Here is a 72,089-nt window from a genome sequence, read left to right as displayed (position 1 = left end):
ACAAGTTACACACCATGCAAACTAACAAAGAATTACTAAAATCTTTGACGGCAACATGTTCTTTGTTCGCTAACCATTGATTGTTGTCATGACTCTGTTTATAACGTCTTACATAGGACAGTGTTCCCAAGCCATTCTTTCTATTAAGACAAAATGATTCGAAAACGGATATAATGCTTAACTGACAAAAGTTTTTTTTTAAAAAACTGAAATGCTTAACTGACATAATCTTGTGATTTTCGTCACCTCGAACTAAATTAAATTAAAATATTTTTTTATAAAAAGTTTCGGTTATTACGATTGTTAACCGTTTTCCAAAAATGATAATTGTACCCGACCATGTTTAACCATCATTTTACTTGTTCGGTTACCTTACCATTTAGGTTATCTTTTTTGTTCGATTTCGATTTTTGGTACGGTTAACGGTTTCGGTTTTTTATGAACACCCCTAGTGGTTACAACATTGTTTCCTATTTCTAAGTTAGCTTCTTAGAGCTAAAATATTTTAGAAGACACAAACTTTGCATGAAAACGTAAAAATAGTAAATAAATAATTAATGCTACGTAATTGACAAGTAGCCAACCATTAGAGCAACAAGTAATAGTAATTTAATTGCTTCGAAAGTTGATGTTGCACAACAAGCTATAAGATGAAATTAGCCAACCATTGGTCCAATACCAAGCTATAATGTGGCACCAAGCTATAAGATGATTAGCCAACATTGGTCCCGTAACAAGCTATAAAGCGGTGGAACAAGCTTCATTTTTGTTTGGTCTAATACTAACTTATTATGTATAATGTTTTTAGTGAAATAAAATAAAATCAAGTTTTACCTTGCTTATGGAAAATAAGGGAATATAATGAAAATTAACATGGCGTAAAATTTTAAAATATAATTTAAAACTAAATTATTATATTATATGGTTATTTTGACAAATATATTTTATTTTTAAAAAAAAAAATTAATAATGTATCATTGTTTTTGTTATGAATATTATGTGGATGCCCATTATACCCCTAGTATGTTTCTAGAATATTCTAGATCTTAGGGTTTATTGTTCCTCAAGCAAACCCTATTCTATTGTATGTATATATACCCTATTGTTCATAGAATAAGTGACGCAGTTGTTCTCTCCCAATTTCTCCTCTCCTTCTCTTTATTTCACAACACGTTATCAGCACCAAGTCTAACCGACTGAGCAAGATGAATAACCATGAGAAACCATCGGTGTTTTATCAATAAGATGAGTCCTTTTTCTCAAGCCGGTCGCTAATGCTTGTTTTATCAACGACACGAGTCTTCTTCACGAGTCGATGGCTAACGTCTTCATAGCCCGCAATATTAAAACCTCCAAGGTCAGTTATTTCGGAATTGTAGTTTCAAATTACTAATTTGTATCATAATTTCCTAGAAATCCTCAAATGTCTGCAAAAAGTTCTTTTCTAAAAAAAAAAAAAAAAAAAAAAAAAAATTAAATAAATTTTGGTGATTTGGCATTTGGGGGTTACGTTGGTATTATTAAATAATTTTGGATGATTTGGTAGATAAGTTAATTTTCATTTACATCTTCATCGTTATAATCTGCGCCATCTACTTGTTTAATGTAATTGGGAAACTTAATCGTGTTTACACGCATTATCAATGTGTGTTAAACAACAAATATTACAGTGCACCATGATTTTACAACTTAATTTCTCTTCAATTACATACTTTTATTTACATAGAGGCTGCAATCTTCAAGTTTGGGAGTTCCTAAAATATTTTGATACCTTAATTGTTTTTAATGCTCGATAATTAGAGAGATTGCCATATTCTACGATGTTCTACGTAATACTATACTACTATATTATCCGAATGAACAATGTTATAGTACATACTTTTATTACAGAGTTTAGCAACCTCTTTAGGTACCATTAGAAATTTGGTAGTATAACCTCACTCAATATGAATCACACGATGACCTTATCTCTTGTGAAAACTTGTTCGAGAATTTCATTTTATATATGAGCATAGATGGTATATCAATGTTCTATTATTTTGCGAAATATGTGTTTTGCATCTTAAATAATGATCTTGTTTGGATAAATGCACAAGTCTATAATTGTCACTTGGCTGATGTACATAAATCGAATAAACTTAGTATTTTGTATACATGAGATAACTTGTATTTGTTATGCAAGTTATTTGTTTGGACTTTATTATTAAAGTTATGATATTTCTTCGTCATTATCTCCATTAGGGTCTTAATTATGAGAGTATTTGACCGTAAAAGGTCCACAAGTCCTTTGGAATAATCTAAAGGAGAGGTATGACCACCATAAATCTGCAATATTACCTAAAGTTTGATATTACTGGTTACATTTAAGACTACCAGACTTTAAGTTTGTAAGTGAATATAACTCAGGTATGTTTAAAATTATTTCTCAACTGAAATTATATGGAGAGAAAATTATTGATGAAGATATGATAGAAAAAAAAAAAAAAAAAAAAAAACATACTCCACTAGTCCACTTTTCATGCAAACAATGTTGTCCTGCAGACACGGTATCGAGAAATACGTTTTAAGAAATATTCGAAATTGATATCATGTCTTCTTGTGGCTGAGAAAAATAATGAGTTATTGATTAAAAATCATGAACGTCCTACTGGCTCCACTCCATTCCCTGAAGCGAATGTGACATCCCACATTGGGAAAGTATCAAAGAATAAAAGACCATGCCAACAACAATGGTCGTGGTTGTAGCCAATGGCGAGGTCGTGGGCGTGGACGTGATTTTGGTGGATATGGTAGAGACCGTGGAGGTTATTACAAGAGCTCACATTCCCACCAGAAGTGGGACCTCAAAGATGGTAAAGGTGAGACAGGAAAAGTGACAATGTGACTATTGTTTATTATTCTTGTGGAGGAAAAGGTCATTGATCACGCGTATACCGCACACCAATTGTTGATCGATCTTTATCAACATTCATTGAAGAATAAAGGAAATTATGGTGATACAACTCAATTAGGAGTTGCATATTTCTTTACTTCCCCCGAAAGGAATAATTAAGCTTTTAATATGTTGTGTTGAATTAGATATAATGACATTATGTGTTTATGTTGTGAATTTTTTTGATTGTACTAAGACTTTGTGTTTTGTATGCTTAATAAGACAGTGTATTATTTTGGTGGTTTCTATTACGACAATTTTATTTATGAATTTGGAGAAATTGATTTAGGATAACTATTTGAACATGGTTGATTGCTTGATCACCTCCCATGGGGGAAATAACTAGTCATTATGTTATAAAAAAAAAAAAAATTGTCTCTCATATATAATGACAATAGATTATGAAGAGATATGATTAGTGGGTAGGTAAAATTGCTCCCACAATAGTTAAGAATATAATATATGCAAGGATCAGGGGAAGATAGCTTTTAAGTTTACAAAATAGTGGCATATGGACGGATTAAAATGATACATGGATGTTAAATGTGGTACATGTTTTTGTTTATAAATAATGGACTCTTTTTATGAACACGAGTATGAGTTTTTGATATTGATATCATCCTGAAGATGAAGAAAAATGATCATGTTTATTGAAATTGATATGTACCACAATTACAATGAATACTCCAGAAGAGTATAAGCTATTTGTCCATAAGTTTTGTTAGATTGTCTTGCTATTACAAATGAGACACCAGTTTGTGTCGTTATATCACATCACAATATGTTCAAATTATAGTATTTTATAATTACCGTGATCACTTAGGGAAGATAACCAGCAGTTATCGAATGAAATATTTTATATGATATTATATACGCATGATGTGATAATCCAGGCCATCCGGGTTTAAGAACACCCGTTATGAGAATTTGAAAATTCTTATCAAATAAAATTTTAGGTGCTGACACTCTCTCATATGTTGTATATATATTGAAGGCAGGACAAAATGATGAGGTAGAGTTGTATTTCAATCGAATAGTTATAATGAATCGATAGAGAAAATAAATACAAGAGATATTAATGATTTTGAAAAAATTGTATAATGATAGGTGATTTGAAGTTTACCATGATAGTAAGTGACCTGAAGTTCACCAGAATGATAGTAGGTGACTTGAAGATCACCAATAAGTTTACAAGTATTTTGTGATTGATTTAAGTATCATAAATAAGCATCATAAATCTCTTGATCGGGGCAATCATACGTCAGCACGAAAAGAGAAAATATGAAGAAAACAACTGCATATTATATCTACTCCCCATAATCAATGTTGATCTCCAGAAGAGAACAAAAGTATGTAATATTTATCAAAATACACGGTGAAAAGTGTATTATTTAGTTGGTGAAATTTTTTATGCCCCATAACATATTGAAAATATTTTCCCAACTTAGGGGGAGACGAGCAAGAATAAGTTGGCAAAATTGAAAGATAATAAATTGATCCCCATATGAGTAAGTGTACATGCCAGCTTTATGTCCTCGAAGTATGTTTGGACATAAATATCTATGACTTAATAATGTTAAGTTTTACAATGTCTAGAGACATAAAGTTGTATAATAGTCATAGTGCTCGATGTTACGTATAGTAAGTGTTGAGAAATATATATCTTGCCAATATTTATTTAAATCTCTACACCTGAAGTGTAGATTATATATACGGTTCCAACATAGTAATTATATGAAAATGATGGCAAGATAATGCAGTTGATGATATTTTTGAAAATAAACATAACACTATTAATTATATAGTGTATGAAAAACCCTTGAAGTGGTATAGATATCTGAACAATAATAGATGGCCCGTGAGAAAAAATGAATGGTACCTATTGAATAAATATTCAGATATCATTGATGAATAGCATGCAAACTATATGTTGAAGAATTTTGATGATACCGGTAGATGATGGAACCGAAATATAATGCATATGCGAGAAATAATGGATTTTGAATAGGGGATCGTAAATCTATGTCTGTTTCAATGTAGACATAACTATAATGATCAAATGAGCTCATGGACCTGAAGTCCAACAAGTTATGGATTTGAAATATCCGCACTGTACAGTGTTTTGCATTCGAGTCTTACATTCATGCACATGTGTAGTTAATAGTTAAATGCATCGTTCATCATACATTTAGTTTGTTTTATGTTTTATCATGGTATGATATAGAATTAGCTAGTTATAATTTCATATAACATGTTTCAAAACTATTATTATGTCGTATATGAATATGCATCCAAAGAATGGTGAGATAGATTTGCAACTTTATGAAAAAATTTATAAGTGGAGATTCTTAATCCATTGGCTTAATAGTTGTGAAAAAGTATACATATAATGTTGATTTAATAGCATGTTATGAATCATGCAAATAAGAAGAGTTCCAGAAGAACTATACATGATGTTCTTAAACATCTAGCCTTTTAAGTTTTGCACATGAATATACAACATTGGTAAGATATTATCAAAACTCTAAAAGTGTGTTTTGGAATGTCGTCTCAACCAGTAGTTTGAGTACTTGAGAGTTTTGAAATATACATATTAATTTATTCATGAAAGAATTCTTGTATAAATACGAATCATCTTAAAATATAAGATAAAAGTATGTAATGTCCTTATGATGAATTTTATTTTATGGTCCAGAAGAACCATTGTATAAATAACATTATTAGCTATATTATACCTCCGAGTTGGACGATGATATTGTTATTTATCTTGAATTTTCATGACCAAAGAAAGTTTGATCATTATTGATAAAAAAACTACAATTTATGACCTCCAGAAGAAGGTATATATGTCCAATATGTATGGATAAGTCTTATAATATCATATACAAGAAAATGTATCTATCTAAGGTGAAGCTAAAGTATTATGCATCGAGAAACTCGAAAACAAACGTATCGAATGAGATAGAGAAAAACAAATGATCTTACAGGTATTATTTTCGAAGCTTTGGTGATAAAGATATTCACTTCCTCTGTTCAAGTAAGGAATTGAAGATTCAAGTTAAACTATGGAGAATCGAGTTTCAAGGAACTCCATGATGCTGCATTTGAAGAGCTACTCAGCAGTATTGGATTGATTGCACTTAAAGATCTCAAACATTGTATTCATCGGGGGGAGAAATACGCGTTGCACTCTTTTTCCCTTAACTAAGGTTTTGTCCCACTGGGTTTTCCTGGTAAGGTTTTTAACGAGGCAACATCTCAAGCGTATTATGAATAATGATGTACTCTTTTTCCTTCACTAGGTTTTTATCCCACAGGGTTTTCCTAGTAAGGTTTTAACGAGGCATAACCTTCAATAATGGACATCCAAGGGGGAGTGTTATGAATATTATGTGGATGCCCATTATACCCCTAGTATGTTTCTAGAATATTCTAGATCTTAGGGTTTATTGTTCCTCAAGCAAACCCTATTCTATTGTATGTATATATACCCTATTGTTCATAGAATAAGTGACGCAGTTGTTCTCTCCCAATTTCTCCTCTCCTTCTCTTTATTTCACAACAGTTTTAAAATAATTTACGCAATTGTTATCGGGCCTAACAAATTAAAGAAATGAATGTTGTATATGATAGCACCGTTTCAATTGAGGAATATTCACGTAAGTTTTGGTGAAATAGGACATCGATTAATAAAATGCCGCAATTTTTTTTTCCCTTAGAAAACATAAATTTGTTAAATCTTAGGGATACCCCATAAAACCTAGTCAATAAATAATGGGAACCATATAAAATATAATAGAAAATTAAAAAAATATACTAGAAATTTAATAAAATATATTAGAAAAATAATAAAGTATGGAGTATTTCGTTTATGGTTAAACAAAGGAAGTATAGTAGAAAATAAATAGTAGCACAATTTTTGCGATTTTTTCCATTCTCAACATATTCAAATTTGTACTGAGTATAAGTTAATAAATTTTTTTAGTAAGTAAGATTATATTAACACCAAAAAGGAGCGAATTTACAAGTAAAAAAGAGGCATCCGTCCGTGTACAAAGGAAAAAAGAAACCAACCATAAGCCTAACAAGCAAGCCTCAACAACCAAACAAAGAAAACCACTACAATAAGAGAATTAGCATCCAACTAAATCAATATGATAGCAGCAACCAACCAACTCCGATCCCTTCTTGCAATAAGCTGAACCATGTCCTATCCTCAACACACCATTTACCAGATATCAATTCATCCACTCTGAAACAAGCCTCATGCTTTACTCGTTGAACCAATAACTCTGGTAGTATAATCTTACCAGCCTAGAATGCATCATTTCTAGCCTGCCACACATGATAGACCAAGGCAGCTAAAGTTGCAAATACAATTTGTCTTCTTCGTGTAGAGTTATGCTTTCTTCTCTATCTTCTCCACGTAGTAATCACTAACTCTTGAGTCAAATTTCTAATACCCAACCTTTGATAAACCCCTTCTTTGCATCTCTCACTAAATGGACATACGAAAAAATACATGCTGATTCGATTCAGGATGTGCCCCACACAACAAACAATCATCAACAATAGTTATCCCCTGCTCTTACTAGATTATCTCTTGTTCTCAACTTCCCTTGAACTGTAATCCATGCTATAAAAGCATGCTTAGGTAAATCCGGTTTACTCCATACCCATGACCTCCATTTATTTAATCAAACATAATTTTTTTGATTAAATAAGATATGTAAATAAGTGATTAACTATTAAATCATTAAAATACATCAATAATTTTGAAGTGCCATTTTATTGAATCATTAATACTTGAAAATCAGTATATTAATTATCAATTCGAAATCTATAAAACATTTATCCATAAATTCAAGAATAAACTCAAAATCATAAGTTCACAATTCAATTGAAAATCGATTAATCAATTAGAATATAACAATTCAAACCGTATATTAATACATAATTTATCAAGCCACATACACGTACCTTGATTAATTAGCACCTCAAACAAAGATTAATTTGATCCTGCTACGGATCACTCACGAGTTCCTAACAATTAATAAGTAAAAACCTTTTAATTCTTGATTGAACAAATATATGAAGAAAAATGAATCTAATGGACTTAAATTTAATTCATGAGTTATGCATGCATAATAACAATATTATTAATCAAAATTTCGAACTCATGGTTTAAAAATACACTTTTAAAAATTACGACATTAATTCAAAAGAGTTTAAATAGTAAAAGATGATCGTAAAGAGAGAAGACTATAAAACCAATTGGGGTGTGGAAGTCATGACACCAAGTGGGTGTATTGGGGTTTTAGGTAAGAAGGTTTAGCGACAAATAGGGAGAAGAAGTTTAAGAGCGGGCTTGGGAAAACTCTCAACTTTCGGAGTTGGTGTTTATGTTAGGTTAGGATTCCGAATCTAGTCATGACTGTGGTGGTTTTCGATTTAGAGTAAAACTAGATTAGATCCCGTGCACGCACGGATTTTGATCATTTTATTCACAAAATAGTTAACTGAATATCTCCCAAACTATTGCATAGTTATAACATTTTTAACATACTCGTTTAAATTTATTCATCTAATATGCATATTTAAAATGATAATATGGTAATTTGACCAAAATATTGAGTGATATATATTTTCCATTATTAATATAGCGATTTGACTAAAATATTAACAATTTAAAATAATTATTATTACGTTGTATCTATTATTGCCATAATTATTAAACTAAAATTTGTTTCCATACATAAATAGTATATAAAAAAGGTAGAAAATAAAAATAAAAGAAAATAGATAAACTTTTTTGGGAAAGTGGTATTTGGCGGGAAAAATCGCACCAGGAATTGACACGTGTCATTCCTGGTGCCTCTTTTAGTATATAGTAATAGATTTATTTTAAATATAAATACAAAAGATAAAATCACAAAAATTTACATAGAGTCTTAAATACGCAAAGTAACATCGCAAAGTAACATCGTTGAGTGATAAATGGGAAATTCATGGAAAGTTACAATCTCCACCACGTAATAGTGCACCTGCGCGTCTTCATCGACGTTTTTTTTTGACCGGAAGACCGAGAGCTAACTATCGAGACTTTGGGTTATCTGGACATATACTTCGTGAAATGGTTCACACATGTTTGTTGCCAGGGGCAACAAGATCAAGTTGGTAAAGAAAAAAAGGATATTTGCATTTCTATGATCATCATCGATCATAGAGAGACCCTTTACCATTATGTTCAAATGGGTTATTCTATTTGTACAGATATGGTAAAGGGCCCATTTCATTTTTGTTTGTCCATTCGTTTCCAGCCTTTTTCTTAGACGCGGGGTGTAGACGCCTACTTTTGTCCCCATTCCCGAAAGGGAAGGTTCGATGATGAGAACATAAATCTCCACTTGGCAACGCATCTCCTATAAAATAACGAATCTCAATCACCCTTTCATTTCAGCCAAAGCTGCTATTTATAGAAACCTGCTAAGAATAATAACTGTCGTAAAAGGTAGTTGTTAAAAGTGGCAAAATCATAAAAGATAGAAACCTGTCAGAATTAGGTATTGCACTCCAACTTAAATCCTAAAAGAGATGGAATTTACAAAGGAATTCTATTCCTGATATAATTCGAAAATAAGAGTTACGTATTAATTAAATTCCTAACGAACCCAGAGTTCGTAACGGGCCCAGACGCATTCCGTCATAAGTTAATACGCACTAAAAGACTCGGATAAATCTCCCAAAAAGCTTCGTGTTCTAAGAGTCCAAATCTGACAAAAACTCGGCCCAGATCCCATTTTCAACGCCTGTATCTGGGCGCCGAATTCTTCGGCGCCCAGCCCTGGGCGCTGAAAGTGCCTGGGGCCGTTTTATCTCCGGATTCTTTTTGGATTCGTATCTTAAAATCTATCTTTCCACACACTCTTTTCCTATAAATACAGCCTAAAACCGACGTGAAAATAACACAATTCCATAATCTAGGTATTGACTCTAGCCTTAAGCCTAAGCCTCACGCTGCGAAATTGAAACGGTGTTCTGTCGCAATCGACCCAAAAGTCGAACAGAACGCATCCTGCCCCTTGTAGCTTGATGAATTAAGCCTAAATACTGGAACATTTCTTGGAAACCCGAGATTCGCTAAATAAAAGGAGAAATAGCAAAGCCAAGTGGTTAGTGATGTGGGTAAAAATACCCTTGCTTACGTGGCCCAATTGCCGCTGGACACATGGCACTCCCTAACTGGCTGGCCGTCTATTAGGCTGCCACTTAGAAGTCACCATGTGCTCCTGAGTGACTGGCTTAATTACACTAACCCCTTTAAAGCCCAAGGCCCATAGAGAATTTAATGATGGTGACACATGTCACCATCTGGCAAACCAACCAATCATATGAGCTCACCTTAGGGTTTCCCCCAAAAAGGGGGGACTATAAATATTTCCATTTCCCAAGAAATGGACACACAATTCTAGATCAAGAAACATTCTACTACTCACTTTAATGCTTTCTGTTTATTAATTACATCTTCCTTAAAACCCGTGTCTTACTTAAGCATCGGAGGGAATATTCCTACGGGAATATTCTTGTTTTGTAGGTGCGCCGCCGACGTGGACTGGACTCAACACTACGTGGAACCTGATACCTCCTCGTCATCATCCAAGGAAAAACTCTCACAACATTTGGCGCCGTCTGTGGGGAGGTAAGGTAACATGGTAGTTGTCCAGCACTTCGGAGACGGGCCCATCAGTCGAAACGAAAACGACGAGACTGCCATCAATGGTGAACGTCCTCCTCGAGGGAGAGACGACAGAAGCAATCCGTCTGTAGGACAGGGCGGTCGTCCTGAACCTACTCCTGAGCCGCAACTTCAGCAGGTTCAAGTAGACGATGAGACGGGTCAACCTTCGCTTCCTCCAGGCGGCCACTTGAGAGCTGATGCAGACACAGTTATGGAAGAAAACCCAGACTTGCCGGTGTCTGCTGGACAACTTAAAGATATCTTAGCTGGCTTCAAGGCGCAGATGGACACCCTACAAGATGAGATCAAAGTTATCCATTCTCAGTCTCAGGGGACAGGAATACCATTCTTTAATGGACTCACTCGGTCTAATGTCTGGCGGCAAGACCAAGCACGAAATGACGATCATGACAGACGCTTTGATAGAACCAGAACTTCCTTCCAGCCCATAGCTCCGCGTCGGGTTCTACCAACGTTTCGGCCTGAACCTGAACCGTCCAGAAGAGTACCGATCATTCAGCTGGATAGGCCTCAAGAAACTGAGCTGTCAGATACTGGTTCCACTCCCGTCATGCAAGATTCACCCCTCGCTGCCCCTTCACGCCGTCTCACCAGGACTCATGTCAGCCGTGCGGACAGCGAGCGGCGTAGAACATCCCAGAATAGGAGGCAGGATCCAATATGCCATATTCAGCAGGGAGTGGCCGGCATTATCCTTGATTACACACCACTCCATTCTGTGCTGATATCATGAACGCTCCCAAGGAGCCTAAAGTGAAGCCGCCAGCTATTGACGCCTATGACGGCACGTCTGACCCTAATGTGCATCTCTTGGCCTATCGGCACCATATGTATGTCCAAGGAACCACCGATGCAACCTGGTGCAAATACTTCCCGTCCACTCTGAAAGGAGTTGCCTCAAAATGGTTCGAGAAGTTGCCCGCGGGAACGATCAATACTTATGCGGAGTTAGAGATGTTGTTTTCTGCAAGATTTATGGCTTATAAGGAGGAGAAGAAGACGAGCATGCATTTGGGCCGAATACAGCAAGGGAAAGATGAGTCCTTGCGAAGCTATGTTCGACATTTCAATTTGGAGTCTGGACAGATTCCAGACTTACCTGACGGTGTGGCCTTTAATAATTTCTTCAGGGGACTTAAGAAGGGGTCTTTTAAGTTTGACTTGGTTAAGAAAAGTGTTAGAACTATGGCTGACGCTCTAGATGAGGCCGAGTCCTTCATTCATGCCACTGAAATCTGCTCCGTCCCTAAAGAGTCTAAGGGAACAGAGACCACTGACCATCCGCAGCGAAAGGACAAATCGGATAAGAAGACTAGCCGTCCGAATGGGCCATGGGCCATTGAAAAGAAAGGTTATCAGGCGACTCAGTCTCAAGGACTGAAGAGAGGACGTCCCTATGATAAAGAAAGATTCGAGTACAACACTGACCTGTACACAATACTGCTGGATGTCAGTGATAGATATGAGATTGACCGTCCGTTCCCCATGAAGTCGCCGGTGGAAACTAGGGACAGCTCTCTTTATTGTAAGTTCCACTGTGATGTAGGACACGAAACAAAATATTGCAACAGTTTGCGGAGGGCTCTTGATGGGTTAGCTGCAAAAGGGTTCTTGAAGTCGTATCTCAGTTCAAGTGCAGGAGGAAGTGGTAAGAAATTCTACAAGAAAAGCAAGTCACCGCCATACCGCCGTGACGGCAATGATACTGATCCAGAAATTGTGGCCGTCATTTCAGGGGGTCTGGCCGCTGGTGGCCCAACAATGAGAGGTCAAAAGGACTATGCAAGCCGATTGGGACAGGTCATGTTGTCTGGAAAAGCCCCAATGGACCACTTCCCTAAAGTGGAGATTTGTGATTCAGACAGGGGCAAGATCGCCACTCCACACGACGATCCCCTGGTTATTGAATTGAAGGTAGCAAACCTCAAGGAAAGGCGCATATTAGTAGATACGGGGAGTTCGTCTGACATTATCATCACAGCTTGTCTAAATCGTCTTGAGCATGACCTCAAGACCATTGAAAAGATACATTACCCGATCATTGGATTCGGAGGCGGCATAATTCATCCCCAAGGGATAATCACTTTGCCCCTACGAGTGGGAGGTCGGCATCAGAGCAGAAACCTGAACGTCCGATTTCTAATTGTGAAAGACCTCACAGCCTATAATATCATATTAGGGCGTCCAACTTTAAACCAGGCCAAAGCGGTGGTCGTCACTCATCTTATGCTTATGAAATATGTTTGCGATAAAGGCCAGGTCGGCACTATTCATGGTGATCAACAGCTAGCAAGAGACTGTTATCTCACTACGCTAAGCCCCGAGGCTTGGGGAAAAACCGACGAAGCACGAACAACCTCTAAAAGAAAGCTAGATGAGATAGAGGAGAACGTCAAGAAAGAAACCTTCACCATTGCCACTGCGCACATGGAAGCCAGACGACCTGAGCCGGTTGGTGGACATTATGAAATCATCCTCGATGAAGCACGTCCAGATAGGACTGTGCCAGTAGGGGTCTCTCCTGACGACCAGCTTGGGGCACATTTGGTCACTCTCCTGAGAGAATTCCAAGACATTTTTGCCTTTGCTGTGGAAGAAATGCCGGGCATCTATCCAAGCATAGCCGTCCACAAACTCAATGTAGATGAGTCTTTAAAACCTGTTCGTCAGAAGAAGAGAAATCATGGGGAAGCAAGAAACAAAGCCGCAGCGGAAGAAGTTCAGAAGTTGTTAGAGGCTGGGTTCATTCGGCCAAGTCAATATCCATATTGGGTGGCAAACGTAGTGTTGGTGCCAAAACCCAACAAATCCTGGAGAATGTGTGTGGATTATACAGATTTAAACAAGGCTTGCCCAAAAGACAGCTTCCCTTTGCCCAAGATAGACCGGTTGGTAGATTCAACGGCAGGTCATGCTTTGATGTCCTTCATGGATGCATACTCGGGTTTTCACCAAATTCCCTTGTGGCCAGATGATCAAGAGAAAACGTCATTTGTTACTGAGCAAAGCCTGTATTGCTACAAAGTGATGCCGTTCGGCTTAAAGAATGCGCCGGCCACATTTCAACGTCTGGTCAACACTGTCTTCTCTGGTCAGTTAGGGCGCAATATTGAAGCCTAAATTGATGATATGATAGTAAAAAGCAAGCAACGTGAAGAACACTTGGATGACCTAAGAGAAACTTTTGAGACGCTCCGAAAATACCAGATGAGGTTGAATCCAAAGAAGTGTGTTTTTGGGGTGACGGCTGGAAAGTTCTTGGGATTCCTCTTTGATGAAAGGGAAATCGAGGCCAATCCTGACAAAGTACAAGCAGTAATAGATATGACGTCACCAAAATCAGTCAAGGAAGTCCAACGCCTGACGGGATGTCTAGCAGCCCTGGGGCGGTTTTTATCGAGGGCAAGTGACAAGTGTCATTACTTCTTTGGCACAATCAAGAAAAAGAGAAAATTTGAATGGACTGAGGCGGCAGAAACTGCCTTCGTCCGATTAAAGGAACACCTCCACACCTTACCTCGGCTTGTGAGTCCTCTCCAGGGGGAAACTTTGTATGTATATTTGGCCATTTCCGAGTGGTCCTTGAGTGCTGTCTTGCTGACTGAAAGGGAAGGAGTGCAACTCCCCGTCTATTTTGTGAGCCATGTCCTGCATAACGCTGAATTAAGATATTCCCCAATTGAGAAGTTCGCACTTGCGCTGTTTATGGCCAGCAAGAAGTTGCGCCCTTATTTTCTGGCACACAAACTAGTGGTATACACAGACCAGCCCTTGAAACAACCCCTTACTAAGCTAGACGCTGCCGGACGAATGCTGAAATGGGCAATTGAGCTAAATGCATTTGATATCTCATATGAGCCTCGAAAAGCTATCAAGGGACAAGCATTTGCTGATTCCATTGCAGAAATGACGAGGCCGAATTTTGAAAAGAATGTGACGACTCGCTGGACAGTCTATGTAGATGGCTCGTCAACCCAGAACGGGTGTGGAGCCGGCATAATATGTCAGTATCCTGAAGGAGACAAGTATGAATATGCCATGAGATTCAACTTCCAAACGTCCAACAATGAAGCAGAATATGAGGCTTTATTAGCCAGTATAAAAATGTGCAAAGCCGCTGGAGCTCAAGAGATACTTGCCTTCTCTGACTCTCAACTCATTGTGAGCCAAGTGAATGGGGACTATGAGGCAAGGGACCCTAACATGATCAAATATATGCAGGCTGTGCATCAAGAAGTAGAACATCTAAAGAGCTTCGAAGCTAAGCAGATTCCCAGAACGGAGAACAATCAGGCCGATGCCCTGTCAAAACTAGCTAGCTCGGCTTCCTGTGATACTCCGCGTCACGTGTTTTGGGAAGTGAAGGATAAGCAAAGTATTGAACAGGAATTGTGCGCTCCTATAGTAGCTGTCCTGGATCGGCCGACAACATGGATGGACCATATCATTGCTTACAAAATGGACGGTACGCTTCCAGACGATTCAAGTTTGGCTGCCAAAATACAAAAAAAGAGTTCTTGGTTTGAATGGTGGAATGGAGTTTTGTACAAAAAGTCATTTTCCAGACCTCTCCTGCGGTGCGTCACTCCTGAGAAAGGAAAGGAAATTCTAGACGATTTGCACCAAGGATTATGTAGTTCCCACATTGGAGGACGAGCCCTAGCAGAGAAAGCTTTGCGAACTGGTTATTATTGGCCCACTTTGAGAGAAGACGCCCTAGTCATGGTGCAAAAATGTGACAAGTGCCAACGGTTTGCTCATCTCATCCACAGGCCGGCCCACCCACTCACTCCTATTATGAGTCCCATTCCGTTTGCCAAGTGGGGGATGGATCTGTTAGGGCCATATACAGCGGCCCCTGGAGGCCGGCGCTATGTGATAGTTGCTCTTGATTACTTCACCAAGTGGGTTGAAGCAGAAGCTCCCAAAAACATAAAGACAAGTGATGTGAGGGCGTTTATTTGGAAAAATATCATGACTCGCTTTGGAATACCACAAGCTATCGTCTTTGATAATGGGCCTCAGTTTGAGACGCCTAAACTGAAGGAGTGGTTAGCAGATCACGGCATACACAGCTGTTTTGCCTCAGTAGGACGACCTCAAGCCAATGGCCAAGTCGAAGCATTTAACAAGATCATCTCCGAGGGGATAAAGAAGAAACTAGATGAGGCCAAGGGTCTATGGGCTGACGAGCTGCCAAACGTCTTGTGGTCCATCCGCACCACGGCCAAAAACTCAACCGGCGAAACCCCATTCCTGCTAGCCTATGGTGCAGAGGTCGTGTTGCCCATAGAAATGTGTGAACCTACACTAAGAGTCATGTTATATGACGAGAATGCCAACTGGGAAATGATGAAGCTGGCCCTTGACTTTTTACCTGAAGTGAGAGGAAATGCAGCGTTGAGGCAACAACTGTACAAGATAAGGATGGCAAGGGAATACAACAAGAAAGTCTCTAAAAGAGTGCTCAAGGTAGGCGACTTTGTTCTCCGAAAAATGGAGTCTGTGGGACGAGCCAATGAACAGGGTAAACTGACGCCCACTTGGGAAGGACCCTATGAGATCTATGACGAAGTCAGAGATGGAACCTATCGCATTCAGGACATGCAGGGACGGCCTATTTTACGCACCTGGAATGCAGACAATCTCAAAAAATACTTTTTCTAGGGTTTATTCTGACTATCTTTTATGAAAGAATCCGTGGTCTAGACAACAGTCACTAATGGTCCTAATGGAGTAGTAGTCTCTCTTGTAACCGGCTAAATTTGCCTTACAAAGTATAAATAATACTACTCTTGTTTCGTCCTATTTATTACTCTCTACTAATCTAACATATGCATGCAAAAAGCCTAATCGAATAAGGGGCCTAAGAAGTGGCCCCAGATTAGCACAACATTTACAAGCCTAATTGTTTGAAGCATAAGAAGTGGCCCAGATTAGCATCAACATAGGCTGACCACCTATTAATTTGTAAAAACCGTTCCCGAAAACACGAGCGTCTTAATTTTCTAAGGCAAATAGGTTCATTCCCTATATGCCGCGGCAACAAACATGCCGTTTCACATTTACGACGGGGGAAAACCCCCACATAATTCAAATGCTGCGGCATCAAACATGCCGCGCCCAATTTGTGACGGGGCCAAACCCCTCACCATTTGTTGTATTTTCAAAAAGCATGAATATTTTCTAAGGCAAATAGGTTCATTCCTTATATGCCGCGGCAACAAACATGCCGTTTCACATTTACGACGGGGGCAAACCCCCACATAATTCAAATGCTGCGGCATCAAACATGACGTGCGCAATAATGTGACGGGGCCAAACCCCTCACCATTTGTTGTTTTTTCAAAAAACATGAATATTTTCTAAGGCAAATAGGTTCATTCCCTATATGCCGCGGCAACAAACATGTCGTTTCACATTTACGACGGGGGCAAACCCCCACATAATTCAAATGCTGCGGCATCAAACATGCCGCGCCCAATTTGCGACGGGAGCAAACCCCTCCCAATTTGTCGTTTTTTCAAAAAACGTGAATATTTTCTAAGGCAAATAGGTTCATTCCCTATATGTCGCGGCAACAAACATGCCGTTTCACATTTACGACGGGGGCAAACCCCCACATAATTCAAATGCTGCGGCATCAAACATGCCGCGCGCAATATGTGACGGGGCCAAACCCCTCACCATTTGTTGTTTTTTCAAAAAACATGAATATTTTCTAAGGCAAATAGGTTCATTCCCTATATGCCGCGGCAACAAACATGTCGTTTCACATTTACGACGGGGGCAAACCCCCACATAATTCAAATGCTGCGGCATCAAACATGCCGCGCGCAATATGTGACGGGGCCAAACCCCTCACCATTTGTTGTTTTTTCAAAAAACATGAATATTTTCTAAGGCAAATAGGTTCATTCCCTATATGCCGCGGCAACAAACATGCCGTTTCACATTTACGACGGGGGAAAACCCCCACATAATTCAAATGCTGCGGCATCAAACATGTCGCGCCCAATTTGCGACGGGGGCAAACCCCTTCCAATTTGTCGTTTTTTCAAAAAACGTGAATATTTTCTAAGGCAAATAGGTTCATTCCCTATATGCCGCGGCAACAAACATGCCGTTTCACATTTACGACGGGGGCAAACCCCCAGATAAATCAAATGCTGCGGCATCAAACATGCCGCGCCCAATTTGCGACGGGGGCAAACCACGCCCAATTTGTCGTTTTTTTAAAAAACATGAATATCTTCTAAGGCAAATAGGTTCATTCCCTATATGCTGCGGCATCAAATGTGCCGTTTCACATTGACGACGGGGGCAAACCCCCCACATAGGTCAAAAACTGCGGCATCAAACATGCCGCACCCAATTTGTAACAGGGGCAAATCCCTCACAATTTGTCGTTTTCTTAAACGAATTTTCTAAGGCAAGTGGGATTACTCCTACAGGCCGAAACAAAACGGCGGAACTGCACAATAATCCCCATACCCAAGTTAAGCGGCAATCATACTGATTGATTGACTTGCGTCAATCAATCAACTAAAATAAACTTGGGCATGGGAGTCTGATCTAGAGACTTGCAAAAACCTGCTCTGGGGCATAAAATGGACGGCTAATCATACAAGACATCAATAACAGAGAAGGCGTTTAAAAGTCTCAAAACTGAAAAAGATAATATAAAAAGGTGACGAATCACCACTGGTTCGCGCTCAAAACGGCGCCAAATTCAAACAAAAAATTAAAAATTATCCAGACAAACTCCCTAGGCGTTAAAACAGAATTAAAAATTATTCATTACAGGCGCTCTAGGCGCCATAAAAACTGATTGATTTTGATAAGGGGGAGTGGAGTTAGGACCCAGCAGGACGAGCGGCGGCAGAATGAGCGGAAGTCGACGTGCCCACACCATCTGGACCGTCGACAGCAGGCTTTGAGGTTGGCTGAGCTGAAGTCTCCTCCTCCTGAGCCGGTGAGTTCACCTCCTCACTTTCGGCGTCGGAATCCTCGAAAACGGGAGGAGGAAGACCATGTCTCTCGGCCTCAATAATTGCACCCTGCTTTTGAATTTTCCGCTCAAACCAGGCGAATGAGAAGTCCTCCATGCAGGCGTCCCAGGCTCTGCGAGTTCTCTCTCTCACCTCCTCCGCGGCCAACTTCGCCTCGGCCTTCACCTGAGAAACCTCGGCCTGAGAAGCCGAGACCATCTCTTCAAGACTGGCCATTTGCTGGCGCAAGCTTGCATCTTCCTTCACCTTGGCCTCGGCCTCCTGGAGGAACGACTAGGTAGAAAGGGCTTCGGCATTCAGGGTCTGAATAGCTAGAACTTGTTCATTAATCTTGACCAAGCACTGCTTCTTGTCACTCCTCAGGACGGCCAGCTCCTTACTCTAAGCTTCAATGGTCTCTGCATCTCCAGCCGAACCTTCTCTACCGTCGCCATGGCATAGTCACCAGCATTGGTAGCCTTATGCACCTGCCGCTGAAGCTGACTGGTGACGTCAGCTCGCCAGCGCTTAAAGCCCTCGGCCTTAATAAGCAGCTGCGAGAAAAATACAAGTAAGAAAGAATAAAATTGCTAATTAAAAGGATGAAGAATAAAGTAAGACGCTTACATCCAAAAGAACCGCCTACATAGCCCCAAACTGGGCATCCGCCGCCGGAGGGAATTGGTCCACATATTCCTTCGGTACGGCCTTAATCACTGAAGATATGATCTTAGCCTTATCTCGGGATGAGAAATGCCGGGACGGAGGAATATTGCGGACCTCCTCGTCCAAAGCTGCCTGCCGGCCAAAAGCTGTACGAAAGAAAGGCCAGAGTATTACACCAGTCCTTAACCCAGAAAACAACTAAGCCTAGAAGGATACTGAGCATACCTGGATCGTCACCACCTCGCGGAGGAGGACGAGGCGCTTCTGGGGCTTGGGCTGCCTGAGCCGTTGGGTGATCATCCTCGCCGTCGAGGATCTCAACCGGCGTAGGAGACACAGCCCTCCTGCTGGGACCAGCTCCTCCCCTAGCATCCCCCCGTTAAGCCGAGCCTTCTGGAGGGGGGTGCTGTCGAAGAGGAGTCACAGCCATGGGGACGACCTCGACCGGAGAATCCGTAGACTTCTCCGGCACGTCCTCCTTCTTGGGACGCCGGATCCCCGCCTTGACTTTAGGAGGCTTCCCCGCTGCGGAAGCATCCCCCTCGTCGGCCTTGCGCTTTGAGCCAGCCGGACCCTTCTCACCCTTCTGCAAAAACAGACACAAGCACCATAAAGAAAATGACGAACCAATAAGACCAACATCAGTGAAGGTAAGATAATTTACTTTCGCCGGGGCACCCCCGCCGAGTCCTCTCAACTTCTGGTCAACCATCTGGGTTAACCACTCCTTGGTGTTAATGACCCCCTTCTCTTGCGGCGGAAGCTTGGACATGGCAACGGCTGCAAAAGGAGATTTTATAGAAGTTAGAAAACAAGTAACATCCAATGCATAAAGACAGTAAGGCCAAGATACCTTGGTCCAACCCATGGTCTAGACCAGCCGCCGCCAGGAACACAGAGTCCCTGAGCTGAGAACACGACGAAAGCCAGTATAGGGGAATGTTTAAGTTCTTGGCTTGGGCCGTCACGGCCTCAGCCTGGAAATGGACCGTGATTTGATCCCATTCTTGCGCCGTTAAGGCAGGCAACTCCTCGTTCCCTCCGGCAAAGTGAGGATTTAGCTGCCAACGGCTAAACTTCAGCTCCGCCTCCTCATCAGCGGTCCACATCACCACCCACCTCATTCTCCAGAGATAGTGTTTTGACGGCTTGTCAAAGGTGGTGGCATACTCCCCTTTGTTAGCCAACTGGAACCAACCTTCAGCTCGCTTCACCTTCTGAAAGCGCACCAGCCTAAGAAAGGCGTTGAAAGATGGCTTCAGGCCTAACAGCTCACACTTGGCAACGTATCCAAGTACGTTCGTCCAAGAGTTGGGGGTCAGTTGGCACATACCAATGCCGAACCCATCCAATACCTCCTCCACAAAAGGATGGACGGGGAAGCGTAATCCACTCTTAAAAGCTCCAGCATACACAGGGAACTCGCCTGGGCCTACGTCAAAAATAGTGGACGCCTCACTTTCAGGAAATCTCATTTCGTAGCCTGGGCCGGTATTCATACTAGCGGCATAATTTTCTTTATGCCTATCCAGCCATTTAAGCCACTTCGGGTCAGCCCCAATATAACCTGCATCGATTTGAGCATTCTCACCCTGGACGCCCCCAACAACAACCTGAGGCGCTCCAGCTACCTCTTCAGCTTCTTCACCCCCAGCCTCGCCGCCGCTCTCGTCTGGCTCCGACTCATCGAACGAGGCGGAAGGCTGTTCTGATGGACCGGCTTCCATCTCTTCCATCCAGAACTCGTCAAAGTAAGTACCCCCTTGACGAGCACTACTAGTCTCACCTGGGGGAGTCCGGCTTATTTCCCCCGCCGGCACTTTAATGGATCTCCCCCCTGAGAAAGAAGGGTCCATCTGCTGACCTCTAAGCCGCAAGTCAGCAATATTTGCCGTCTTTTTCGTCCTCGCCGTCGTGTCCTGCATAAAGACGCAATTGGAGGCTGAACTTAACGACGGGCTTAAAAGGAAACAATGAGGGATATTGGTGCGGCGTAGATCAGACCACCATATCCAGGAGCTCCAACCTTAACGCCTCGAGAACCATAAGCCATTGTTCCGAAAAGAAAAATAGACGACACCAACATTGACGAATACAAAAAATACAAAAATAACTTATTGAAATCAGGACCTTACCTCAAAAAATAACGGAGATGATGGCGTCACAGGTGAGCGTCACGAAAAGAAGACGAAAGGCCTGTCCGGTCTCTCCTTCGTCTTACGAGAAGGGGCCGAATCGAAGAAAGCACCAAGAATCTCGATAAAATCTCTCTCTAGGGAAGCACAGAGGTGAATTTTGAAAAGTGAAAAATGAAAATTTTACCCTCCTTCACCTATATATAGGGAGGGCAGATTGGGAAAGGTCGCCACGTGGCGCATCCTGCTCGGTTCAAAACGCCCAATCAGGAGATCAGGGGTCAAGGAAGAGCATCAAGCTAACCCTCTTACCTTAATACCCTTCTTGAGGGGCAAATAATGTGGGTAAAAATACCCTTGCTTACGTGGCCCAATTGCCGCTGGACACGTGGCACTCCCTAACTGGCTGGCCGCCTATTAGGCTGCCACTTAGAAGTCACCATGTGCTCCTAAGTGACTGGCTTAATTACACTAACCCCTTTAAAGCCCAAGGCCCATAGAGAATTTAATGATGGTGACACATGTCACCATCTGGCAAACCAACCAATCATATGAGCTCACCTTAGGGTTTCCCCCAAAAAGGGGGGACTATAAATATTCCCATTTCCCAAGAAATGGACACACAATTCTAGATCAAGAAACATTCTACTACTCACTTTAATGCTTTCTGTTTATTAATTACATCTTCCTTAAAACGCGTGTCTTACTTAAGCATCGGAGGGAATATTCCTACGGGAATATTCTTGTTTTGTAGGTGCGCCGCCGACGTGGACTGGACTCAACACTACGTGGAACCTGATACCTCCTCGTCATCATCCAAGGAAAAACTCCCACAACAATTAGTTTTCTGAGAACCACAACGCACCTCTCAAGGGTGCGTTGTAATGTGTCCCTCATATGATTTAATCGCTTTCATCACCCTTTTATAAAATTGTCAAACTATTAATTTGATTGATGTATCACGCCTAATAAGATAATACCCTGGACAATTGAATTATCATGCTAGGTACCTTAAATCAATCTAAATAAGATAATCACGATCGATTTAGTATTATGTGTTGCATATTGCTAAAATCAATTCAGAATAGTTTAATAGTTTAACGCATGTCCCTTCAATTATTTATGCTGAGCTAGTAAGGATAACCTGCCTCTGGAGTATTATAGATGAGCACTCCTCTCGGTAGTTACAGTCCCCCGAACTCTCAATCTCTGCCCTGCGGGTGTACATTGAGCAATCCCCACACCAGGGATCACAAGGGAACCTATGGCCGTCGTGGTCGAACATAATGGCACTCCCTTTATGTCACGATAACCGGGTTTTGTCAGTTTTTCTCATTGTCGTTAAAAACTGAATGGCGACTCCTATATTACTAGTCGATTGGGTGTAAACTCACAGGAAATCCAATTACACTTGATCTGACAACGTCACGCCCACGAGAGACAAGGTCACGCATTAGCCTTGTGCTTTTTCTACCCCCTCACACGGGGTAGAGCAGTTTGGTAGCTTGCAAGGCTCATAACCTTGAGGTCACGGGTTCAAATCCTGTCTCCGCAAAATTTGAATTTTGTCAAAAATTTTAGGTTTGAATTTGTTAATTCGTAAGTTACCTAAATACTACTAAATAAATATTGAAATTCATATTTATTATGTTTTTGGGGGGGAGGGGTAAGAAAAAAAAAGAAAAGGATAAAATCACTACACTAACCAAATTCTTTCTCATAGTAAATAAATTTACTTTCCCTTGAGCGGATAACGGGAATCGAACCCGCGTCTTCTCCTTGGCAAAGAGAAATTTTACCATTCGACTATATCCGCATTATTTCCTTCTTGAGAAGGAATATGTACCTGTATATACATGAATATATAATATATATCTGGATGATATTTGTGTAGAGTCGGACCAGATACTCTCTTCAAGTCGATTCCGATTATCTTCTTAATTTCTTTATTTATTTGATTCAAAAGATTTGTTGAAGAAATTTATATTTGATCCCTCCCTCTAATTTTTTTTGTTTTCCTTATTTGTTTGTATTTTTGGGGAATTTTTTTATTGTTATATTGATTTAATTTTACTGTGGCGACTCAACTGGGGACGTTAATGAAATACTCGTGCACGTAGGTAATCAAAATAGCCGAAGGGTGAAACGATCCTACCCCGCGTTTATTTCCCTATCAAGTTCGGACGACCTGAAAATCAGCATATTAATGTGAACGGACAGAACCGCATAATGAATCTTGGCTCCCTTGGCATGTTTCATCTCGGGAGTTGGGAATAAGGATACCCATCGCCACCCGGGGGGTGCATACGCTTCGAATGTTGTCCACTCGGCACTCTCGCTAGTAGTACACCTATCCCAAACCAAATCGCTCGCCCACTAGGTCCCTCTCATTGGTGCATGCCCCCTTGGCTTACATCGTGATTAGCCTCTTGGGACGAAATTCGCTCGTGAATGCAATTCCCCGACCGGGGCATGTGTTGGATCGACGATAAAGGAGGTACCAAGCCGGCACAAATATTACCCATAGAAGCCTATCATAAACTACGTGACATATTATTTTGCTTCATGTTGTAATGTTAGTTATGTGTAGCGAATTATGTGGTTGTGTGTGACAAATAACACTAGAAAACCAACGACCCTAAAAATTGCCCAAACATTCATAAACACCAATTGGCCAAAGAGTTGTACCAAAATACGTGTTCCGCAACCCCGGGCGATCGCCACAAAAATAAGCAACGCCCAGGACAGCCTGTAACGGATCCCACAACGCTGCACAACGCGTAAAGGACGTTATTAGGCAAGCACGCAAAATCAAGTCGTATATACGAAAAAAGGATACGCGAACAAAATACGAGTACCAGTCAGGGACGCATTTTCAGCGCCCCTGGCTGGGCGCCAATCATTTTCAACGGCCGTGCTGGACGCTGAAGTTGCTGCCTGGCCTTTTGGTCAGGCACAGCAACCTCGGTACCCGCGCACAATGTATACGTAGCAATAAAAAAATTCGTAACGGATTTGCTGCAAAGACGTATGAAAAAGGCACTCGATTCTAAAAACGACTTACAAACTAAACAACTCCTTGTGTCGTCATTAGGCCTCCTATGACGACAATGTTCGGCACCAAAACTGAGCATGCTAATTAAAATAACCTTGAATGTCACATGGGCAAATGTTTCGAAAATCCAAAGAATAACCAAAAGAAGAGCCAAAAGTGTACCAACAAGAGTGAGAATAGAAAACCAATAGAAAGAGTCAAAAGTCTAGACTAAGTAATGCTTAACTTTGGGCCTAAACTTTAGCTTGTCTTATGCAATGGGCTGGTTCTGCCACTTGGTGTCGATCTGAAAACCAAAGGTTAGTGCGTCTCGAAGCTACATCACCAACACAAGGTCTAGTAACTCCAAGCTCCATCCGTCATTCCCCCTTTCAAGGATCTCCGCTTCCCCAACCTCAATTCGCACCCTCAAACATGTCCATGGAAGAATTACGAGATCAAATGGTCCAAATGACCCAACTTATGAGTCAACTGAAAATGGAAAACGAATCCTTAGCGGCTGCGCAAGCCAAAAATGACCTCGATAACGAGAAAAAGATCGAAAAAATGGTTCTGCAGCAAACCATGGGGAGCAAGTATTTCTCCCTCGATCCGAAACCTTTTCCTGGCAAACTACCGGAAAAGTTTAGTTCATCCGACTTACCAAAGTTCAAAGCCACGGACAATCCCCGTGATCATCTCTTGAGCTTTGTGGATGCCATGAACTTGAAAGGTGTGGATAAGTCCATGTATTTGCGTGCCTTTCCTTTGTCCTTGGAACCTGTGCCACTCAAATGGTACTACCACCAGGACCCTAAGCTCTTCCCCACTTGGGAGCACTTTGTCAATGTCTTCATCAAGCAATACTCGTCAAACATGGATTTTCAAGTCACCATGCGCGAGTTGGAAGTCCTCTTCCAAAAGAAAAATGAAGGTTTCACGACCTATTTTGCTAGATGGAGAGACCAAGCGGCCCAACTAATCAATAGGCCTCCTGAAACTGAATTGGTCCAAAAATTCATTGACAACCTAGACCCAGCTTATAAACAACACCTTAGGTACTTGGGCCTTGATAGCTTCAAAAGGGTTTATGATGTAGGAATGAAGATCGAGGATGACCTCGCAAAAACAGTACAAAGCAAGCCTGCGTACAAAAGTAACCCCTACAACAGGGGCCACACGCCTCAAGCCAAAGAGGTCCACGCCGTAGAAGAAACCCCAACCCGAAGGAGCCCTGGAAGGTGGATCCGAGATCGAAAGTTTGCCCCACTCGGGTCGACTTTGGTACAAGCCTTCCAAAGACTAACCAATCAAGAAAAGCTAAGGCCCATAGGCCCCACACCCGACCCTCCATTCAAAAATAAATATTGGGTCGAGGGCACCTATTGCAAATTCCATCAAGGAAATGGGCATGATACCGAAAACTGCTGGAATCTAAAAAACACGATCCAGGATATGATAGAGGATGAAATAATACCTCTCCCTAATGTTGGCAAACCCAACAACAACAAGAGCCCACTCAGTTCTTGTCACATCTCTCTCGATCAACCAGAAAATAAGAACTTTGACCCTACGGTGTATATTACGCCTCAAGGTGCACCACTCGCCATGGTGTGTGGGATGATGATGCTGGAGATGTCTACCTGTCTCAAGTATCGGGCCAGGACCTCTTTACTGAAACTTGGCCCGGGCATGCTCGCATTGACACCACCCCTTAAGAGCCCGAAGTTGACAATCTCACTCGGCCCGGAAGGGTATACCAACAGGATATTCGCCCACCTCCCGTGGACGATATCCCAGTCAGACAGACTCCTGAAAACATACGGCACCCCACCTCACCAAGACTGAAACAGCTGAAATAGTGGACAAACAAGCTCTATGGACAATGTTCAACGAATCGAGGCCTATGGAGGACGAGACTGTGATGACTAGCCTAGCTCTACAAGATGAAGGTTTCAATCCAACTCGGTTAATCTCTCCTACATCAACACTAGAAGAGGCCGAGAACGGATGGGTGAAGACATGTCAATGGGTCAACGCAAAGGGAATAGAGTTCAAGATGAGTACAGGCGAAGGACCAAGGTTCTACGAGACTAAACCCAAGGCTTGAGCCGTAGAGAGCACTTTAGCAAAACGCCTAGTAGTTCTTTAGATGATAGAAAGAATAAATCTCTAGATTTGGTCCTAAGAACCCTTAGAATATTGATTAATTTATTTCAGTGTGTTTTCCTTACTTTCCAAATTAATAAAGGCGTAAAATTTCTCCTAAAATATTATTCTAACACTAAATAAGCACTAATCATACTTGCAAATATAAAAATCAAAAAATGTAAGGAAGCGGCCCACTTTAGGCCCAATAGCAAGACCCACTCGGTCTTGAATCGTGTCATCGAAACCAATTCCCGAAAATCCACAAAATAAACCATACCATCCCCTTCATATTTCCAAGACATAAGGGTCAAACCCGTGCAACCCAAAGAAACCAATGAAATTAAATCCAAACAATGCAAATGTTGCTCAAAAACAAAAATCATAAAACATAATCCTATCATTCTCATCATTAACAACAACGCACCTCAACCCACTTAAAAGGCCTACGCAAAGATCTTCATATCTTCCGCACCCTAACTCCATTTTCAAAGCCGTTTCGAGTCACGAATAGAAAAAAATTAATCCGGACGAAAATTCGTCTAAACGCTAACAATCCAAAAAGCTTCCGAAATAGCGTTGAAATTGATTTCTGACGAATAAAAAGTAAAATGAAACAAAGAAAAAGAAATATACGCAAGAATGTGTGAAGGAAAAGAAGCAACGCGCCAAGAAATCTGCCCAGAAATCATTTTCAGCGCCCAGAGCTAGGCGCCGAAATCTTTAACGCCCCAGCCTGGGCGCTGAATCTCTCTCTGCTTGCCAAATTTTTCCCAGAAGTGCTCGTCATTTTATCCGCACATACACGGAAAAATAACGAACACTTGGGGGGGTACAGCACGTATTCAGATATACGTACCAAAAATTCAGATATACGTACCAAAAAAAAAAACACATGAAAAGATTTTTGTGCAAAATATATGGCTTACGGCAAAGCAGCAGATTAAAATAATAATAAACTTCACTTATTCTACCATTTCAAATAATATGTTTCCATCTCAAAACATACATATCGAATTCGGCATCCTTGAATTTATTCTAGCTAGAACTACGCGCGACCTGATTCTAAGTTAAAGTTATTTAACAAGGATACGTAGGCAATCCTGTTTATGGATTCGGTCCAATCAAATAAAAAATATAATGTGCATAAGTGTTGGAAATAAGCAAATATAAAATAAAATAAAAAAGCAAAACGAAAACAAGAAAAATAAAATTACGCCTTTATTAATATTTAAAAATAATAAGAAGGAAAACAAAAAGTGCTAAGGAATGAAAAACAAACACAACTGAAATAAATAAAGGGCACCTACACCCTAACAAGAACTACAATACTCGAGTTCTTCCGGATCATCAAATAAAGTTTTGTAGAGGGCAATGTTCGCAGGGTCCACCCCCACAGGCTTCTGCGCTGCCCCTATATCAATCTCCATAAGAACAGGCTCCTTGACACTAACTTCCAAGGATGCCAAGGCCTCGGAAACATTTTCAGTCTGAACAGCTATAGCCCGCTCAGCCTCAAGGGCACAAACAATGGTAGGGGAAGGATTATCAATATCATTTGGATTAGCCACTGATTCTACTAGGGGCTGAACTTTCCTAACCCATACATTATTCCGGCGACGATCTCCGCGAGCTTGCATTTCTTTTGTGAACGGCAGGCCCCTTCATGTTAGGCACCTTTTTAGGCCTAGAACTGGAACGGGTAGGAACTTCCTTTCGCTTTCGATCAGGACGAGGTTTTACAGTCTTAATACCATGGTCGCGAGGATTAGCAGGATCACGGCTCTCATACTTAACCCTACCTCGAGGTATCAAAAGCTCAACTGGCTCTTCATTTCGAGCCTTAGTTCTCACAGCCTTATATTCGGAACTCATCCACAACTTGTAGTTTTCGGAAAGACCCACAAAGCTATCTGTAGCCACGGTCCAACACGGGAGGCCACCATAATACTTAGCCCACACTTGAACCCGTGCTTGTGAAAAGGCCGCTACTTTAGGTGGTACCGTATCGGAAAATGGGATAGTCTGCCTAAGCCGTATTGTCGCATGACTGGGTAAGGAAAGATGTAAACGGGTCGAGATAGCCCCAACAAAGAAACATAAACTAACACCTCGGAACCCCCTGTCATATTAGTCAAAACCCACCACGGTATCACCCACTTAATAGAGCATATTCCATGAGTGAAATAGGAGGCCCACTCGGCCTCGTCCTGGCCTTTGTGCAAATACTTTCGGTTACCCAAGGCTATAGGGAGATAATGTTTAGGATCGGCAGGAGCTTCTAAAAGCCTAAGTCGTTCCATGAGCCAAATCTGCAAAAACGGGTACGATCAGAAAAATAATAATAAACGAAAGTCCTGCTTGGGACGCACTTTCAACGCCCAGGACCAGGCGCCAGAAATTCCGACGCCCAGCTCTGGGCGCTGAAAATCAGCTCCAGGCAGGGGGCTGTCGAGGCAAACGAAAAAAGAAAAGAAAAAGAAAAAATATGTGTATTACTTTGCGCGAATAAACGATCGATTACCTGCAGCAATAGGGGGCTCCCCTTAAAAATTTCAGACTTGGCATCCTTTTTTAACTCATCCGCACTCAGTAAGGTCTCGGCAACAACCAACGGCATAATGGAATAGCAACTCTCCATCTGGCTGATCAAGGGGATCAACCTTATGTCACCGAACTCGCCATTGTTATTCGACAGTAAATAGTGGTTCAACAAGCAGAATAAAAGTGCTCGAATATTCAATTTCTGTTCGGTCATATTTTTACTAGGTCTAAAGTGATGTTTTACATGCTTTGCCAAATTAACCTTATCACCCACAACGATCTCAGCGAGCATGTTAGCATCTAGTCCTAGGAAAGCCCCTATAGTTGTTTTACCCTCTTCAACAGTGCCAAGGGTAGCAGGAGTAGCATTGGTAGGATAACCAAGGATCGCGGCACTAAGAAAAACTGCCAAAATAGAATTTCCAGCGCCCAAGGCTGGGCGCCGAAATTTTTAACGCCTGGCCAGGGGCGCCGAAAATGTAGCCCAAGGCCCGGATCCTTCAAAACGCGGAGTAGGAAAGGACTTAAAACCGTGTTAGTAGACACGAGGCCCTGTTGTAATCAAGATCAAGCTCAAAGCACCTTTAGAGCCCGAATAGTGAAAACAAATGTTAAAGCTTGTCGAAACTTAGACTCATCTCAAGAAAAAATATGTGTACATTTTTCAAGGCAATATAGAAAAAATAATAATCAAGGTCATTCTTCGGAAAAAAAAAATCAAGTCGTTGGTTTCTCAAATTAAAAAGCGTTTATTTGTCAAAAAGATCAATCCCGGCCAAAGTACACTCGATGTATTAATTATTGAAAAATGAAGCAAACTGTGTCGCCCGGAAAATGAAGTCGCACTCCATGACTTCATCAAAGTAGCATACGACTACAAATATCGCTCGCACTTACGAGCACGATCCCAAACACGATTAAGGACGTTATAAAATACGTACTTCTCTTGGCAAAGAATGACCACCAAGTACAAATGCTTGGGGGCTCGAAAGAAAGAAAATATGCCTTTCAAAAAAGGGATGCAAGTTGAAACAACGTTTCCAAGCTACGTCCCGTGCTTGGACAAATTCAAAAATGAACTCGACCTCAAAGCAAAAGGTCTCCATTAACATTCACGTATGGTCCCACCGGTCATTTCACAAGGACCCAAGTAATGGCATAACTAGCTAGGCCAGTTCTAAACGGTGAAATACATCCTATGAGCCGTAAAGACTTGTTCAAAACCACGAAAGGCAGATGACCACGAAACAATGGTCCGTTTAGACACGTTGCCAACCCACATTCAGGTTGCGGCTAAATCCGAGCTTCCCTCGAAAGAATTCGCTCGTACAGGAATGAATAAAAAGAAATTCTCAAAAGAAATCCCAAGAACAAATGAAATAGGGACTGGCCCACCTCGATCGGGCAAGATCGCGCCACAAACCACGCGAGTCCCAAATCGAAAAGACGAATTCAGGTTCGCTTACCTCTATCGGGCGGGGCGTCCACCCTTAGCGGACAGGGCTCGCCCACCTTCAGCGGGCGGGGTCTGCGTCACTAACCGCGCAGGTCCTCAGTTTTCGAAAATGAAAAGAAAAGAAAATCTTCAAAACAAAAACAGGCTCGCCCACCTGCAGCGGGCGGGGTCTACGTCACAAACCGCGTAGGTCCTTAATTATTTTCAAAACATCAAAACAGATTCGTCCACTTCTATCGGACGGGATGTCCACCCTTAGCGGACAGGCTCGCCCACCTTCAGCGGGCGGGGTCTGCGTCACTAACCGCGCAGGTCATTAGTCGCTGCAGCGATAACTTTTCCTGGTTTATCCTTTTCCAAAAATCAAAGGATGGTTTCCCTTTTCCAAAAATCAAAGGATGGTTTCCCTTTTCCAAAAATCAAAGGATGGTTTCCCTTTTTCAAAAATCAAAGGATTGGTTTTCCGCTTTTCCAAAAAAGAGCGATGTGCTGGATTTTCCTTCGTTTTACGTCCTATAAAAACAAGGGGGTTTTCTCGTTTAGCTAACCCTGAAAAGAAGAATCTTTAAAAACGTTTTACCTCGTGATTGGGCTTGGCCAGGCCTAGTTACACTTTATAGCTTTGATTTCGAAAACATCTTTAGATACTTCCAATGACAAAGTGAGGGAGTTTCTATACTATCAGTTAACAAATTCCAATGACGCGTGAGGAATGTGTTAACACTTCAAGTGATGACCCTTAAGTCAAATGTTATCACTCGGGAGCTCGAGAGACCCTCGCAAAACAGGTCACATACACCATGGCTTGTATGACGCACTCCGTCTAGTACTTTGACCATCGTCTCATCTCGAGACTCAGTCAAAGTGGGGGCTAACTGTAGACGCCTACTTTTGTCCCCATTCCCGAAAGGGAAGGTTCGATGATGAGAACATAAATCTCCACTTGGAAACGCATCTCCTATAAGATAACGAATCTCAATCACCCTTTCATTTCAGCCAAAGCTGCTATTTATAGAAACCTGCTAAGAATAGTAACTGCCGTAAAAGGTAGTTGTTAAAAGTGGCAAAATCATAAAAGATAGAAACCGGTCAGAATTAGGTATTGCACTCCAACATAAATCCTAAAAGAGATAGAATTTACAAAGGAATTCTATTCCTGGTATAATGCGAAAATAAGAGTTACGTATTAATTAAATTCCTAACGAACCTAGAGTTCGTAACGGGCCCAGACGCATTCCGTCATAAGTTAATACGCACTAAAAGACTCGGATAAATCTCCCAAAAAGCTCTGTGTTCTAAGAGTCCAAATCTGACAAAAACTCGGCCCAGATCCCATTTTCAACGCCTGTATCTGGGCGCCGAAATCTTCGACGCCCAGCCCTGGGCGCTGAAAGTGCCTGGGGCCGTTTTATCTCCGGATTCTTTTTTGGATTCGTATCTTAAAATCTATCTTTCCACACACTCTTTTCCTATAAATACAGCCTAAAATCGACGTGAAAATAACACAATTCCAAAATCTGAGTATTGACTCTAGCCTTAAGCCTAAGCCTCACGCTGCGAAATTGATCCGGCGTTCTGTCGCAATCGACCCAAAAGTCGAACAGAACGCATCATGCCCCTTGTAGCTTGATGAATTAAGCCTAAATACTGGAACATTGCTTGGAAACCCGAGATTCGCTAAATAAAAGGAGAAATAGCAAAGCCAAGTGGTTAGTTTTCTGAGAACCACAACGCACCTCTCAAGGGTGCGTTGTAATGTGTCCCTCATATGATTTAATCGCTTTCATCACCCTTTTATAAAATTGTCAAACTATTAATTTGATTGACCTATCACGCCTAATAAGATAATACCCTGGACAATTGAATTATCATGCTAGGTACCTTAGATCAATCTAAATAAGATAGTCACGATCGATTTAGTATTATGTGTTGCATATTGCTAAATTCAATTCAGAATAGTTTAATAGTTTAACGCATGTCCCTTCAATTATTTATGCTGAGCTAGTAAGGATAACCTGCCTCTGGAGTATTATCAATGAGCACTCCTCTCGGTAGTTACAGTCCCCCGAACTCTCAATCTCTGCCCTGCGGGTGTACGTTGAGCGATCCCCACACCAGGGATCACAAGGGACCCTATGGCCGTCGTGGTCGAACATAATGGCACTCCCTTTATGTCACGATAACCGGGTTTTGTCAGTTTTTCTCATTGTCGTTAAAAACTGAATGGCGACTCCTATATTACTAGTCGATTGGGTGTAAACTCACAGGAAATCCAATTACACTTGATCTGACAACGTCACGCCCACGAACGACGAGGTCACGCATTAGCCTCGTGCTTTTTCGACCCCCTCACACGGGGTAGAGCAGTTTGGTAGCTCGCAAGGCTCATAACCTTGAGGTCACGGGTTCAAATCCTATCTCCGCAAAATTTGAATTTTGTCAAAAATTTTAGGTTTGAATTTGTTAACTCGTAAGTTACCTAAATACTACTAAATAAATATTGAAATTCATATTTATTATGTTTTGGGGGGGGGGGGGGGGGGGGGTAAGAAAAAAAAAGAAAAGGATAAAATCACTACACTAACCAAATTCTTTCTCATAGTAAATAAATTTACTTTCCCTTGAGCGGATAGCGGGAATCGAACCCGCGTCTTCTCCTTGGCAAAGAGAAATTTTACCATTCGACTATATCCGCATTTTTTCCTTCTTGAGAAGGAATATGTACCTATATATACATGAATATATAATATATATCTGGATGATATTCGTGTAGAGTCGGACCAGATACTCTCTTCAAGTCGATTCCTATTAACTTCCTAATTTCTTTATTTATTTGATTCAAAAAATTTGTTGAAGAAATTTAAGTTTGACCCCTCCCTCTAATTTTTTTTGTTTTCCTTATTTGTTTGTATTTTTGGGGATTTTTTTTATTGTTATATTGATTTAATTTTACTGTGTCTCACAATCCGAAAGAATTCGAATTCGGGGGAGGGGTCATTTTAGGATCTAGAACAAATAGGTTCAAGAGATGAGAGAATTAAGGATACCCACCAGAAAGACTAATCCAAGCCATAATGATGTACCGGAAAATACAATATTTTTGTTACTTGTCCAACCGTCGGGAGAAGCAAATACAACGGGTACGCTAATCAGTAAGATTGATGAAGTAGCCATTAATGCAAAAACAGCCAATTGGAAAGGTATAGTCATACGTATAATCCTCCAAGCTATCAAAAAACAAACTATACCATTTGATCCCTCTATCAGTCATTTTACTAAAAGTAAAAAATGTATCACGTAGGGATTTTCCACTATTACTATGGAATTTATTGATTCTATATAATATGACTTATTACCACTTTATTCAAAGATAGAACCATAGGGAATTTATTAATTAATATTAATAAATACTTAAATGGGTGTGCTAGATCATACTTTTATATATAATATACAGATAAATAGATCACCCTATCAACTTACACCTAATATTTTTCTACAACTTGTGATGGTATCAGCTTATATAACCATATTCTGTTCGGGGGAATAAGAATAAAATAGAAATTGACTTATGGTGGAGAGATGGCTGAGTGGTTGATAGCTCCGGTCTTGAAAACCGGCATAGTTCTTTATTCAGAACTATCGAGGTTTCTAATCCCTCTCTCTCCTTTTGCTCGTTCAATAGAACTGTTTCCTTATTTTAATTTATTAGTGTTGCTTCGTCTGTTAAAATATAAAATATAAAATTAAAGAGAATGGCTCGGCTATCTCACCTAGCCGAGCCAGAAAAAAAGAAATTAAATTATATAGAAATGAGTTGAAAGAAAAAGGAAGACTTTTTACGTATGACCCGATCCCAACATGTAATATGTATGATGGAATCCAAGTGATTCCATTCCTGTCTTAAAACATTGAATTTCTTGTCTCAATTAAGAGGGGTCATCGAAAGAACAGGTTCAAAATCACGATCAATACCTTTGTCAAATCCTGCTGCAGCTGCACGAGCCCTTCCCGCATGCCACAAATGCCCTACGAATAAGAAGAATCCTAGAACAAAATGAGAAGTAGATAACCAACTTCTAGGAGAGACATAATTGACTGCATTGATCTCGGTAGCCACCCCACCCACAGAATTTAAAGAACCTAAAGGAGCATGAGTCATATATTCTGCTGAACGTAGTTCTTGCCAAGGTTGTATATCTTTTTTCAGGCGACTCAAGTCCTAACCGTTTGGACCTCTTAGGGGTTCTAACCACGGAGCGCGCAAATCCCAAAACCTCATAGTTTCGCCCCCAAAAATAACTTCTCCAGTCGGAGAACGCATTAGATACTTACCTAAACCAGTAGGTCCTTGAGCGGATCCCACGTTAGCCCCAAGACGTTGGTCTCTAACTAAAAAAGTAAATGCTTGAGCTGGAGAAGCTTCTGGTCCAGTGGGCCCGTAAAACTCACTAGGATAAGCAGTATTATTGAACCAGACAAAACAACAAGCAATGAAACCAAAGACAGATAAAGCATCCAAACTATAAGACAAATAAGCCTCGCCAGACCAGACAAGTGCGCGGCGAGCTCATGCAAAAGTTTTGTTAAAATATGCCAGATTCCACCAAGTATACAAATGAAACCTATCCATACATGCCCCCCTATTATATCTTCCAAATCGTCTACACTAACAATCCACCCTTCTCCTCCAAAAGGCGATTTTAGTAAATAACCAAATATAATACTTGGACTAAGGGTGACGTTGGTAATTTACATCTCCACCTCCGGGATCCCAGGTATCATATACGCCCCCAAAATAAAGAGCCTTGAATACTAGAAGAAAAGCGCCTATATCTAACAAGATTAAGTGAATGCCCAAAATTGTGGTCATTTTATTTCTATCTTTCCACACATAACCGAAGAATGGAAAATATTCTTCAAGAGTTTCAGGGCCCAAAAGTGCATGATAAATACCACCAAAGCCCAGTACGGCCGACGAAATTAAGTGAAGTACTCCCGATACAAAGTATGGAAAAGTGTCTATAACTTCCCCGCCAGGGCCTACCCCCCAACCTAGAGTAGCTAGGTGGGGAAGTAAAATTAATCCTTGTTCATAGATAGGCTTCTCTGGTACGAAATGAGCCACTTCAAATAAGTTCATTGCTCCGGCCCAGAATACAATTAATTCGGCATGGGCAACATGAGCTCCAAGTAGTTTACCAGATAAATTGATAAGTCGATCATTCCCGACCCAACAAGCGAAACCGGTGGTTTCTTGGTCACGGCCGGCTAAAGTTAAAGTTCCATTAATGAGCGTTTCCACGGGGTAGAACCTCCTCGGGGAATATAAGGTTTTCATGATGTTGTTACTTTGCGTATTTAAGATTTATCCTGAAATTTTCAGAATTTATCTTGAATAATTTGGGTTTCTAAAGAATTTTTATTGATAAAACTCTTTAAATTTCAATTTTAAATAGAATTATTTTATTTTTCCAAAATAAATCCGAAATATATTCTCATTAATATCTTATTAAATTTATTTATTTTTGTAAAATATTAAACATAATTTCGGATTTATAAAATAATCTTAAGTTGATTAAAACTCTTTTTCTCCAAAATTTATTCCTAATAGAATTAGGAATCTATATCCACTTTAGTTAGTTTAAATTAATAAAATCCGAAAATAATAAATTAAATTCAGTTTTGTAAATAATATTCCCTCTAAGATATTGAATATTTTTCCTCCAAAATATTTGAATATTTTTCCTTCCAAAATAATTTAATATCAAATATATATTAAAAAAATGCATAAAATAATTAATAAAATGCCTAAAAATATAGGGTATTACACTCTGGGGGCGCCGTTACAAATTTTCACACCATGAATTGAATTCTCCCTTTAAGTCTTAGATATATAAGAGCGCCTAAAAAGCATCTGCAACAATGAGAAATAAATATGGTGAAATGGGGTCACATTAATTGTCTCAAGCCTCTAGAGGGGATCACCAAGCCAAAAAACCGTCCATTAATTTTCAACGCAAAAGATACACTCGATAGGCAATCAAGTATACTCTGCACCCAACTATCGTAGAATTAACCCCATTTTATACATTAACCTTTCTAGAAAACTCCATTCCACCCTATCGTACGCCTTTGTCATATCCAACTTCAGAGTCACCGTACCACCCTCCCTGCACTCCTCCTTTTCATCGTGTGGAAAATGTCAAAAGAAACTAAGGCATTGTCCGTAATCAACCTTTTCGGAACAAAAGCACTCTGATTAACATAAATGAGCTCAGCAAGAAATGGTTTTAACTCATTGGCCAAAGTTTTTGAGATAATTTTGTACAGCACATTACAACAACTAATGGGGCGAAATTTCGGAATTAACACCACACAAGTTTTATTCACATCATTTAGATTAACAGTCCATCTCCACCAAATTTTCAAAAAACGTATTCTTCTTGATTTTTTTACGAGAATTCACAAAATATATTACTATATTCTTATTTGAGGAGGGTTGGTGATCATTAACGTATTCTTCTTGATTTTTTTACGAGAATTCACAACTTGATTATTTTTTATATTAAATTATTAATTATTAATTATAGGTCATGTTTAGTTGGTTTTTAAAATTAAAATTTGAATTTATTATGAATTGACAACTGAAATGGTGTTTGATGATAGCATATATGATGATAAAAAGAGTGATTTACTCTATTAATCATAATCAATATGAGTTATTTTTTTAGAGAATGGGAGGCCTAAAAATATTCTATAATTCTCAAAATTATTTGTCTTAATGAAGCATAAAGTGGTGACACAATTTAGAAAGAGTTCGGAGCACGTTGGAAGGTTTTCCGTACTTTTAAAGTGTTTGTAGAATTAATGATGTATATAACAAACTATTAATGGCAAGGGGCTTTGATTCTAAGGCTTAATGAATCTTCTTGGTGAAAACAAATACATACAAATGTCCCGTTCGTACAGTCCAAAAAAACTAGTTTGTATAGAATATGATCTAACTTCCACATTAATGCCCTTCCACCAAATACCCATACCCCTGAATTTTCGGTGCTACTCACACATATTCCATTAAAATTAAGCTTTGTATTGTGTTAATGATAAAATAAGGGAAAATAAAGAAAATTAATGATATGGCGTAAAATTTTAAATTGGATTCCAAAACTAAATTATCTTTGGTTGTAAAGTTATTTCAACAAACATATTTAAGTTTTTGAAAAAAATTCATAAAGTATACACGCATTTTCCAACTAACTACACTAGCGTGATAAATTTTTTCATATTGGCTAACATTAAAATTTTAAAATTATAAGTACCTTTTTTTTGAGTTGATTATATTTTACTTATTAGTACGGTTTTCATCTAGAATTTTAACCACCATGTATGAATAGAAGTTAGGTACAAAGGAGAACATGGATTCAATAGGTTAGGTCTCATGTAATGGACAATTGTTATTTCGTATATTTTTGGTCCAATACAAACTTATCTAATATCTTTAATGGAATAAAATAAATAAAAGTTTGTTTTGTGTTAATGAAAAAATAAGGGGAAATAATGGAAATTAAAGACATGACATAAAATTTTAAATTGGATTTCAAAACTAAATTTTTCCCTTAAAGAACATAAATTTTGTTAATCTTAAGGTTACCCATAAAATTAATCTAAAAAATAAAGTGAACCATATAAAATATAATAGAAAATAAATACATCATATGAAGTATTATATATGTCATCTGGTGAGGAAGTATAATAGAAAATCATTAATAGCACAAATTTTGTAATTTTTTTCATTTTCAACATTATTATTCGAATTTTTATTATTGGATAATCTTTAAACACAAAGTAAACATATTATGATGTTGTAATAACGCGAAGAGATGTTTTTACTATTATAGTGATTTTTAAAGGCATTAATTGAGAGGCTAATAGTTCGTCCAAAGAAAGTAGACTAAGAATATTGCAGTTAAAATTTATTTATTAAGATTGTGAAAATCATAAATACTTAATTATAATATCATACTTCCTCCATATTTTTTACTTGCATGATTTTACTTTTTTGCAAGTTGCATATTACTTGCACTATTTCCTTTATACTATAATTCACATGTTTTTTTGGTGTGTTCACCTACCAAATGTCCTTTTTACCCTTACACAGATTATATATTTAGCATTAATACCTAACATTCACTACCTCAAAAATGCCAAAAGAAACCCCCTAAAAAGTAAAAACCCCTTAATAGACTTCACAAGAGGTGGTCTTAGAATCACATGTCTTTTAGGATAAGAGACCTCTTCTTTGAGATGGTTTCTTAGTTTAAAGTAAAATACCACTTTTCTAAGAAATTTCTAAGAAAATAGGTCTCTTTGTCATTGTTACTTTTAATTAAAATAGAACCAGAAGGAACCGTTTAATTAAGAAAAGTGGATATCTTTGGAACCGTTTAAGTAAGAAAAGTGGTGTCTCTTATATAATATCTTTGGAACAGCTTAACTAAGAAAAGAGGTGTCTTATATAATATCTTTTGAACATGTTATATTTATGCTAATTTACTCATTTTGTTTTTGAATTTAGAATTAAATTTAGATCGAGTCATACATAAATCACAAATTTTAAATCACATTTCAATATTCGAAATTATATTAATTCGTGTATTGAATTAAATACATTTCAATCGATTACCTTCAATTACATAATATATTTGAGTACATGAATACTGAAATTAAATATATTAAAATCACCTAATTACAATGAAAATTCCTCATATACAAGTATATACTTTATGCTTTAATTTCAAATGTTATTTTATTGACTACCCAGATGAACTCTTTGCATGATGTCTTCAGAGCCATGGTAATCTTGTGTCGTTAAGGAGGGATGAAGCTTGTTGTGTTTCCGAAACAAATTAATGTAAATCACTAAATCATTCTTCTTTGAGTTAAGCAATTTCAAATACTCTTGTTCATCTACTAATGTTTACCTCTATTATATTTATCAGCAAGGCTTTCGTTGCTCAGTGAAACCAAACAAATATTCTGCATAACCTGGTTCGAACTCGTAAAAGCTCTTAACAATCATTCCATAACTCTCCACCTCTGATTCCTTGACATTGTTCATTATCCTTATGAAAAAGGTTTTTTTACCTTTCCTTAAATCTTCTGATAACTGCAGCAATCTTGTCAACTGTATCTAATGAGGGAGAGAGGGATTTCAACCGCACTTGAACATATATGGATTGAACCGAATTTTGGCTTTAAAATTGGTTGCTTTCAGCCTTATAATCAAAATCCAAACAAAATCATAATGAAATTGAATGATCAAAACAATTTTTTTAAAAATATTCAGAAAAAGTAGTTGAATCTTGACATAAATCGAGGACAAACTTGCAAATACTCTGTAACTAATACAACAAACTTGTACAATATAGCAATTTCAATAACTACTTTTAAAGTATATAGACAGTGTTGATACAATTTATCTAATTTTAATGTAAAGAGATTACCAGTTAGAGCTTCATTAAGAAAATTATACTCCGTACTATAAAGCTACTAAATTTGATCATAAAATTGGAACAGAATTATAAAAAAGTGAATTACCATTATTAATCTAGCCAAATTTCTTGATGGCCTTCTTATTAATTGCCTTGATTCTTGTCAGGCTGGTGTTTCAACGTGAGTTTCCTTTAATCTTGTTTGATCTAATCACCTGAAGATCCTTTCAGCACTTGCAGTACATCATACTAACTCTTCCAAAATTTTATCCCGAAACCAATTACACAAAAATCAGCTCTTCATTCATTAATAATTTCATACATAAAATTGAAAAATAAAAATCAAAATTAGGAGGAGAGAGAAATGAGCATACGCTGCCATGGAGAAACGCTGTAAGATAAAATGCAAGCGAGAAAAAACAAGTTTAACGTTGCTTTCCGAGTCGCCATTGATTTGTTGGGGAGAGATTCGTAATCTCTCCGCTTCGAATTTCAAATTTCTAAGGTTTAAATTTAGAAGATTTCTAAGGAGGATTGAGTAGAAAAGAGGAAATATGGGACAATAAGAAGAAGATGAAGATGTTTCATGGCTTTGACGGCGGTGGGAGGAAATGTAGACAAGAGAGATGATGACTAGAAAAACCAAATTAGGTTATGGGACAGGGAAACGGAGACGAAGACGGTCCTGAGTTTATAAAAAATTATGGTGCTTTTTTTTTAAATAAATAAATAAAAACCAGTTTTAGAGAAAGTTCCTTATTTATTTCTAATTTTTTAAAAACAAAGAAACCTCCTAAATAGAGGAACAGTTTCTTATGTAAGGTAGAATATTTAAGGCATAAAAAGAGACTAATTTTGAGGTAGTAATTTTCTACCTAATTTTTGTTAACACGTGAGTATTCTTGAAATTTATTTACTTTCTTAACATTTGTGTCAAACCCAAATGGTGCAAGTAAAAAAGTGGAGGAAATACTTCGTATAATGTAATACAAGAAAATCAGTTATAATGCAGAGTATAATTTGTTATTCTTTCTGATGTGGCCTAAACTAGAAGGTGACACATAGCCTTCGTATGACAAAATGGACACCTAAGAAACGTCTTAATGAGAAAATACATTGTTGGCCCAAAAGGCAGGCCCAGCTCAGAGAGGCACCCTCAGCCCTAGAAAACATCCTCTACTGGACACATGTCCTTATCTCAGAGGTCATCCAATCATGCAGCTAGGGTTTAGGGATCAAATCCCAAGAAACCCTAGCCCTATAAATAGTTCAGATCCCAAGGTAAAGGGGGCATTCAATTCATTCCCACCTACCTTAAACTATCTTTGCTCTACCTTCTCTCTAAAAGTTACTTCTCTCTGTAGCCTATACTTACTTAGGCATCGGAGGGAATATTCCTACGGGAATATTCTTGTTTTGCAGGTTGCAGGAAGATCGTGCCAGCGCATACTTGATACCTCCGAGGAACGCGTGACACGTCATCACCACAAAAGATCCCACAACATTTGGCGCCGTCTGTGGGGAGGTATAGTATTATGGCTGAACCGCAATCTGAAGGTGAAGAGCACAACGGCGGATTAGGGGAACGACGGCCCCGAGAAAGAAGTCAACACCATATAGAGGAAGAAAATCGAGTCGCCAATGCTGGAAACACACCACGCCGAGTTCAGGAGACCGAGGTGATTGTTGAGGAGGAATCGGACGTCGAGGCACCTCCCCTAGGCGGCCATCTAAGTCCCACCGTTAGGGACGCCGTGCTAGATGAAAATTTGGACCTACCAGCCTCGGTAGGATCTCTACGCGAAATCCTAGCGGGATTCCAACAACAAATGAATCTAACTTTCCAACAGCAGATGAGCACCACGTTACAGGATGAAATACGAAGGAACATGCTGATATATAACAATGAAAGGACGGCCCCACAAAGGCCCCTCAGCCTAGGCGTCAATCGGATAAGCAGAATGCCCCTCAGGTCTAACGTCTGGAGAGCAGGAGAAAGTTCCCGCCCACAAGCTAGCCGGGGAGCCAGTCCTTTGGCAGAGCGCCCAGAAACTGACCATGGCCATCGAGCTCTTCCACCTCGACGGGAACAGGCAGCACGGCAACTTTCTCGAGTAAATCCACCAGCCACCCTACGGCCACCATCAAGAGGACAAGAGCACTATGAAGCTGAGTCTGAATTATCTAACACTGAATCCACCCCTGTTATGGAAGACCCTCCATTCTATCCCTCCACTCGAGGACAAACTCAGATGACACCAAACAGAGTAAGCACGCGTCCTCGTATGGTATCAAGCCGCCGTGAACCCACTTATCATATCCAACAAGGACTGAATAGCTTGACGTTGAGGCACATGAGCAGTCCCTTCTGCGAGGCCATAATGAACGCCCCGAAAGAGCCTAAAGTCAAAACTCCTACCATTGAAGCCTATGACAGTACTACAGACCCAGACATGCACCTAGTTGCATACCGTCACCACATGTATGTTCAACGAACCAATGAAGCCACATGGTGCAACTACTTTTCAGCTACCCTCAAAGGAGTAGCGTCCAAATGGTTCGAACGACTACCTCCGGGATCAATTGCTTCCTTCAAAGAGCTACATGCCCTGTTTTCTACCAGGTTTATGGAATACAAGGAAGAAAGGAAAACAAACATGCACCTGAGCCGCATTCAACAAGGGAAAGATGAGTCTTTGCAAAGCTATGTGAAACGTTTCAATCTGGAAGCAGGACAGATCCCAGATCTTCCTGATGGCGTCTCCTTCGATAATTTTGTTAGAGGCCTAAAGAAGGGATCATTCAAGTTTGACTTAGTTAAGAAGAGTGTGCGAACGATGGCAGAAGTCCTGGACGAGGCCGAGGCCTTTATTCATACCACCAAAATATGCAGTGTGTCCAAAGATGGGAAGGCTGGAGAGGCAACAGACTCATCCGGGAAGAAAGAGAAGACTGACAGGAAGGTCTCATGAGTTTATGGTACCTGGGCCCTTTCGAAAGAGCATGATACCAATTATCCCAAGCAAAAGAGAGGACGGCCGCATGAGAGAGAATATTTTGAATACAATACAGACCTTCTCATACTTCTAGTGGACGTGGGGACCAGGTTTGACCTTGAACGGCCCTTTCCAATGAAGTCTCCTGCTGAGAATCGAGATCCTAAGTTGTATTGCCAGTTCCACGAAGATATAGGTCACGATACCAAGGATTGTAGAAGCCTCAAGAGGGCCCTTGATGGCCTAGCTTCCAAGGGGCACCTGAAGAACTATCTCCAAAGAAGCACTCATGGCAGGGGAAAAACCAGTACAAGAAAAACAAGTCACCTGTCTCAGCGGCAGAGGGAAATCACAGTGAAGGGGGAATCGTAGCCGTCATATCAGGAGGACCAGCTGTTGGAGGACCCACCATGAGGGGACATAAAGATTATGCCCGCCGGCTAGGTCAAGTGATGTTATCAGAAAAGTTACCAATGGATCCATTCCCTCGGATAGAAATATGTGAATCGGATGGAGGACGGGTAGCCACCCCGCATGACGACCCTCTCGTTGTCGAGGTCAAGATCTCCAACATGAGGGTAAAGTGCATATTGATAGATACAGGAATTTCATCTGATATAATAAGCATGGAGTGTCTAAGCCGTCTAGCACATGACCCCAAGACAATTGAAAGCATCCACTACCCTATCATTCGCTTTGGAGGAAGCATCATACATCCTGTGGGCGTCATTACCTTTCCAGTACGGATAGGAGGACGTAATGATGGAAGAAAGATGGGTGTGGACTTCCTAATCGTCAAGGACTTGACTGCATACAATGTCTTCTTGGGACGTCCCACTCTGAACAAGATCAAAGCCGTGGTCGTCACCCATCTCATGCTCATGAAGTATGTATGTGACGACGGAGATTTAGGAACTATACACGGAGATCAGCAGCAAGCACGGGACTGCTACCTCACCACTCTTAACCCGATAGCATGGAGGAAGGACCCGGCCGGGATCAAAGGCAAGAGAAAGTATGAAGAAGAACCACCAGAAGCTAACGAGATTATCCCAGTTAAGCTAGAAAAAAGTGGCTAGGACATAGGATTTCAATAAACTAGTCAGGGTATTTTATGTAAGAGCCTACAAAAAGGCCCAAAAATTATGTAAGAGCCTACAAAATGGCCTATAGTATGCGCCTGCAAAACGGCCAACCTACTTTGCTGCTTAGCTAAATACGAATTAATTCTATTATAATATTATTGCTATCAAATTCTGAAACTCTCACTATCACTGCGGCCTAACAAGCCACAAGTCGCATGGGAACTCTCAAAACCAAGATATAAAACACACATGCAAATTGACTCAATAAGATGGTCAATAAAAAAACTGACAACTCTTCAATGGCAGCGTCAGAAAACACTAATCGATTGAGGGCCTAAGGAGTGGCCTAGATTAGCGCCCCAAATTATACTGATCACCTAAAACACTAGGGTAACCTTCCACAATTGGGCAAAGAAAATTTGTTCCTGAAAAAATCAGTACGAAACTGAGATTGAATAAATACATAAGTTCACAGAAGGCACAAATATTCATACATGCGCACACGGCGCAACAAACCCAAATAAAAGAATGCCAAAAGGCATCAATGTTAATACAAGCGCCTGCGGCGCCACAGAAGCCAACAGTAAAATGAAAAACTTAGGGGCAAGGGGCTGTCGAGCTACCATCCTGGACGTCCTGATATTCTGGGGAGTTCACCTCCTTTTCCTCCATGTCCTCATCCTCCCCGTCACTGACAAACTCAGGAGGATCGAGCCCGAGGCGCTGAGCGGCCAAGACGGCCATCTGGTACGAAATCTGGCGTCTAAACCAGGAAAAGTCTTTCCCGTCCATCGCCTGATCCCAGGCTCGCCGAGCACTCCCCAGAATAGCCTCCTCCCTAAGCTTGAAGGATCAGGCGGCCTCTCCCCGAATATTTTCAACCTCAGCCTGGGTGGCTTTGAGCTTCTTCTCGAAGGCCTCCACCTTGGTAAATAAGTTTGTAACTCGCTCCGAGACGGAAGTATACCCCGTCCAAAGAGCAGTCTGCTTCTCCTCATGCTCCTTCAACTTGTTTTGGTAATTCTTGGCATCTTCCTCAGCCTTTTTGAGAGCCAGCAGTCTCAGACCTGATGGCCACATCCATGTCCTCATCAATCATTTTTGCATTCTTCTAGGCATACTTTTCATGATTCTCGATTTGGTCCTTGTGGTTCAACATCTCTTGGTGCATGTTGAAGCGCTACTGTCTGCCCTCGGCGAACCGGATAAAAAGCTGTCAAAAATCAGAACAAACTTAAGTCACCTCAAAACATTAGGAGAGGGGCTAAAAAGAGTTAGTAAAAGAGAAATAGTAGGGAACTCACGTCCAGCACGAGGGACTGTATGGCCCCAAAGAACCCTTCGTCAATCCCAGGAAGATATTTCACATACTCCCTAGGGATAGTCGCGTAGACGGTAAAAAGGATTTTATCCTTCTCCTTTGAGCTAAAACCGCCAGACGGAGGAATCTGATCCACCTCGGCCCGCCTCATCCTCTCGAAGACACCACGTGGACCAACATATAAAACACCAATCAGTAACAAACCACAAAGTTGGCAAGCCGTCCTAATTTTTACGAAGTTTACCAGCTAGCGAAGCAGGGGGGGGCATCGACGCGTCCCCGACAGGAGAAGGGTCCCTTGACTCTATGCTCACCTTCTCCCTAGACGAAGGGACAACAACATGGTTAGCAGCACGGTCAACCTCAGCAGCCGCCTCGGTGGAGGCCTCCTTGGCCACGGAACAACCTTCCTCTGCCATATGGGTGGACGCCTCCTTTGACACAACAGCCGCAGAAGGGTCCTCCACTCGTGGGACAGAAACTCCCACACCCCCAGCCGGTGCAGCCGATGGCTCCGGCCGAGGCGTCACCGCAACATCTACGCAGCCCATCTTCTTATAGAAGGGACGCTTTGCTTTAGGGGCAGCCGACGAAGGAGCAGAACGCTTCTCTGTAACCGATGCAGTAGGCCCCTAGAAACATCAAGTTAGTATTAACCCAAAAACTTTAGGACGGGCCCGAATAAATAGAAAATACCTTAGGAAGGCCACCCGAGGCCGCCTCATCCAATTTCTTAGAGGATTCCTTCCTCTTTGCCTCTACGGCTTTGAGAACGTCGTCCGTATAAACTTGGGACAACCATTTAGGCATCTTCACCAATCCTTTGTCTTCTGGAGACAAACGATCCATGGCAGAATCTACACAAGACAAAGAGATCAACAAAGAACAAGAAAAAACATTATGTCACACACACAAATTGACGTAATACTACCTCTATGTAAATAAGGACAAAGGCCAACGGCCGCGAGGAAAACCATATTGGTGAACTACCCCACATGGGGAAGCCAATTGTTAGGACCCACGCGTGACTTTTTGCAGACAGCCGATACATTTATTCCTGAAACAAAGGTTTTACGAGCCTCCATTCCCTTGAAAGAAGACGATGGTAGGCGTCAGTTCCAGACAGGAAGGGCGGCCTGTAATTCCAGCGAGAAAGACGCCCTAATTGGGTAACGTCCTCCATTCGTAAAATGGACCACTTGATCCTCCACCATACCCAGCTAGATGACTTACCAACTACCGTCTTATAACCTCGTCAACTATAAAGGGTAAACCACCCCTGGGGAGAACGAGAAGATGGGGAAATATCTACGAGCCTAACAAAAGACGAAAAGGAGGGGACAACGTCACTTAATGCACATTTGGCGATAAAACCAAAAACATTTGCCCAGCAATTAGGGGTCAGCTGGGCCAGCCCTATGTCAAAACCATTCAAAACGTCCATAACGAAGGGGTGTAGGGGAAACCTGAGGCCTAATCGGAAGGCGTCCGTATAGACAACAACTTCTCCCGAAGAAAGGTGGTCTACAGTACTATGAGGGCGGGGGGACTTAAAACTAAAACCACGAGGCAAGAGCAAGAAACGTTCGAAATCACGCCCTTTCTCCTTTAGGTACCTCAACCATTTCCTACTCGGGAGGATGTCAGAGGGAAATAAATCCACGTCCTCTTTTCCACGAACCATGAGAGGAAGATTCTTTGTAAATTCTTCGTCCGAAGAACTAGAAGAATCATCCTTGAAATCCTCACGTGGGACACGAGGACGGCAAGCCACAGTTTTTCGTCTCCTTGGAGAACGGGCCGCCCTAGCACCCCCGTCCCCCGAATGATATGAGGAACTAGCTCCTCTCCCAGTTCCGTAGGACGGGCTCATAAAAGGAACCTTGTTGTCCCTCTCTGCGGATGCTGCCCATGCACCCACATTGGCCGTCTCTTTAATTCGTGTCATGCCACCCTGCATAAGGAACAGGACGTCCGACTTAAGAAAGAAAGAAAAAACAAGGAGCGAAGACGCCGTTCAGATACGAGAGGAATGCGGTAAGTGGCAGGACGCCTCCCCAAGAAATAAAAACAAAGAATTGGCTTTCAAAAACTATGAAGAAACAAAAACTAACAAGAGAACGTACCAGTAAGTAATCAAACTGCTAAACTATCAGCCCAAATCCTTTGAATCTCCAAGAACAAAGGATGAAGAACTAAACGATTGAAGAACACCCAAGGCTCTCTCGTAAGATCTCCAAACACCACACCTTCTCTCTCTAAAAATTTCTAAAATAACAAAAGAGAAATGAGAGGGAAACCAAAACTTGGTGGAGGTTTTAAAGGGAGAATAAGATTCGGAAAGCAAATACACGTGGCACGCAGCCATGTCAAGGATTCCCCACAAGGAGGCATCCTCCTTGAGGGGCAAATGATGCGGCCTAAACTAAAAGGTGACACATGGCCTTCGTATGACAAAATGGACACCTAATAAGCTTCTTATTGAGAAAATAGAATGCTGGCCCAAAAGGCAGGCCCAGCTCAGAAAGGCACCCTCAACCCTAGAAAACATCCTCTAAAGGACACATGTCCTTATCTTAGAGGTCATTCAATCATGCAGCTAGGGTTTAGGGATCAAATTCCAAGAAACCCTAACCCTATAAATAGTTCAGATCCCAAGGTAAAGGGGGCATTCAATTCATTCCCACCTACCTTAAACTATCTTTGCTCTGCCTTCTCACTAAAAGTTACTTCTCTCTCTAGCCTATACTTACTTAGGCATTGGAGGGAATATTCCTACGGGGATATTTTTGTTTTGCAGGTTGCAGGAAGATCGTGCCAGCGCATACTTGATACCTCCGAGGAACGCGTGACACGTCATCACCACAAAAGATCCCACAACACTTTCAATGTTAATTATTCATATCAATATCAATACAGAGTATATTATCTTCCATTCTTGTCATAATAAATGAATTTAAAATATTTCATGTCATACATTTCATACATTTCATATGTGGTATATAATATAGAAAGAAATAAATTAAAAAATATATACTCCCTCCGTCCTTTAATACTCGCACCGGTTTGACCGGTGTGGAGTTTAAGACACTTGAATTGAGTTATTAATTTAATTGGTGGTAGTTGATAGTGAGAATCTTTTTAATATAGTTAGTGGAAAATGCAGGGAGTAGGGGTGTAGGTGGGTTAGTAGATAAGTGTAAGAAATAATATAAAAGTGATAAATGTTTTTTGTAAAAGTCGTGCGAGTATTAAGGGACAACCCGAAAAGGAAAACGGTGCGAGTATTAAGGGACGGAGGGAGTAGTTTTTTAAGCGTTTCTTTAATGTAGTAGATATTTTTTGAATAATATATGTTGAAAATGGAAAAAATCCCAAAATTCACATAATGTGCTTCCCATTAATTCACATAATTGGTAATATTTGTAAAATTGATAAATCCTTTTCCGGCTTTGCAAAGGAGAATCAACCTTATTTAAGGTATTTATGGTTTGTGTCCAAAATAATATTAGTAATTGGTAATCAGTTACTGAAACTATGTGTTAATTGTGTTTGTAAACCAATTTGTGTGTGTAATTGATTCGACAACGTGATATATGTTAATTAATTTTTGAATTGATCATTCAATTAGTGAAACTAGTACTAACCCTCAAAATTGCACAAAATATTTAGGGTTCATAACATAAGTTTTATGTGATATTTGACGTTAATATAAACGTGGTAAAAGATAACTTTTATTTTTTTAGGTGGTAATATACAATTTCTATTTTTTAAGGTGGTAACAAACAATTTGTCAATTATTTAAGATGGTAAAAAATTATTAATCCAAAATAAAATTTCTTATAGTTTAACTTTTGGTAACTTTTACATCGATCCACTTCCCTAATTGTTTATTATTATCTACTTTCCTATGGGTTCACTTAAATCATAAATAGTTTCATTTTTTTTGTTTTTTTTTGTTTTTTTGTACTTTTTTATTGTTAACTTGCATCATCATTATTATATCAAATTCAACTAAGCTTCCTTAATACTTGTTTCGTTCAACATATAACTCCTAAAAAATACGGAGGGAATATCATATATTAATACTCCGTACATGAAAATCAAATATTATTGGAGTACATAAAATGTACTTGGATTAGACAAAAGTTATATTTTTAATATAGCAACTTTTATTATTTTTAGAAATAGAAAGTAAAGATAATTTACTAATGATCAAATGATACTTTCACATGTGCATCGATCTAAATGATACATTTATATATATAAATAACTAACGGAAAATATTGTAAAAATATTTTTCTGTCACATAAGATTTTAAAAAGTCAATCGAAAATATAAATTTTATTAGCATATATGTATAACTTGCCTAAATGAGAAATAATTACACCTTTGTTATCACCAACTTTAAATTAATAATTTATTAGTTAGGAACAATTATTGATAAGATAAATAAATAAAATCTAATAGTTTAATTAGACAATGCCAATGGGGAATTTTGTGATAATCGTGGCTATTTACAAATTCCTTCAACAGAACAATCGCTTGTTCCACAACAATCATCCACCGTTACGAGCCACTCGACGTAATTACACGGTTGACCAACAGGAATACACTTTCCTGCGTTAGAAATCATGATTTGACCTGTCAAAATTTCATATACAAGGTAAACACATTAGTTATTTTTAGTGTGAATGAGGAAAGATGGTTGTGGGCCAGGCCGACCACGACACAGGCACGCACTCTTGGATAGGGTCCGGCCGGTATTTTAGGAAAAAATACGACAATGCACGGTGTGACCCGACACGACAAGGTACGCCAAATTAAGTAAATTTAGGCTTAGACTCGACAACCCATCCCGGAAGGAGTGTAATACCTCGTATTTTTCTATAATTATAAATATATTTTATTATATTTATAAAGCATTTCGTCGTATTTATAAAGTATTTTTACAAATTAATTTCATTTAATGAGAATTAAATGCGCTTTAATTTTTAATTAAAAACCGGATTTTATAAAATAAATTCAACGGATTTATTTAATCGGGAATTGTTGGGTCGTATTTCGAAAACGAATTTAATAAACTTAAAGCCCGATCGTTTTGTCTTAATCAAACCCAACAAAGCCTACAAGGAGTAAACTTAAATGAGCCCGACAATGAGCCTAACTCAAAATTACCCTAACCTAGCCCACAAGGGAGAGAAAACCAATTAATAGACCTCATATCAAACCCCCAAAATCAAAAATTCAGAAATTTCTCTCTCTCCTCTTTTTCTCTCCTTGTGGCACACTCCACCCACGCCCCTCCCTCTCTTCGTTCGTCCTTGCTTGCGGCGCAAGGAAGCCGTGCGCGCCCAGCCTCACCCGTCTCTCACCGTCCCGCAACCGCAGCGTAGCACTACGTGCCTGCGTGCTGCGTGGTCGTGCTCCCCTGCGCTCTCCTTGCTCGCCCCTCACCTCGCGTCGCGTCGCAGCACAACAGCAGTGCTGTGTGTGCGCCCGCTGTGACCTGCCTGTGCCCAGCGCCCCGTCTCGCCTGCACCTGTTCCGCCCGCGCGCCCTTGCTGGTGCGTTGCGTGCGCTGCTGCTATTGTTGTTGGTTGTTGTTGCGCGTGGTCGGCGCACACACACACGATTAATAAATCGTTGTGTGTGTGTGTTGATCAATTGTTTAATCAGATTATGTTTTCAAAAATATTAATTTTCAGTTTTAAATTGATTTAATTATTGTGATTAGTTTAAATATTTGGGTTGTTTAGATTAATTAAAACGGTTATGAACACCATATTGGGTTAGTATTGTGTTTTAATTAAAGAGATTGGTTTTGATGATTGAATTTGTAATTTTCAGATTTAATAAGTTTATAAAGGGTTGATTTTTGAAGTCAAAACATGTTTTCGGATTAAACTATTGTTAGGGTTTTGGTTTCAAATTGATTGAGCGATTGATTCACATAATTTGATGACAATTTAAATTATGGGAATCAACTTAAATTTTTAGAATGTTTATAAGCTTTAAAAAGATGATTTTTAAAGGTTTTAAAGCTAAAAAGTAAATGTTTTTATGTTAGGACTTGAGTTGACTATTTGAGACTATTAAATTACCAATTAATGAATGATTTCTAGTTAAACTAAGAGTTTTAGAATCTTAAATAGTTGCTGGAAATTTAGTAAACATGGATAATAATTTAGTTCTCTTGTTTTGTTTATAGGAGTTGATTTCTAGTGAGTCGTGATTCGCATAGTGGCCCCCGTACTTAGGTATTCCAGGTACGTACAAGACTAGGGTGACCACCCTGAAGGAAATAATGCCCTTGGTCCAAGTATGCATTCAATGTTAAGTCTAATAAATGCGGTTCAGTATTAATTAACAAGTTAATAATTCAGTGAGATCAAGTGAGCTGAATGCCTAGCTAGAGGCCGCTTCAGTTCAAGTGGAATTAATGATATTAATCCACAGCTTACTCTTGACTGAACCCGTAGGGTCACACAAATAGTACGTAAACGGATCAAGTATTTAATGGCATTAAATACTCCATCTATGGATATTCGGAATCGACGGATCTTGGTTTCAGTGGGAGCTGAGATCATCACAAGCAAGAAATGAATACTCCGGAAACGATGATATTGCCGGAAACGGAAATATGGATCGTATCGGAAATATAAATATTATCCAAGCCGTAGATGTTACCGCAAACGGAAACATGGTACGTATCGGAAAATATTTTCGGAAATGGAAATATTGCCGGAATCGGAAATATTGCCGGAAACGGAAATATTGTCAGAATCGGAAATATTATCGGAATCGGAAAATAATTCCGGAAACTGAAATATTAAATATTTGTTCGAAACAGAAATTAATTCCGGAATCGGAAATATTAAATATTGTTCGTATCGGAAATGAATTCCGGAATCGGGAATTTAATCGGAAGCGTATCGTACGAATTAACATCGGACGAGGCTCGCTAGACGAAGGCCCAGCCCGAAGCCAGGCCGTCGCCCAGCAAGCCACACGCATCACCAACACACGTTAAGCCTCGACTAGGCCCAGCGCAAGCCAGGCCCAGCCAAGGCCTTGGGCGCGCGCGCGGACAATGGCAGCGGGCATGGGCCGAGGCGCTGTGCGCTCAGCGTGGGCCGCAAGGCCTGCGCGGGTGTACGGTACTCGTGCGATGCTCGTGTGCGAATCCTAAAGCTATCGGGATTTGATAAAATATTAAATCCTAAACCTATTAGATAAAGTTTATTTAATAAGAGTCCTAGCAGGATTCTAATTAAATTAATTCGTATCCTAATAGGATTCCAGTTCCTTTTCCATACCTCTATAAATAGGTGACTAGGGTCATAATTTATAGAATCAATTGAAGTATTCTAAAGGTAAGATTTTGAAGAAAAATCAGCCACTCTCTTGTCCCTAACCAGCCGAAAATCTATACTACCTTAAGGGCGATTCTAGTTGGTCAAGCTTAAGGCGGATCCGGACGTGCTGTGGACTATCTACGGAGGGACGACACTTGGAGTCCTAAAGAGTTGTTCTTGTTCGGTTCGGGCGCAGCTAGGGAGGGCACGCAACAAAGTGTATGCACCTAAACTATGCTAAATGATTATGTGTAAATAATATGCTTTCCTGGCTTTATGGTTTCTCCGCATGATTTATGTTTTGTCATATGTATCATAACCTATCACACCCATCCCTTAAAGACTTTATGAAGTGTTGAATGCAAATCATGTGAACTTATATGTTGTTGTGAATTCATGTTTGAGGATTGGGAATGAATATGTTATTATGAATTCATGTTTGATATTGAGAACGAGCATGTATTATTATTATTGAAACTATGTGAACAAGCATGTTATGAATTGAATTATGCTTTATATATTCTATTGAACTATCATGTTATGGACTTTAAATCGTTGAATTATGTCAAGCATGTTGTTCAAGTTGGTTTGCATGTATGAGTAGTGCGCATGAATGTTATTGTATTATGCTATAGTACGGAATGTCTAGCATATATATTAAGCCTGTCGAATATTGCCAGTGAGCAATATATATTCTACCAAGGGGTTGAATATGTTGAAGAGTCTATGTGAATTGAATTAAGGACAATTCATGCTAAGGGCACACCCCGCTTGTTAATAGGCAATGTCGGGTTATCTCAAACAGGGGTTTTGAGAAGGAACAATGGGAGTAATTTCACTTGAGTTTATGATTGATCACAAGTCCTAAAGAAGTAAAATATTGAAGAGTCATCGTTGAATTGTTGAATTGTGTAATTGTTCAATTGTTTGTATGTTGTTTCTTGAGTAGAGTCTTGAGTCGCCTTGAACATAATATATTAATTAACGTAAAGCGTAACCCAAAAGAGCTTCAAAACTCTTGGAACGTATATACCTTGAGTATGAACAATGGGGGGAGTCTTGCCGGAAAACTTGTACTCCTTGAATGATACAAGACGTTGTTTCATTCTTGTCTCCATGTTTAATTGTTTATTATATGGCTTTTTCATGTTAATTATTTAATTTGTCGAGTGAAGCATGTTAGGATAGAATGTTATTCTAGCTTGTTCGTACTCAGCTTTTGCTGACTTCGTGCTTCATGTCTTCTGGTCATGGCCTTTGCCTTAATGACCCTATGATGATCCATCAATTGCATTTGCGTTGTTGGGAAGTAGATTTTTAATAAAGCAGGTTTGTAGAGATAACTTGCGGGAGAAGTTATCATGGGATTCGAGTTGAGAGTTTATTCTTCCGTAATTTATAAACTCTATTTTTATTTATAGTCATGACTAATACTATTACTACTATTTTCAGTTAATGGATTTCAAATGGTTTATTACTTTGGATTTGGGCCTCAACAGTTTCAACTTGTTTAATGACCATTAACTATTTATTTATTATGTTTTGAAAGTTAGTTAATTCCGCTGCGTAATTCTGGTAAATAGGCTTAGCCGTTATCACGGTGGCGGTAATATCTTGGTAATTCCTGTGTTTGAAGTTGGAAAATGTTTTATAAAAGCAAGGAATTATTAGGGTGTTACAAAGTGGTATTTGCAGAGCTCTAGTTTGAGAGCTGCTTTGCATTAATTAATAGTGCAAGGTGGTAAATCCTTAAACTACGATTGCGGAACTTTAGGATTTTCGAAAACTATTTTCCTAAAGTCAAAATGTTGTTTTTGAGTACTCAAAACTTTGAAAAGCCAAATACCAATTATTTCAAGAATTTGAAAATCGCTTTAATTACTCGATTTTTTTTTTCGAATTAATTATTTTAATTCCGAAATAATTTCGGATTTTTCAAAAAAAAATTAAAAAAATCTAATTAATTATTGTATTTTCGGATTTTCAGAATTTCAAAAAAAAAATAAAAAAATAAATCGTAATTCCGAATTATTTATTTAATTAATTATTTCTTTTAATTATTTTGAAAATGATCGAATTAATTAATTAAATTATTCGATTAATTATTTTAAATTTTCGATTTTAATTCTTAATAATTTCGTGAATATTTGAAGTTATTTATTTAAATTAAATTCGATATTTTTTATTTTTTATTTTTCTAAGTGAGGAAAGGGTACAATTAGACTAAGTATGCGTTTGATTTAAGTATGCCTTTCTAATCAAGTGTTTATGTGATTATGCCTTGATTTTGTGATCTTTTAATTCAAGTGTGATCATGTTTTGTTTTGCTTTATGTGATTAATTGCATCACGATTCATGATTAAGCATGTACTTGTGCATTGAAATTATATGGCTCAACGAACTTACTTTGTTTTTGGAACACTTTAGTAAGACTTTGTAGTTGTTAACTTTCAGGGTTAAGATGTTGATTTCAAAGTACGCAAATCTAGGAAATCTAGAGAAGCTAGATTGTGAGACCCCACACATTTATGTGAAGAAGATCGAATTTGCTTGCAACTATTTTGCTATAGTAAAGAACCTACCTGAACTAAGGAAGAAAGATGTTATGGCAGAGATGGTTATTCATTGCTTACCTTCCAGGAACCCATACATAGAGCTTAAGAACCGATTTCGTGATATGCATATGGAAAATTGTATTCCTAATTACTACAAGTATGGTACTCCAGATGGTAGATGGAGGTATGATTTGGAGATTATGACCACGATTATAGAGCTTGCGGAGGAATGTTTTGATGATGGTAAGACAGTGGAAAACATGAACCTTATGGGATTAGATCATGATACAGAAACTCAGATGGATGAGGATAGTGATGATGATGTTGTTGAGATTGAAAACCCTAATCCTATCATTCCTGAACCCACTATTGAGATCTCCAGTGACACAGAAATTGAGCCTGAACCCAACAATGAGGAAGTGAACAGTGTGCTACAACAGAACAATGAGGATATGGAGTATGAGTCTGATTCAGAGGAAGACTTTGATGACTTTGAAGACCATGAACACTCTTCACCAGTTTGTAGAGGTGGTTGGATAGTAGAGTAGCATTCTAAAAGACTTTTCTAATGTAATAGCTAGTGCTAAAATTTAGTGAAGCAATAAAGTTGTACACTACTATTTATGGTTTTAGTAGTTCAGTTTTGTGGTTTTCCGAATAAAGTATGATCCAAAGGATGTATTATTTTCCATTGAATTAATAAAGTTTCGAATTCCTTCTTTTACCTTTAATTCTAAGTTTATGTTTTCTTTGAGCGATTATCGCAAAGGAATTTCATGTATTTCTTCAATAAAATTATACTTGCAAGGTGGTCCAATCTTCACCACTTGAACTTTGTGATGCGGACTAAGGGGAAAAGCGACCCATAATAGGCGCCTATCTTGCTTAGGGTCCAAAAATTTTCATGTATATGTATCAATTGAATGACTAGTTAGTGCAATGTTTAATAAGGCAGTGCCCAACCTCAGTTGTTAAAGTTAGTCTTTTGTTTTATTCAGGAGAAGGGAAATGACTACCCAAGGAATTGCCGACGTGGTTAGGCAACTAGCTGAAGTAGAGTAGAACTTAGCACAGAATAAGAATAACCAGGGAGTTGATCCAGCTAGTGAGATGTTTAAGAAGGTGGCCCAGAGTAAGCCTCCTTTGTATCAAGGGGAGATAGACCCAACTGTACTTGAGAACTGGCTGAGGGAGTTCGATAAGCTTATCGTAGCTGTCAATTACCCAGAGGACCTTAGGGTTAATAGTGTTGTTTATTACCTTAGGGGAGAAGCTGATTTATGGTGGCAGAGATGTGAGAATACTTAGAATGATTTGGATGGGAATCATTCAAGGCAGCCTTAAGGAATAAGTTTTACCCACCATACCTGAAGAAGCAGAAAGCTCAAGAGTTCATCGAATTGAAAATGGATGGTATGTCTGTGACAGAGTACTATTCTAAGTTTATAGAGTTGTCTAGGTTTGCACCAGAAGTGGTGGCAATGGAGGAGCTTAGAGCCTAAAGATTTGAGAGTGGATTGACTATGGACTTGCAACTAATGCTTGCTGGAGAGACCTTTATATCTCTTGACACCCTATATGGAAAAGCTGCCCATTTGTATGGTCTGCAGCAAAGGAAAAGAGGAAGGATGTTGGTAACCATAACCAACGTGGTGGCTAGCAGAATCAGGGGAACTTTACGAAAAACAAAGGAAACAACCATTTCTAGTTCAGGGGAAACCAGGGAGGAAACAGGAACAATTTCCAAAATAACAATGGAGATAAGAATCAGTTTGCAGGGAATGGAACGAGAGTCTATGAGTGCAGACGTTGCCATACTAATCACCCAGGTCGAGACTGTAATGGAAACCAAGTTGTCTGTAGGTTTTGTGAGAAGCTAGGCCAAAGAGAATTTGAGTGATGGGCCAAGAATGGGAAACCCAACCAATAAGTCAACCAAGGCAACCGCCAAAACAACAACCGGAATAACCAAAACCGGAGTGGAGGGAACAATGGTGGAAACCAAAGAGGTAACCAGAATGGTAATAATGGCAATAATGGCCAGGGTAATGGAAAGCCCGGAGGGAACTATCAGTAGATCGAATGGGAACCGAAATGACAATGGATGTGGTTATAACAAGGGAGTTGCCCAAGGAAAGATGAATGTGATCACTAGGCAGGAAGTCGAAAACTCGTCTGACGTCATAGCGGGTACTTTTTCTATTAACTCCATTTTAGTTAAAGTACTATTTGATTCTGGTGCGACTTATTCATTTATAACAAAGGGTATCTTAGAGAAGTTAGGATTGAAAGAACCTGAAGAGATAGAAGTACCCATAGTGATACCAACCGGTGAGATCGTGAAATGCACTAAGATCCATAGGGATGTACCTTTAACCATAGCCAAGACTATATTCTTGTCTAGCCTAATTGAGTTTAATTTAGGGGATTTAGATGTGATTTTGGGAAAGGACTGGTTGGCCATGTTCAAAGCTACGATTGACTGTGAGAAGCAGAAGATCCACTTGAAGTCTAGTCTAGGAAAGCCTGTATCGTATCGCAGTTTTGGGAAGCCAAGGAGTGTAGGGATCGTCACGGCAATGGAACTCGTGAAGTTAATACACAAAGGGAACCCTGTTTTCTTATGCAATGTAAGAGACCTAGACCATGTAATGAAAGAGCAACCAGGGGATATTGCAGTGGTGAGTGACGGAAGAGATCCCAAGAATGCCGCCCAATCGACCAATCGATTTTACCATAGATTTAGCACCCGGAACTGCACCTATCTCGAAAGCCCTATACCGGATGGCTCCAGCAGAAATGAGTGAGTTAAAGGGCAACTTGAGGAAATGCTGGGGAAAGGTTATATAAGACCAAGTGCATCACCTTGGGGAGCGCCAGTCTTGTTTGTGAAGAAGGACGGTAGTATGAGACTCTGTATAGACTACAGGGAGCTCAATAAGGTCACAATCAAGAATAAGTATCCTTTGCCTAGGATAGATGGTTTATTTGACTAGTTGAAAGGAGCTGGAATGTTTTCAAAGATTGACTTGTCGAATATTGCTAGTGAGCAATATATATTCTACCAAGGGGTTGAATATGTTGAAGAGTCTATGTGAATTGAATTAAGGACAATTCGTGCTAAGGGCACACCCCGCTTATTAATAGGCAATGTCGGGTTATCTCAAACATGGTTTTTGAGAAGGAACAAAGGGAGTAATTTCACTTGAGTTTATGATTGATCACAAGTCCTAAAGAATTAAAATATTGAAGAGTCATCGTTGAATTGTTGAATTGTGTAATTGTTCAATTGTTTGTATGTTGTTTCTTGAGTAGAGTCTTGAGTCGCCTTGAACATAAAATATTAATTAACGTAAAGCGTAACCCAAAAGAGCTTCAAAACTCTTGGAACGTATATACCTTGAGTATGAACAATGGGGGGAGTCTTACCGGAAAACTTGTACTCCTTGAATGATACAAGACCTGGATTTGGATGGGAATCATTCAAGGCAGCCTTAAGGAATAAGTTTTACCCACCATACCTGAAGAAGCAGAAAGCTCAAGAGTTCATCGAATTGAAAATGGATGGTATTTCTGTGACAGAGTACTATTCTAAGTTTATAAAGTTGTCTAGGTTTGCACCAGAAGTGGTGGCAATGGAGGAGCTTAGAGCCCAAAGATTTGAGAGTGGATTGACTATGGACTTGCAACTAATGCTTGCTGGAGAGACCTTTATATATCTTGACACCCTATATGGAAAAGCTGCCCATTTGTATGGTCTGCAGCAAAGGAAAAGAGGAAGGATGTTGGTAACCATAACCAACGTGGTGGCCAGCAGAATCAGGGGAACTTTACGAAAAACAAAGGAAACAACCATTTCTAGTTCAGGGGAAACCAGGGAGGAAACAGGAACAATTTCCAAAATAACAATGGAGATAAGAATAAGTTTGCAGGGAATGGAACGAGAGTCTATGAGTGTAGACGTTGCCATACTAATCACCCAGGTCGAGACTGTAATGGAAATCAAGTTGTCTGTAGGTTTTGTGAGAAGCTAGGCCATAAAGTTGAGTGTTGGGCCAAGAATGGGATACCCAACCGATAAGTCAACCAAGGCAACCGCCAAAACAACAACCGGAATAACCAAAACCGGAGTGGAGGGAACAATGGTGGAAACCAAAGAGGTAACCAGAATGGTAATAATGGCAATAATGGCCAGGGTAATGGAAAGCCCGGAGGGAACTATCAGTAGAATGGGAACCGAAATGACAATGGATGTGTTTATAACAAGGGAGTTGCCCAAGGAAAGGTGAATGTGATCACTAGGCAGGAAGTCGAAAACTCGTCTGACGTCATAGCGGGTACTTTTTCTATTAACTCCATTTTAGTTAAAGTACTATTTGATTCTGGTGCGACTTATTCATTTATAACAAAGGGTATCTTAGAGAAGTTAGGATTGAAAGAACCTGAAGAGATAGAAGTACCCATAGTGATACCAACCGGTGAGATCGTGAAATGCACTAAGATCCATAGGGATGTACCTTTAACCATAGCCAAGACCATATTCTTGTCTAGCCTAATTGAGTTTAATTTAGGGGATTTAGATGTGATTTTGGGAATGGACTGGTTGGCCATGTTCAAAGCTACGATTGACTGTGAGAAGCAGAAGATCCACTTGAAGTCTAGTCTAGGAAAGGCTGTATCGTATCGCCGTTTTGGGAAGCCAAGGAGTGTAGGGATCGTCACGGCAATGGGACTCGTGAAGTTAATACATAAAGGGAACCCTGTTTTCTTATGCAATGTAAGAGACCTAGACCATGTAATGAAAGAGCAACCAGGGGATATTGCAGTGGTGAGTGAATTCCTTGACGTGTTTCCGAAAGAGATCCCGGGAATGCCGCCCAATCGACCAATCGATTTTACCATAGATTTAGCACCCGGGACTGCACCTATCTCGAAAGCCCCATACCGGATGGCTCCAGCAGAAATGAGTGAGTTAAAGGGTCAACTTGAGGAATTGTTGGGGAAAGGTTATATAAGACCAAGTGCATCGCCTTGGGGAGCGCCAGTCTTGTTTGTGAAGAAGAAGGACGGTAGTATGAGACTCTGTATAGACTACAGGGAGCTCAATAAGGTCACAATCAAGAATAAGTATCCTTTGCCTAGGATAGATGGTTTATTTGACTAGTTGAAAGGAGCTGGAATGTTTTCAAAGATTGACTTGTCGAATATTGCTAGTGAGCAATATATATTCTACCAAGGGGTTGAATATGTTGAAGAGTCTATGTGAATTGAATTAAGGACAATTCGTGCTAAGGGCACACCCCGCTTATTAATAGGCAATGTCGGGTTATCTCAAACATGGTTTTTGAGAAGGAACAAAGGGAGTAATTTCACTTGAGTTTATGATTGATCACAAGTCCTAAAGAATTAAAATATTGAAGAGTCATCGTTGAATTGTTGAATTGTGTAATTGTTCAATTGTTTGTATGTTGTTTCTTGAGTAGAGTCTTGAGTCGCCTTGAACATAAAATATTAATTAACGTAAAGCGTAACCCAAAAGAGCTTCAAAACTCTTGGAACGTATATACCTTGAGTATGAACAATGGGGGGAGTCTTACCGGAAAACTTGTACTCCTTGAATGATACAAGACCTGGATTTGGATGGGAATCATTCAAGGCAGCCTTAAGGAATAAGTTTTACCCACCATACCTGAAGAAGCAGAAAGCTCAAGAGTTCATCGAATTGAAAATGGATGGTATGTCTGTGACAGAGTACTATTCTAAGTTTATAAAGTTGTCTAGGTTTGCACCAGAAGTGGTGGCAATGGAGGAGCTTAGAGCCCAAAGATTTGAGAGTGGATTGACTATGGACTTGCAACTAATGCTTGCTGGAGAGACCTTTATATATCTTGACACCCTATATGGAAAAGCTGCCCATTTGTATGGTCTGCAGCAAAGGAAAAGAGGAAGGATGTTGGTAACCATAACCAACGTGGTGGCCAGCAGAATCAGGGGAACTTTACGAAAAACAAAGGAAACAACCATTTCTAGTTCAGGGGAAACCAGGGAGGAAACAGGAACAATTTCCAAAATAACAATGGAGATAAGAATAAGTTTGCAGGGAATAGAACGAGAGTCTATGAGTGTAGACGTTGCCATACTAATCACCCAGGTCGAGACTGTAATGGAAATCAAGTTGTCTGTAGGTTTTGTGAGAAGCTAGGCCATAGAGAAGTTGAGTGTTGGGCCAAGAATGGGATACCCAACCGATAAGTCAACCAAGGCAACCGCCAAAACAACAACCGGAATAACCAAAACCGGAGTGGAGGGAACAATGGTGGAAACCAAAGAGGTAACCAGAATGGTAATAATGGCAATAATGGCCAGGGTAATGGAAAGCCCGGAGGGAACTATCAGTAGAATGGGAACCGAAATGACAATGGATGTGTTTATAACAAGGGAGTTGCCCAAGGAAAGGTGAATGTGATCACTAGGCAGGAAGTCGAAAACTCGTCTGATGTCATAGCTGGTACTTTTTCTATTAACTCCATTTTAGTTAAAGTACTATTTGATTCTGGTGCGACTTATTCATTTATATCAAAGGGTATCTTAGAGAAGTTAGGATTGAAAGAACCTGAAGAGATAGAAGTACCCATAGTGATACCAACCGGTGAGATCGTGAAATGCACTAAGATCCATAGGGATGTACCTTTAACCATAGCCAAGACCATATTCTTGTCTAGCCTAATTGAGTTTAATTTAGGGGATTTAGATGTGATTTTGGGAATGGACTGGTTGGCCATGTTCAAAGCTACGATTGACTGTGAGAAGCAGAAGATCCACTTGAAGTCTAGTCTAGGAAAGGCTGTATCGTATCGCCATTTTGGGAAGCCAAGGAGTGTAGGGATCGTCACGGCAATGGGACTCGTGAAGTTAATACATAAAGGGAACCCTGTTTTCTTATGCAATGTAAGAGACCTAGACCATGTAATGAAAGAGCAACCAGGGGATATTGCAGTGGTGAGTGAATTCCTTGACGTGTTTCCGGAAGAGATCCCGGGAATGCCGCCCAATCGACCAATCGATTTTACCATAGATTTAGCACCCGGGACTGCACCTATCTCGAAAACCCCATACCGGATGGCTCCAGCAGAAATGAGTGAGTTAAAGGGTCAACTTGAGGAATTGTTGGGGAAAGGTTATATAAGACCAAGTGCATCGCCTTGGGGAGCGCCAGTCTTGTTTGTGAAGAAGAAGGACGGTAGTATGAGACTCTGTATAGACTACAGGGAGCTCAATAAGGTCACAATCAAGAATAAGTATCCTTTGCCTAGGATAGATGGTTTATTTGACTAGTTGAAAGGAGCTGGAATGTTTTCAAAGATTGACTTGTCGAATATTGCTAGTGAGCAATATATATTCTACCAAGGGGTTGAATATGTTGAAGAGTCTATGTGAATTGAATTAAGGACAATTCGTGCTAAGGGCACACCCCGCTTATTAATAGGCAATGTCGGGTTATCTCAAACATGGTTTTTGAGAAGGAACAAAGGGAGTAATTTCACTTGAGTTTATGATTGATCACAAGTCCTAAAGAAGTAAAATATTGAAGAGTCATCGTTGAATTGTTGAATTGTGTAATTTTTCAATTGTTTGTATGTTGTTTCTTGAGTAGAGTCTTGAGTCGCCTTGAACATAAAATATTAATTAACGTAAAGCGTAACCCAAAAGAGCTTCAAAACTCTTGGAACGTATATACCTTGAGTATGAACAATGGGGGGAGTCTTACCGGAAAACTTGTACTCCTTGAATGATACAAGACCTGGATTTGGATGGGAATCATTCAAGGCAGCCTTAAGGAATAAGTTTTACCCACCATACCTGAAGAAGCAGAAAGCTCAAGAGTTCATCGAATTGAAAATGGATGGTATGTCTGTGACAGAGTACTATTCTAAGTTTATAGAGTTGTCTAGGTTTGCACCAGAAGTGGTGGCAATGGAGGAGCTTAGAGCCCAAAGATTTGAGAGTGGATTGACTTGGACTTGCAACTAATGCTTGCTGGAGAGACCTTTATATCTCTTGACACCCTATATGGAAAAGCTGCCCATTTGTATGGTCTGCAGCAAAGGAAAAGAGGAAGGATTTTGGTAACCATAACCAACGTGGTGGCCACCAGAATCAGGGGAACTTTACAAAAACAAAGGAAACAACCATTTCTAGTTCAGGGGAAACCAGGGAGGAAACAGGAACAATTTCCAAAGTAACAATGGAGATAAGAATCAGTTTGCAGGGAATGGAACGAGAGTCTATGAGTGTAGACGTTGCCATACTAATCACCCAGGTCGAGACTGTAATGGAAACCAAGTTGTCTGTAGGTTTTGTGAGAAGCTAGGCCATAGAGAATTTGAGTGTTGGGCCAAGAATGGGAAACCCAACCAATAAGTCAACCAAGGCAACCGCCAAAACAACAAGCGGAATAACCAAAACCGGAGTGGAGGGAACAATGGTGGAAACCAAAGAGGTAACCAGAATGGTAATAATGGCAATAATGGCCAGGGTAATGGAAAGCCCGGAGGGAACTATCAGTAGAATGGGAACCGAAATAACAATGGATGTGGTTATAACAAGGGAGTTGCCCAAGGAAAGCTGAATGTGATCACTATGCAGGAAGTCGAAAACTCGTCTGACGTCATAGCTAGTACTTTTTCTATTAACTCCATTTTAGTTAAAGTACTATTTGATTCTGGTGCGACTTATTCATTTATATCAAAGGGTATCTTAGAGAAGTTAGGATTGAAAGAACATGAAGAGATAGAAGTACCCATAGTGATACCAACCGGTGAGATCGTGAAATGCACTAAGATCCATAGGGATGTACCTTTAACCATAGCCAAGACCATATTCTTGTCTAGCCTAATTGAGTTTAATTTAGGGGATTTAGATGTGCTTTTGGGAATGGACTGGTTGGCCATGTTCAAAGCTACGATTGACTGTGAGAAGTAGAAGATCCACTTGAAGTCTAGTCTAGGAAAGGCTGTATCGTATCGCCGTTTTGGGAAGCCAATGAGTGTAGGGATCGTCACGGCAATGGAACTCGTGAAGTTAATACATAAAGGGAACCCTGTTTTCTTATGCAATGTAAGAGACCTAGACCATGTAATGAAAGAGCAACCAGGGGATATTGCAGTGGTGAGTGAATTCCTTGACGTGTTTCCGGAAGAGATCCTGGGAATGCCGCCCAATCGACCAATCGATTTTACCATAGATTTAGCACCCGGAACTGCACCTATCTCGAAAGCCCCATACCGGATGGCTCCAGCAGAAATGAGTGAGTTAAAGGGTCAACTTGAGGAATTGCTGGGGAAAGGTTATATAAGACCAAGTGCATCGCCTTGGGGAGCGCCAGTCTTGTTTGTGAAGAAGAAGGACGGTAGTATGAGACTCTGTATAGACTACAGGGAGCTCAATAAGGTCACAATCAAGAATAAGTATCCTTTGCCTAGGATAGATGGTTTATTTGACTAGTTGAAAGGAGCTGGAATGTTTTCAAAGATTGACTTGAGGTCAGGTTATCATCAGTTGAGAATCGCAAAGCACGATATACCAAAGACTGCATTTAGGACTAGATACGGTAATTATGAGTTCACAGTTATGCCTTTTGGGTTAACCAATGCACCTGCACTATGTATGGACTTAATGAACCGAGTATTCCATGCATTCTTGGACAAGTTTGTAGTGGTTTTCATAGATGATATTCTAGTCTACTCTAAGAATGATGAGGATCATGCGGAACACTTAAGGTCAGTGTTGAGTACCCTAATAGACAATCAGTTGTATGCAAAATTCTCGAAGTGTGAATTCTGGCTGGAAAGAGTTGCGTTCTTAGGATATTTTGTATCCAAGGAAGGAGTTGCAGTGGATCCTGCAAAGATAAAAGCTGTTAGTGAGTGGCCTACACCTAAGAGTGTCACCGATATTGTGAGTTTTCTTGGTTTAGTGGGTTATTATAGACGCTTTGTGCAAGACTTTTCTAGAATCGCCAAACCAATGACAACCTTGATGAAGAAAGAAGCGAAGTTTGAGTGGAATGACCAGTGTGAGGAAGCGTTCCAAGCCTTAAAGACGCGATTGACAACCGCGCCAGTGTTAACTTTTCCAGATGAGAGCGGTACTTATGATGTATATAGTGATGCCTCTAAGAATGGTTTAGGGTGTGTGTTGATGCAGAACGGGAAAGTGATTGCGTATGCATCGAGACAGTTGAAGCCATATGAATACAATTACCCTACCCATAATTTAGAATTAGCCGCCATAGTGTTTGCATTGAAGATATGGAGACACTATCTGTATGGTGTGAAATGTAGGATATTCACGGATCATAAGAGCTTGAAGTACATTTTCACACAGAAGGACTTAAATATGCGCCAAGGAAGGTGGTTGGAGTTAATCAAGGACTATGATCTGGATATTCAATACCATGAGGGAAAAGCCAATGTAGTCGCAGATGCCTTGAGTAGGAAATCAAGTCATGGTGTGTATGCGTTAGTAGTTGCTAACGAGCTGTGTAAGGACATGCAGCGATTGAATCTAGAAATAGTGAGTGGAGAATGCCTTGAGGGTATGATGAATGCCTTAACCATCCAGTCGTCAGTATTTGATAAAATTAGGGAGAATCAGGCTGGTGATGTTAAGTTAGAGAGGATCAAGGAAAAGATTTCACAAGGAAAGGAGATTGATTTTAAGATCCACGAAGATGGAAGTTTGAGGTATAGAGGACGATGGTGCGTACCTCAAAAGTGTGGTGAACTAAAGGAGAAGTTGATGAGAGAAGGTCACAATACACCATATTCTGTTCACCCGGGAGGTGACAAGCTATATACGGATATGAAGAAGGTCTATTGGTGGCCAAGGATGAAAAAAGAAGTGGCTGAATTCGTGGCAAAGTGTTTGACTTGTCGGAAGGTTAAGATTTAACATAGGAGACCTCAGGGAAAGGTCCAACCTTTAGAGATTCCGAGTTGGAAGTGGGACTGTATCTCAATGGACTTTGTCACTTGTTTACCTAAGTCGAAAAATGGAAATGACACCATTTGGGTAGTGGTCGATAGGTTGACTAAGTCGGCAGTGTTCATACCAATGAAAGAAACCTGGAAAATGGAACAACTTTCCAAAGCCTACATCAAGCATGTAGTGAGATTACATGGAGTTCCTAAGGATATCGTATTAGATAGAGATTCTAGGTTCCTTTCGAATTTCTGGAAGAGTGTGCAGAGGAACTTTGGTACAACATTGAAAATGAGTACAGCGTTCCACCCAGCCACAGATGGACAAACCGAAAGAACTATTCAAATCTTAGAAGATATGCTAAGAGCTTGTGTGATTTATTTTCAAGGTGGATGGGAAGATAGCCTAGATCTAATTAAGTTTTCATACAACAATAGCTATCATGCCAGTATTGGAATGGCACCATTCGAAGCCCTGTATGGACAAAAATGCAGAAGTCCACTACGTTGGAGTGACATTAGTGAAACCGTTGTATTAGGTACCCAATTGATAGAGGACACTATGAATCAGGTTAGGACTATTCAATCCAAAATCCAAGCCGCGCAAGATCGCCAAAAGAGCTACGCAGATTTAAAGCGTAGGGATGAAGAGTTGCTGAAGGTTTCACCAATGAAAGGTGTGATGAGATTTGGGAAGAAGGGAAAGCTTAGCCCAAAGTATATAGGCCCATATGAGATCCTAGAACGGATAGGGAAGGTAGCGTATAGACTAGCCTTGCCCATGGACTTGCTTAGAGTGCATAATGTGTTTCATATATCCCAGTTGAGGAAGTATGTCCCGGATAAGTCTCATGTACTAAAATCGGAGACCATAGAGTTAGACCAAAGTTTGACATTTGAGGAGAGACCTGTCAAGATACTTGATAGCAAAGTGCGTAGTACACGAACGAAGGATGTTAAGATCGTTAAAGTGTTGTGGTCTTACCAAGAGTCTGAGGAAGCTACCTGGGAAGCGGAGGAGGAAATGAGAAATAAATATCCAGAGCTTTTTCCCGAGGTTAGTTGAGTTACGAGGCCGTAACTCGTTTTCTTTAAGGGGGGTAGAGTGCGGTAGAATTTCGCGCTTTTTACCTTATTCACCCAATTTATCCTTTAGGATATGCTTGAATCGTTGTTTCCAGTGAAGTTTCACTGTTTATTGTCATGTTGAATTACTTAAAGAGTACAACAACTAAAATTTTTTGCAAAGAAAACGCACTAAAGTCTCACAATAGTCTCAAGTCTAGTGTTAAAGTTGTGATTTCCGTGCCCAAGTTTCGGGACGAAACTTCTTTTAAGGAGGGTAGACTGTAATACCTCGTATTTTTCTATAATTATAAATATATTTTATTATATTTATAAAGCATTTCGTCGTATTTATAAAGTATTTTTACTAATTAATTTCATTTAATGAGAATTAAATGCGCCTTTATTTTTAATTAAAAACCGGATTTTATTAAATAAATTCAACGGGTTTATTTAATCGGGAATTGTTGGGTCGTATTTCGAAAACGAATTTAATAAACTTAAAGCCCCCTCGTTTTGTCTTAATCAAACCCAACAAAGCCTGCAAGGAGTAAACTTAAATGAGCCCGGCAATGAGGCCAACTCAAAATTACCCTAACCTAGCCCACAAGGGAGAGAAAACCTATAAATAGACTTCATATCAAACCCCCAAAATCAAAAATTCAGAAATCTCTCCCTCTCCTCTTTTTCTCTCCTTGCGGCACACTCCACCCACGCCCCTCCCTCTCTTCGTTCGTCCTTGCTTGCGGCGCAACGAAGCCGTGCGCGCCCAGCCTCGCCCGTCTCTCACCGTCCCGCAGCCGCAGCGTAGCACTATGTGCATGCGTGCTGCGTGGTCGTGCTCTCCCTCGCTCTCCTTGCTCGCCCCTCACCTCGCGTCGCCTCGCAGCACAACAGCAGTGCTGTGTGTGCGCGCTCCCCGCCTGTGCCCAACGCCCCGTCTCGCCTGCCCCTATTCCGCGCGGGCGCCCTTGCTGGTGCGTTTCGTGCGCTGCTGCTATGTTGTTGGTTGTTGTTTTGCGTGGTCGGCGCACACACACACGATTAATAAATCGTTGTGTGTGTGTGTGTGTTGATCAATTGTTTAATCAAATTATGTTTTCAAAAATATTAATTTTCAGTTTTAAATTGATTTAATTATTGTGATTAGTTTAAATATTTGGGTTGTTTAGATTAATTAAAACGGTTATGAAAACCGTATTGGGTTAGTATTGTGTTTTAATTAAAGAGATTGGTTTTTGTGATTGAATTTATAATTTTCAGATTTAATAAGTTTATAAAGGGTTGATTTTTGAAGTCAAAACATGTTTTCGGATTAAACTATTGTTAGGGTTTTGGTTTCAAATTGATTGAGCGATTGATTCACATATTTTAATGACAATTTAAATTATGGGAATCAACTTAAATTTTCAGAATGTTTATAAGCTTTAAAAAGTTGGTTTTTAAGGGTTTTAAAGCTAAAAAGTAAATGTTTTTATGTTAGGACTTGAGTTGACTATTTGAGACTATTAAATTACCAATTAATGAATGATTTCTAGTTAAACTAAGAGTTTTAGAATCTTAAATAGCTGCTGGAAATTTAGTAAACATGGATAATAATTTAGTTCTCTTGTTTTGTTTATAGGAGTTGATTTCTAGTGAGTCGTGATTCGCACAGTGGCCCCCGTACTTAGGTATTCTAGGTACGTACAAGACTAGGGTGACCACCCATCTCTTGAGGACTTTTTGAAGTGTTGAATGCGAATCATGTGAACTTATATGTTGTTGTGAATTCATGTTTGAGGATTGGGAATGAATATGTTATTATGAATTCATGTTTGATATTGAGAAGGAGCATGTATTATTATTATTGAATCTATGTGAACGAGCATGTTATGAATTGAATTATACTTTATAGATTCTATTGAACTATCATGTTATGGACTTTTATAATCGTTGAATTATGTCAAGCATGTTGTTCAAGTTGGTTTGCATGTATGAGTAGTGCGCATGCAAGTTATTGTAATATGCTATAGTAAGGAATGTCTAGCATATATATTGAGCCTGTCGAATATTGCCAGTGAGCAATATATGTTCTACCAAGGGGTTGAATATGTTGAAGAGTCTATGTGAATTGAATTAAGGACAATTCGTGCTAAGGGCACACCCCGCTTGTTAATAGGCAATGTCGGGTTATCTCTGTTAGGTTATGATACATATGATATTACATAAATCATGCGGAAACAACCATTAACCCAGGAATACATATTATTTACACATAATCATATAGCATAATTTAGATGCATACTCTTTGTTGCGTGCCCTCCCTAGCTGCGCCCGAACCGAACAAGAACAAGTCTTTAGGACTCCAAGTGTCGTCCCTCCGTAGATAGTCCACAGCACGTCCGGATCCGCCTTAAGATTGACCAACTAGAATCGCCCTTAAGGTACTAGAATTTTCGGCACTTTTGAGCAAGATGTGTGATTGATTTTTTCTCTCAAAAACTCACTTTGAATACTTTGAAACTCGTTATAAATTGTGAACCCAGGCCACATATTTATAGGGGTATGGAAAGGGAATTGGAATCCTATTCAGATACAAATTAATTAAACCTAGAATCCTACAAGAACTCTAATTAACTAATTTATCTAATAGAATTAGGAATTTAATCATTAACCGAACTCTTCATGTTTTAGGAATCGTGCATGAACACAAACACTCACGCACACACACACGGCAGCCACGATGGGCCGCCCATGCGCGTGCGTGCGAGCAGCAGCCCACGCAGCGAGGCCTACGCGAGCTACAAGCCCACGTAGCTCCTGCGCGCGCTGCGCGCGCTGTGCGCGCTGCCTCGGCCTGCTGGGCCTGGCCTTGCGCTGGGCCTGGCGTGGCCTTGGCTGTTCGTGTGGCGCGCTTGGCTTGCTGGGCGATGGCCTGGCTTCGTGCTGGGCCCTTGTCCGGCAGGCCTCGTCCGATGCTTATTCGTACAATACGCTTCCGATTAAATTTCCGATTCCGGAATTCATTTCCGATACGAACAATATTTAATATTTCCGATTCCGGAATTAATTTCCGTTTCGAACAAATATTTAATATTTCCGTTTCCGGAATTATTTTCCGATTCCGATAATATTTCCGATTCTGACAATATTTCCGTTTCCGGCAATATTTCCGATTCTGGCAATATTTCCATTTCCGATAATATTTTCCGATACGTACCATGTTTCCGTTTCCGGCAACATCTACGACTTGGATAATATTTATATTTCCGATACGATCCATATTTCCGTTTCCGGTAATATCATCGTTTCCGGAGTATTCATTTCTTGCCTGTGACGATCTCAGCTCCCACTGAAACCAAGATCCGTCGATTCCGAATATTCATAGATGGAGTATTTAATGCCATTAAATACTTGATCCGTTTACGTACTATTTGTGTGACCCTACGGGTTCAGTCAAGAGTAAGCTGTGGATTAATATCATTAATTCCACTTGAACTGAAGCGGCCTCTAGCTAGGCATTCAGCTCACTTGATCTCACTGAATTATTAACTTGTTAATTAATACTGAACCGCATTTATTAGACTTATCATAGAATGCATACTTGGACCAAGGGCATTATTTCCTTCAGTCTCCCACTTGTCCTTAGGGACAAGTGTGCATTTCCTAATTCCTTTGTCGCTCGATGCTTGCTCTTGAACATAAGGTAAGAGTTGTCATCCTTATTATGTCCAGAGGTGTTCCTCGGTTTCAGAGTTCAACTGATCAAATAAACAGATAATCATAGCCTATGATTCATCCGAGCACGGCCATGCATTTCACAGTTTCTAGCTCTCCGAGTGGCCTTGTACAACTTTTAAGCATCTCATCCCGATTTATGGGAGGACAATCCCAATCTTGCTATCTTGAGATTAGACTTCGTTTGATAGGTGATTACCTGAGCGCTGCCTTTATAGCCTCCTTTTACGGTGCGACGGTTGGTCAACGTCAAAGCAACCAGTTCTCAAACAAGTAATCTCAAATCACTCAGGTATTGAGGATTTAGTGTCTAATAATTTAATGAAATTTACTTATGACAGATTTTCATCTCTTACAGTAAAGTTTCATAGGTCTTGTCCGATACTAGTCTTCCAAAAGTAAGTATCTATGCAAATGATTATGACATTGCCATGTCCACATAGTTCAAGAAACAGAACTACTAGTCATCTTGCATTCTAATCGTCTAACGTTTTCTATGCGTCCAATTTTATAGAAAACTCCGATTAGGGACCATTTTCAACCTTTGACATTCAAGTTCACTTGATAGACATTTCTTAGTCACAGGACTGGTCCTGACAGTCTATCTTGAATATATCGTCAAATTGAAGGGACTCATCATTTAATAAACCACAAATTAAATGGAAAAATGAATTCTTTTCATTTATTGTGAATGATTAACCAATAATGTTTTACAAAGATTTAAACTCTAAAACTTTAAAACATTAAACAGAGACATCAAAGCCATTCTCCAATATGCCTGATTCCCATAGCTGCAGTGTGCGAGTTGTGCTTCGCTTGCGGCAGAGGTTTAGTTAATGGATCTGATATGT

At 40.0% G+C, this 72,089-nt stretch overlaps 1 long non-coding RNA gene and 2 other non-coding genes across 4 annotated transcripts; all 3 read right to left on the bottom strand.

Annotated features, from left to right (window-relative positions):
* Positions 1-23,228: 23,228 nt before the first annotated feature.
* Positions 23,229-23,299, bottom strand: TRNAG-GCC (transfer RNA glycine (anticodon GCC)). Its single transcript has one exon. It is a non-coding gene; the product is annotated as a tRNA-Gly (tRNA).
* A 9,990-nt stretch (positions 23,300-33,289) lies between these two features.
* Positions 33,290-33,360, bottom strand: TRNAG-GCC (transfer RNA glycine (anticodon GCC)). The gene has a single exon. It is a non-coding gene; the product is annotated as a tRNA-Gly (tRNA).
* A 5,934-nt stretch (positions 33,361-39,294) lies between these two features.
* LOC110803679 (uncharacterized) lies at positions 39,295-40,963 on the bottom strand. Of its 2 annotated transcripts, none has more exons than XR_008927492.1 (2): positions 40,263-40,963; positions 39,295-39,940 (listed from the first exon to the last, which is right to left on the bottom strand). It is a non-coding gene; the product is annotated as an uncharacterized lncRNA (long non-coding RNA). The 2 variants fall into 2 exon arrangements; XR_008927493.1 differs by having other exon boundaries at positions 39,295-39,855.
* Positions 40,964-72,089: the final 31,126 nt, after the last annotated feature.

The sequence above is a fragment of the Spinacia oleracea genome, chromosome 2 (assembly GCF_020520425.1).
Source record: "Spinacia oleracea cultivar Varoflay chromosome 2, BTI_SOV_V1, whole genome shotgun sequence".
NCBI classification, from domain to species: Eukaryota; Viridiplantae; Streptophyta; class Magnoliopsida; order Caryophyllales; family Amaranthaceae; genus Spinacia; species Spinacia oleracea.
Note: the sequence above shows the minus strand (reverse complement) of the source record. Positions and strands in the feature narration are given on the sequence as shown.